Genomic DNA, 72,089 nt, shown 5'->3' with positions numbered 1-72,089 from the left:
ACATTAAATTGTGCCCAGTAACTGATCGGCAACCAGTGGAGCTGCTGTAACAGGGAGGTTATGTGATGCCTGTAACCAGCCCCAGTCAGCAATCTGGCTGCTGCATTTTGGACCTGTTGGGGTTTCCTGACACGTTCTATTGGCAGCTCCACATAGAGCACATTACAGTAATCTAGCCGGGAAGCAACTAGGATGTTTATCACAGTGGCCAGATCAGAATTCTCAAGAAACAGACATCGCTGGCACACTAGTTTTGATTGTGTGATGCAGTTCTAGACACCAGTGAGACCTGAGCATCCAGGCTCAGCAATGAATCCAGGAACACCCCCAAGCTGCACATCTGTTTTTTCAATGGGAGTGTAATCCTGTCCAGTACTGGCTGCATCCCTATTCCTTGATCTGCTTTTTGACTGACCAAGAGCACCTTGGCCTTGTCTGAATTAAGTTTCAATTTATTCACCCTCATCCAGTCCATTACTAATGTTGTACGAAGTGATTCTTTGTACAACATATGACACTATGGAATTCACAAATTTAGTGATAGCCCCTTAAATCAGATGTATTTTTGGAAAAATGGGATATCAGTGTCCTCCTTCCAGTATTAGAGGCATTACATGCCTGTATATCAATCAGTTGTTCTGCTTGTGAGCTTCCCATAGGCAACTGATTGCTCACTGTATGAATAGAATGTTGGACAAATAGGGTACAATAGGCTACCAGAAGATCCAGATGAGTGTTTTTATGTTCACAAGTACCTTAATTTTCCTACATATAGGAAGGAAGTGTAGCTACTTTAGAACAGGGGTCTTATTTCATTCATTATGAAATAAGGCATCAAAATGCCAGCCAAATAATAGACTTTTTCAATAGGCATAATTTTCAGGCAGCCAGTAATCATCCTGTATGATTCTGTAAGAGCTAAATCCACTTGTTTCACATGTTCTGATTCATACCACATGACACTAGCATATTCTGCTGTGGAGCATCAAAGCTGTTGTTCCTATTGTTTGCAGGTTTGCATTCCATTCTGACCCAGCTATTTTCCTAAGTATGTTATTATCTGGCAACAACTTTCTGCTTTGTGTATGGACAATGTTTCTTGTAGGTCAGGTTTCAATTCACAGTGACATCCAAGTACTTTGGAGTAGGATAATGTTCCAAAATCTTGTCTTCCCAGCTAACTCAGAGCTTCCTTTTTGCCTCTCTGTTCTTTAAGTGGAAGGCACAGATCTCTGTTTTTAAAGAGTTTTGATTGAGCTGGTTGTTTTTATAATTTAAGGAGATTAGCTGGTGCTTGATGGACTCAAAGATTTCTCCCTGGCAAGGCAAGATCATCAGCAGAGATAAAACTTCTGGTGTATGGGAACACTGATTGATCATTTGTGTAAATGTTAAAAAGTAAAGATGTCAGGATGTTAGCCTGTGGGAGACTGCTCCTCTGATTTCTCCCATGTTTGTACTTCCCTTGAAATTCATCAAAGAAGCATTGGTTTTGAAGAAGCATGGTGACCATTTCTATTAGCCCTTGATCTTCATTAAGGAGGTAGAGGCTTGTTGGGCAGGAATTGATTATGGACAGTATCGATAATCAATAAGAACAGCAATGAAATAAGGTAATATAGCACCAAAGCCATCCACTTCATGAACACCAACCCCCTACAATGGCTAAAATTGAGGAAACATTTTCTGCATATATCTGGAGCTCTAAATATTAAACCAGAAGATGCTAGGCTAAACTTACAGAAAACAAAAACAACACACTTGCTGAATAGATCAATGCCAAAGAGTGTATCCCACTAGGACAAGACTCTGGCTGGACCATCTGGAAATCACTTCATAGACTTTGAAATGAAGTAGGAAGATCAAAGAATAATCAAGCAAAAAGGGGCTACTTGAATACAGGACATATTTTCTGTGACTGGGTAGAAATTCAATCAGTGCAGTACAAAAGAAGATCTGGTAGATGGCCATGAAAAAGCTATTGAAATACCTTGCTTCTGGCAAAAATGGTCTAATTATTTTAGGTTTTTTATTTTAATTTTACCTGTATTTATATATGTCCATAATTTAAAAGTGTGCAATGCATCCTGCAATGTCTAGTTTGATGAGACACTCAGAAAATGCTTGCAGACAGCCTTGTGTGCTTGTTAATTCACTTTCATGCTGAGATGGTTTGAATTAGACATAGGGACAAATATAAAAACAAATCAAGATATTTGTTAAATATATCTGGTTCATCAGATATTCATTGTTTTGTATTCTTGGGGTCCAGAGACCCCAATGAATATGAAGCAATTAATATAACCCTTTTATATTTGTCCCTTTGTCCCCTGTCATCTTATGTTCCTGTGGATCAGCTGTTCCTCGGGGGGGGGGAATCAACAGAAAAGGATTTTCCCTTTGGTGGCTTGCTAAAGCCTGCCCGAAGGGAATCCTCCTCCCCCCCCCCCATGGGCTGGGGGATTCTTGGTTCTCCTTTCCTCCTCTTACTATCCCTGTGTGGCATAACAAGAGGAGGGAAGGGATCAAAGGGTTCCTCTAGCCCTTGGCTGTGGGATTGCTTTGGTTCTTGCAAGAAAATGACCCGATGAAAGAATTGAATCGTTGTTTGTCAGGTCACTGGGGGGCAATTCATGGTTCGTGGGTTGTCAGGTTTTGGCACTTCATCCCCATCTCTAGTTTGAATGTATTCCATGGCTACACCTGGCTGAAAATTATTCAGGCAGTATAAGTGAAATTCACAACAGCATTTCCTAACCTAGTATATTGTACTTCTAGGTAGTTTGCTCAGAAACCTACTGATTAATTATGCATGCATAACTGAAACTGTAAACGGCAGCAAATTGCCACTAATTAACAAGATGTGAGCTACATTCTTGGTCACATGCCCATATTGTGAGTGGCTGCATGACTAGGACAGCAACTAACATCTCCTTAGTGGGCAGCAATTTGCCACCACAACTTACACAATTTGATTTATGCATGAGAAATTCATCAGTAAGATTCTGGCTCTTGGATTACTCAAATTCCCACAATCCACACCCCTATGGGTCTTTTTAAAAGAGAAATGTGGGGTAATAAACAAACAAACAACATTGCTCAGTGGTCAGAGAATATGGAAAGAATGAGCCAAATCACCTGGAGGATACCACGTTATCTACCCTCAACCAGGTTATCTAGTGGGCACTATATAAAAAAATGTTCAGGGTGCTAATTTTATGCACCTTCTCCAAATTACTGTGGCTCTCATTCAGGTAACCTAGTTTAATCAAGTAAAAACATAACTGTAAAAGTTATCAGGCAAGAGAAGGAAAGAAAAACTACTCTGTGGAATGTGCCCTGCGTGTGCAAGTTTCTGATCGAAGCAAAAGATAAGAGCAAACAAGAAAGAGGTCATAGGCCTGGTGTTCTCTTTACACTTTGATGCAGGTGCTGTGTGAGTCACATGGACAACTGTTAATAATGCTTTTTAAAATGTTTCCTTTTGTTTGCGTTTTGCTTGGCTTTGCTGATTAAAAATGCAGCAAATACCCTTTTCTTCATTCATCAAACAAGATCTGTGTAAAGAAAATAAGTGGAACGCACCATCACCACCATCTGTCACTAATGACTTACTTAAGTGATTCTCCACCTTTGCATGGGCGAAAGTAACAGAAAATGCCAGTAGCCACGTTGGCTGGGGTATTCTGGAATTTGTAGTCCAAAAAAGTAATGTTTCTCAACTCTTGGTGAAAATAGTTCTGAGTAATTTTTTCCCTAAGCGTGTTTTCAAATGAGATATTTGTTCTGAATTACCACTCTTTGTTCACAACTTTTAATGGGTATGTACCTGTGATCATTGCTCTACTAAAATCATACCTTGGAGGAAAATACTGGTGAAGTTGGCTTCTTCTTCTTCTTCTTCTTCTTCTTCTTCTTCTTCTTCTTCTTCTTCTTCTTCTTCTTCTTCTTCTTCTTCTTCTTCTTCTTCTTCTTTTAAATAAAGCTGCCATGGTGCTCCCTGGAAGTCACATTTCCTTGGAAGTCACCCCCTATAGAGATTACAGCCCCCACCATTCTCCCTGACCAGAAGTCACACGACTGTCACATGACTGGCCAGCAAAAACAGCCCCTCTTGGGCTGGGGGATGCTGGAGCTTTAATTTCTCATGCTTCCTGGGAGTTGCAGTTCTTTGGTAGGTGCCTTCTGTGGTGCATACATCAGGCCCTAAAGACTGCACCTACCAAAAAGCTACAACTCCCAGGAAGCAGTGCAGGAGCTGTCAAGTAGCTTTCTTTTTCAAAAAAATTAACAACAGGCTGTAAAGGCTAAACCAATGCAGCATCGGTGATAGGTCTTTTTCTAGATAGCAAAAAGTGGGGGTTTGCTGGGAATTTAAGTTAGAGAATTTAAGTCAATCAGTTTGAAGCAAATGCTATCATTTTTTGTAGTTTAAAAGAGAGAAAAAACACATCCCTAGTTTTGATTAATTTTAGATTAGTTTTGATGCATGCACTGATTCTTAGGATAACAAGCTGTCAGATTTCAGTTTGCAAGTATATATGTGTGCATGCAAGCCCCACCCCCTCAAGAATTAATGTAAAATTCAGATGATTTTTTCCCCTATACTACATGGTTAAAGCAATTCTGATATTACTTTAACAGCAATGGCTCTATCCTATAGCATCCTGGGATGTCTACTTTGATAAAACACTCAGAAGTCACTAGTAGAGAACTTTGTGCACTTGAGTGCTAGTCAATCTTGATTTTGCTCTCTTGCTTTGATTATTTACTACAATATTTCTGGCAAAGTTTTATTCATTTAATGGGATATCATAAACAAATAAAAATTCATGTCCAATTGCCGCCTCCTCTCTCCTCTCAAGTAGAATGCACTTTTCTTTGTTAGCTGGAAATGCTTGCTGTGGGAAAGCAGCATATACAAATTAATTTGGCATATGTTGCAGGAATGGGTTTTGCCCCCAAATCTAAGATCTTTGAGGCAGAATCCTGGTAGCTCCCACAAAAACAGTTTCCTAAGAGTGGTTTTTTTAAAAAAAGCTTACATTTCTCTGTTGATTATGGATAGTCATAGTAATTAATCGATAAATACGAGTATGTTGTCTTTTTCAAATTGGTAGGCTGACACACCTCCCTTTTAGCTGACAGACAAGATGTTTAAATGATCACCCTTATTCAACGTCAGAAGCAAACAGTGTATTCAAAGCAGAGGTATGCTACACCTGAATCTTAGAAAGAAAGAAAGAAAGAAAGAAAGAAAGAAAGAAAGAAAGAAAGAAAGAAAGAAAGAAAGAAAGAAAGAAAGAAAGAAAGAAAGAAAGAAAGAAAGAAAAGTTTAAAATAAATAATTTCAAAGTCTGTTTTTAAGTTTTCTAAAGTGTGGGTAATTTTAAATAACCCTGGGTTTTTCTCAACATTTTTCTGGAAATATCCCAGATTGTAGTAGGTGTGTTTAATATGCTACATTAGGAATTAAAGATAAGAATTTTAAATTTAGGTGGGTGGTGATAATACATTGTTGCAGCTAATGCATATTATCTCTGCTGCATTTAATTTGTACAATGCAATATTAATTTTTCTGCAAGTAAAGTCACATCCAACCTCTGGCTATTGGATAATTCTATTATGAATGTATCTTATTCCAAGTTTCTTTCTTCCCAATACAGTCATACAAACTGAAGTTCAGAATTAACATGAACCATTGAGCTGAAGGTTTTTCGTTTGATGAATTCACTGGGGTTCAAGTAACATCAGGATGTGTAAACAAAATGTACCACATTTTCTCACATATGTAGATAATAAAGAATTATAATGGGAGTGGGCTGGAGACAGTTTGGTTAAAGGTGAGATTAACCATCTGCTTCTGGACTGAATAATTACAGTGATGCAGAATAAATGTTTCATTTTAGAAAGAATCCAGTCATTGCTGATGTCATTATTATAGAAACAGCTGTGACCAATGTATGCAAATAACACATATTTTGATGCATGATTGGTCATAGTTAAGACTGTGGAAGAGGAGGAGGAGGAAAAGCAATGACATCTGCAAGAAACTACTCACTAATGCTCATGAATCTAATGTTTCATTTTGGTCCGAACAAAAACAATGACTGAATGTTAAAGTCCTTCCATTCACATTTGGCTGAGTTCATTCATAATATTTTACATCACCATCACCTCATTCATATTTTATACCATCATTCAGCTGAAAAAAAAAAAAAAACCGAGAACAAAATCAGGGGAATTCAGCATAAACTCCAGAACAGCGTAGGCTCTGAAACAGTTAACTGAAAGCAGTCCAGCAGAGGTAAAAGTATTGGAGAAGCTATGAAGAATGAAGTGTGCTGCTTATATATCATCCCATACTACTCCAAGCTCTCTCAGGGCGGTTCATCATTTCATTATGCAGGCTACACATTGCCCCTGTCATGTGATCTGTGTACTCAATTTATTGACCTCACAAGGATGGAAGGCGGAGTCAATCTCAAACTAGCTAACTGAGCCTGGGATTTAACTCAGGTCATGAGCAGTTTCTTCTTCATGGATTGCTGCCTTGTCGTGGCGAAGGGGCTTGAGTAACTCAGAGAAACTATGGGCTATGCCGTGCAGGGACACCCAAGACGGACAGAACATAGTGGAGAGTTCCGACTAAACGCAATCCACCTGGAGTAGGAAATGGCAAGCCACTCCAGTATCTTTGCCAAGAATGCCCCATGATCAGAAACAAAAGGCTAAAAGATATGACGCTGGAAGATGGGCCCCTCAGGTCGGAAGGCGTCCAACATGCTACTGAGGAAGAGCGGAGGACAAGTACAAGTAGCTCCAGAGCTAATGAAGTGGTTGGGCCAAAGCCGAAAGGACGCTCAGCTGTGGACGTGCCTGGAAGTGAAAGGAAAATCCAATGCTGCAAAGAAAAATACTGCATAGGAACCTGGAATGTAAGATCTATGAACATTGGGAAGCTGGAGGTGGTCATACAGGAGATGGCAAGAATAAACATCGACATCCTGGGCATCAGTGAACTAAAATGGACAGGAATGGGCGAATTCAGCTCAGATGATTATCATATCTACTATTGTGGACAAGAATCCCGTAGAAGGAATGGAGTAGCCCTCGTAGTCAACAAAAGAGTGGGAAAAGCTGTAATGGGATACAGTCTCAAAAATGATAGAATGATGTCAATACGAATCCAAGGCAGACCATTCAACATCACAATAATCCAAGTTTATGCACCAACCAGCATTGCTGAGGAGACTGAAATTGAACAATTCTATGAAGATTTACAACACCTTCTAGAACTGACACCAAAGAAAGATGTTCTTCTCATTCTAGGGGACTGGAATGCTAAAGTAGGGAGCCAAGAGATAAAAGGAACAACAGGGAAGTTTGGCCTTGGAGTTCAGAACGAAGCAGGACAAAGGCTAATAGAGTTTTGTCAAGAGAATAAGCTGGTCATTGTGACAAACCCAGACCTACTGGGATCTGCCACAGTTAACTAAGCTGCCACCAACCATTCCCTGTAAGAAGTCACACAGACCAGGGATGGATTTTTAACCAATAAAAGAATAAGGTTTATTTAAAACAACACACAGGGAAAATAAAACGATCAGGTGAATAAGATATAGTAACGTGGCTTAGTTTCACTCATACATACACACAGTTTGGTTCACACAGAACCCTTAACTTGAAGCACAGACCCTGAACCTATCAGTTCTGGCTAACCAACAGACACCTGAACCTATCAGGTTGGTACTCTGACACACAGTAGTACCCTGTCTGACACACAGACTCCCACACCAGCTTCTTCTTCCCAGCTGCTGCTTCTTCACATCCCAGCGTCTACTCTTCACCACACAGGCTTCACATATATATACAGTACAGCCCCTCCTCCTGATGTCCCGCCTTCCACTCCCCATAGGATGGAACTTTCCCTCCAAACCCATGACAGACAGGTAACATCAGTGCTGTATGTAACACCTCCCCTCTTTATAAGTTGTTTTGTAGGGGGAAAGCTAAGGTGCTTTTTCCCAAAAAACAACCTGGATAAAACACACAAAAACAGTTATACATACAATATCATACTTACTTATACTTACATTCTAAGTTAACCATATCAATTAGGCATTTAACCATTTACCATATACATTACATCCATTTACCTTTATTCATACAAACCAAATTCAAAAAATAGGTACATTTAACTTTTTGTCATCAATATATACACATAGTCCATGTTCTTTCGCCGTCTTCAATCTTCAGGTCTTCTTGACAAGGCGTCAGCAACACAGTTCACTGACCCTCTGACCACCTTCACTTCAAAGTCATAGTCCTGTAGGTTTGAAGCCCACCTCATAAGTTTGCTATTGTGGGTTTTCATTGTCTTTAACCATTGCAGTGGTGAATGGTCAGTGCACAGAACAAAATGTCTTCCCCAGATGTAAGGCTTGGCCTTCTGGATCGCGTAGACTATGGCCAAACACTCCTTCTCCACGGTTGCCAAATGTCTCTCACCTTTTTGAAGTTTCCTACTCAGGTAGGACACTGGATGCTGGTCACCATTCTCATCCTCCTGGCAAAGAACTGCTCCTACCCCGCTGTTAGACGCATCGGTGTAGATGATGAACTCCCGGTCGAAGTCTGGAGCACGCAGCACTGGATAGTTGATTAACGCCTCCTTCAACCTCTGGAACGCCGCCTCACAGTCGCTGGTCCACGGGATGCGGTCATCAGCCTTCTTCCTCGTCAGATCGGTCAGCGGAGCCGCAATCTCGCTAAACCTCGGGATGAACTTTCTGTAGTAGCCCACCAACCCAAGAAATGATTTGACTTTTTTCTTGGTGTTGGGTCTCGGCCAATCACGAACAGCTTCTATTTTGGCCTCCAGGGGTTTTATCACTCCTCCCCCTACCATGTGACCCAAGTATTTTATTTCTGGGCTACCCAGCTGCAGTTTGCTCTCTTTGCAGAGCCTAGGCCAAAGCACTTCCTCCCCTGGGCCAAAGTGCCTCTCCCCGGCTTTCTGGTCATCCCAAGCTTTCTTTCTGACCTTTTGAGCTTGCAGGGTCTCTGCTGCTAGCTCTAGGTTTCTCTTTAGGTCATTCCTCAAAGAGTCTATATATGTCACAACATCTTGTGGGTCATCCTGGGTGATCTGCTCCCAATTTTGTTTGATCAAATCAAGGGGCCCTTTCACCCTTCTCCCAAATAAAAGTTCAAATGGACTGAACCCGGTACTGGCTTGTGGCACTGATCGATAAGCGAACAAAAGGGATTGCAGCTTCTGGTCCCAATTGTTTGGATTCTCTGCCAAGTAAGCCCTAATCATGCGCATTAAAGTCCCATTGAACTTCTCAGTTAACCCATTACTTTCAGGATGATAGGCAGTGGTTTCCTTGAGCTTAATTCCACAGATTTGCCATAAGCTTTTCATGAGCTTTGATGTAAATGATGCGCCCAAATCTGTGATTATCTCTGAGGCAAATCCCATCCTGGACATATACCCCACCAAGGCATCTGCCACTGTGTTAGTTTCAATGTTAGTCAAGGGTATGGCTTCAGGGTACCTCGTGGCATGGTCCACAATGGTGAGAATGAACCTGTTCCCCCTCTTTGTGGCCTTGGGCAAAGGTCCCACAATATCCACCCCTATGCATTTGAACGGAGTGTCAATCACAGGCAAAGGGCACAACTTTGCTTTGGTCCTGTCGCGGTTATTCCCCTGCCTTTGACACACATCACATTGTTTACAGAACTCCCTGATCTGCTTCCCTATGTCAGGCCAGTAGAAATTCTGTGTGATTCTCTGCTGTGTTTTGTTCACCCCTAAGTGCGCAGCAAACATGTCAGAGTGCCCCCTTTGTAAGATCATGGGGCGATACTTTTCAGGTACCACCAGCTGACTTCTGATCTCATCTCCCCCTTTTGAGATATTCCTCAGGGTCTCTCTATACAAAATCCCCTTTTTCTCTAGAAATCTCACTGGGGTTTCAGGTGTTAGCTGGGCGTCAGTCACCTGTTCAAAACACTTTTGGAGAGTGGCGTCTGCCTTTTGCTCCTGTCCAAATCTGCTGTCTGTGGTTAAGGTTTCCACCACAGCTTCTGAACTCCCCTCTGCTTCCGTCTCTGGCTCATCATTACCCCCCTGAACTGTCCCCGTGGTGGCTTGTGAACGTGTAATCACTAGCACCCGTTTCACATGTTCAGCCAGGTCATTTCCCACGAGCACGGCTGCTGGCAGAGTCGATGAAATTGCTAGCCGCCAAACTCCCCTCCAGCCTTGAAAGTTCACAGGTACCTCCGCTACTGGCAGTGAGATTACCTGCCCCTCAATCCCTGCCACCTTCATGCTCTCATTTGGGATTACATACTCCCTAGGAATAATATCTGGATGGCACAGGGTCACCTGGGAACAAGTGTCCCGCAGCCCCCTATACTGATGGCCAAGTATTCCTACGTCCACCCCTGCTGTCTCAAACAACTGAGAATCTGTTCTCACCAGCAGGCAGCGCCTGACCTCTACAAGAGGACCATTTTCCTCAGCCTGATCAGCAGATGTAGCTGTTTCAGATTGAGTAGCCATGGCAACAGGCTCCCTCAGTGACAATGAGCCTTGCTCTTTCTGGACACAGAACACAGCTTTTGGCTTGGTCCCACTCGAATCCTGAGGCACAATTCCTTTTAGCTGCTTTAATTTCTCACACTCTGAGATTAGATGGCCCTTTCCCTGACAGAAATAGCATTTTCTGGTGTATTTTGAATCTCTCTCATCTTGTTTTGGTTTTCCCTCCAAAATCTGAGGTCTTGGTTTCATGTCTGAGGGCTTCCCTTCACCATGGGCCCCTCCCCCTTGCTGGCTTTTCCCTGGTCCCTGAGAGTACTTGCTGTAGGTTTCTTTGGGTTTTCCTACAGATTTCTCCTCACCTAAGGGCTTTCTTATCTGGTAAATAAAATCTGCGATCTCGGCTGCTTCGGCCACAGATCTAGGTTTCCTTTCCCTCACCTGGAATTTCAGTTCCCCATGCAGGACTGAATAGAACTGTTCCAGCGCTATCAAATCTTTAAGCTGCTGAAAGGTCTCTGTCCCCTCCTGAGATAGCCATTTCTCTAGCAGCCTCACCAATTGAGCCCCCACTTGGGTAAAAGTCTGCTCTGGTTTCTTTGTGAGGGACCTGAATCTTTGCCTCAGCTGTTCCGCATTTATCCCATGTCTTGCAAACACCAGTTTTTTAAACTCTGCAAAATCTCTCATCAGTTCCTGTGGCATCTCTGAATAAACCTCAGCCAGGCTACCACTGATTAAAGATCGCATGATGGTCATCTTCTCAGTTTCCCTCACTGAGAAGTCCACAAACGCTCTTTCCACTAAGGAAAAGAACACCTCAGGACAATCTCCCTTGTGGTACACAGGGAATTTCTTCAGGTCAGCCTTAGACAATTGGCCTCCCTCAGAATCCCTATTGTTATTATTGTTCTGATTCATCAGTTCCAATTTTCTTAATTCAAACGCCATTTTCTCTCTCTGCAATTCCAATTCAATTCTCTGTCTCTCTAATCTTTCTTCTTTTTCCATTCTCTCTCTCTCTCTCTCTAATTCAAATTGCCGTTGTTTCTCTCTTTCCCTCTCCTCCATTTCCCTCACCCTCAGTTCATGCTGTTGGGCCAGGAGTATTTTTCTGAGTTCTGGGTTCTGCTCTCCTGTGCTGTCACCCTGCACTGAGCCAAATTCATCCTCAGAACCTTGGTCTACCTGGGGGTCTTTCACTTCACCCATTTCTGCCATCTGGCTTCGAGTCAAGGGCATAATCCCCCCTCAGAACAGGCTGCTTTAAAAAGTCAAGCCTCAAAATAAAACGACCACTTTTTTTTTTCTTTTGCCTCAGAACCAGCTTTCCCTATAGATTGCTGCTGTCCTTCAGCACTACTTGCAACTGTAGCCAGCCGGAGTCTACCCCCCCTCTGCTGGGCCTCTCAGCAGACAAGCTAGATCCCTGTTACTTTACAGTTTTGCCTCAGCTTTTTTCCCGCCAAAAACAGGCTGCCTCAGAGCACCCTAATCTAGTCTCCCCAGTTGGCACGTTCTTCTACTAGCGCACCTCCCCGTGAGGTACACCTAGAAGATTACCTACGCGCCTCAGATTGTCCCTGACTAGACCCCCCTTGCTCTGGGCACACTTGCCAAGGCTTTGCTGGACCGCTGGACAACTGGACCAGTCGTATCCCACACGCTGGACACCAATCAATGTGACAAACCCAGACCTACTGGGATCTGCCACAGTTAACTAAGCTGCCACCAACCATTCCCTGTAAGAAGTCACACAGACCAGGGATGGATTTTTAACCAATAAAAGAATAAGGTTTATTTAAAACAACACACAGGGAAAATAAAACGATCAGGTGAATAAGATATAGTAACGTGGCTTAGTTTCACTCATACATACACACAGTTTGGTTCACACAGAACCCTTAACTTGAAGCACAGACCCTGAACCTATCAGTTCTGGCTAACCAACAGACACCTGAACCTATCAGGTTGGTACTCTGACACACAGTAGTACCCTGTCTGACACACAGACTCCCACACCAGCTTCTTCTTCCCAGCTGCTGCTTCTTCACATCCCAGCGTCTACTCTTCACCACACAGGCTTCACATATATATACAGTACAGCCCCTCCTCCTGATGTCCCGCCTTCCACTCCCCATAGGATGGAACTTTCCCTCCAAACCCATGACAGACAGGTAACATCAGTGCTGTATGTAACAGTCATCACAAACACTCTTTTCCAACAACACAAGAGGCGACTCTATACATGGAAATCACCAGATGGGCAATATCGAAATCAGATTGATTATATTCTCTGCAGCCAAAGATGGAGAAGCTCTATACAGTCAGCAAAAACAAGACCTGGAGCTGACTGCGGTTCTGATCATCAGCTTCTCATAGCAAAATTCAAGCTTAAACTGAAGAGATTAGGAAAAACCACTGGGCCACTCAGGTATAATCTAAACCAAATCCCTTATGAATACACAGTGGAAGTAAAGAACAGATTTAAGGAACTCGATTTGGTGGACAGAGTGCCTGAAGAACTTTGGATAGAGGCTCGTAACATTGTCCAGGAGGCAGCAACGAAAACCATCCCAAAGAAAAGGAAATGCAAGAAAGCAAAGTGGCTGTCCAACGAGGCCTTAGAAATAGCAGAGAGGAGAAGGGAAGCAAAATGCAAGGGAGATAGGGAAAGTTACAGAAACTTGAATTCAGACTTCCAAAGAATAGCAAGGAGAGACAAGAGGGCCTTCTTAAATGAACAATGCAAAGAAATAGAGGAAGATAACAGAAAAGGAAAGACCAGAGATCTGTTCAGGAAAATTGGACATATTAGAGGAATATTTTGTGCAAAGATGAACATGATAAAAGACAAAAATGGGAGGGACCTAACAGAAGCAGAAGACGTCAAGAAGAGGTGGCAAGAATACACAGAGGAATTATATCAGAAAGATGTGGATATCCCGGACAACCCAGACAATGTAGTTGCTGACCTTGAGCCAGACATCCTGGAGAGCGAAGTCAAGTGGGCCTTAGAAAGCCTGGCTAACAACAAGGCCAGTGGAGGTGATGGCATTCCAGTTGAACTATTTAAAATCTTGAAAGATGATGCTGTTAAGGTGCTACATTCAATATGCCAGCAAGTTTGGAAAACTCAACAGTGGCCAGAGGATTGGAAAAGATCAGTCTACATCCCAATCCCAAAGAAAGGCAGTGCCAAAGAATGCTCCAACTACCGTACAATTGCACTCATTTCGCACGCTAGCAAGGTTATGCTCAAAATCCTACAAGGTAGGCTTCAGCAGTATGTGGACCGAGAACTCCCAGAAGTACAAGCTGGATTCCGAAGAGGCAGAGGAACTCGAGACCAAATTGCTAACTTGCGCTGGATTATGGAGAAAGCCAGAGAGTTCCAGAAAAATATCTACTTCTGCTTCATTGACTATGTGAAAGCCTTTGACTGTGTGGACCACAGCAAACTATGGCAAGTTCTTAAAGAAATGGGAGTGCCTGACCACTTTATCTGTCTCCTGAGAAACCTATATGTGGGACAGGAAGCAACAGTTAGAACTGGTCATGGAACAACTGAGTGGTTCAAAATTGGGAAAGGAGTACGACAAGGCTGTATATTGTCCCCCGGCTTATTTAACTTATATGCAGATTACATCATGCGGAAGGCTGGACTGGAGGAATCCCAAGCCGGAATTAAGATTGCCGGAAGAAATATCAACAACCTCCGATATGCAGATGATACCACTCTGATGGCAGAAAGTGAGGAGGAATTAAAGAACCTTGTAATGAGAGTGAAAGAGGAGAGTGCAAAAAACGGTCTGAAACTCAACATCAAAAAAACTAAGATCATGGCCACTGGTCCCATCACCTCCTGGGAAATAGAAGGGGAAGATATGGAGGCAGTGTCAAATTTTATCTTCCTGGGCTCCATGATCACTGCAGATGGAGACAGCAGCCCTGAAATTAAAAGACGCCTTCTTCTTGGGAGGAAAGCGATGACAAATCTGGACAGCATCTTGAAAAGCAGAGACATCACCTTGCCAACAAAAGTCCGAATAGTCAAAGCTATGGTTTTTCCTGTCGTGATGTATGGAAGTGAGAGCTGGACCATAAAGAAAGCAGACCGCCGAAGAATTGATGCCTTTGAATTGTGGTGCTGGAGGAGGCTCTTGAGAATCCCCTGGACTGCAAGGAGAACAAACCTATCAGTTCTAAAGGAAATCAACCCTGAGTGCTCACTGGAAGGACAGATCCTGAAGCTGAGGCTCCAGTACTTTGGCCATCTAATGAGAAGAAAAGACTCCCTGGAAAAGACCCTGATGTTGGGAAAGTGCGATGGCAAGAGGAGAAGGGGACGACCGAGGATGAGATGGCTGGACAGTGTCTGCGAAGCAACCAACATGAACCTGACACAACTCCGGGAGGCAGTAGAAGACAGGAGGGCCTGGCGTGCTCTGGTCCATGGGGTCACGAAGAGTCGGACACGACTAAACGACTAAACACACACACGTGAGCAGTTTAATCACCGTGCCACAAGACTTCACTTCCCACCTAGAACAGTGGTTCCCAACCTTGAGTTTCCAGATATTCTTGGACCAAAACTCCAGTAGTTGTGCAGGCCAGGATTTATGGGAGGTGTAGTCCAAGAACACATGTGAACTCAAGGTTGGGAACACTGACGTAGAAGATGAAAACATAGTCACCAAATGAGCTTCCTGAGAATAGAGTTCCCAAAGTGAAGTGCCTTCAGGGGAAAATAAGTACTACCAGTCCTTCAATAAGGGGGGCCTATAGGAGATACTTCAGGAGATATTTTGGTGCTTAGGCAGTTTGATGCAGGAGAAAATCATCCTTGGAGCATCCAGCCCCCTAGCCAGGTAGGTCTTTAAAGGTAAGCACCAATATTTTGAATTCAGTTTGGATATGGAGTAAAAAGAACCTGAGGAAGCCTCATGGAATAAGTTCTTGTCAATCTGCTGCAGCTAGCAGCAATATAATTTTCAATTAAGAATTCTTACTATCTGACCAGAGAAGGCTACACATTTGTTGTAACCCAGTGCCCTCTGTTTGTAAATTCAGCAGGAGCTTGTCAGCAGAAAGTGGAGAAAGGCAACTTCCTTTGCCAATGTCAGCTCCTTTCTTCCTCATTTCCCACCATTTTGTGAAGAATCCACCAACCCTTTGGAGGAAATTTTGACAGGGAAATTGCAAGGAGTGGAAAATTGCCTGCCTTCCATCCCACTGACAAATCAAACATCCTTCACCACAGGGACTGTTATCATCGCCATGCACTCTCAGCAACTGTTAGCGTGGCCATGCTTGTGAACAGTGGTTCAAATGATAACTCTTTTAGCATATTAACAAACTGTTTGTAGTTTATGGATCACATTGCTCAGAGTTTAGTCCCAAAAGATGATTTATTTATTTATTTAAAATAAATAGGCAACTGACATCATTAAACAAGGCAGCTTACATCATAAAAAACACAACGTTAAATGTTAAAAAAGTAAATTTTTCAATTATTAAAGAAGAACTAATAACATTATATCAAAATGTTAGGCACAAGTATTACAAAAACAGATTTGGAAGCAACAAAAATATAAGCCATCCCATTTATCGTTTCTTCAACAGTCAGTAAAGAAAAGCCTGCCTGAAGAGAAATGTCTTCCTTTGCTTGCAGAAGGACAGCAAAGGTGGGGGCAGCCAGACCTCCTGTGGGAGGGGGTTCCAGAGTCTCTGTGCATGCACGCCTTGCATATGGATTGCAGAAGGTCCCTGATTCAATTCCTGGCATCTCTAGATAGAGCTGGTATGAAATCTGAATAGCTGCTGCTGATCACTCTTGGCTAAAACAAGCAGTATAGCTCAACTTCCTATATTCTACATTGTTTTTACTTAAACATAATACATGTACATATCAGAAGACTGTGATATAATTTCTATCCTAAAAAGAATTTCATTGAAAAAAATCCACTTTGAACATCTCTAATAGGATGATAACAATCTCTTATATAAAAACATCAAACAATAAGTTATGTAACTTGTGTTCAACTACAACAAAATGTAAAGCATTGACTAAATTGAGGTATCTGAGTTGATAAATAAACTCTTATTAAAAATACTGCTATATACTGTAACTGTCTTTCCTGTAACATTTTTTCCATCTAGTGGCTACATTAAAACTGTTTTTTTAAGGTAACAGTTTCCCTGTTATGAAGAACTCTCGGTTTCAGTTTCTCATCTTCCTTATAAGATATTCTTCAATGTAGTTAATGAAAATATCAAATTCTCCCATTGCTTTGTAGATTCCTTTTTCTTGCAGCTGTGAATGAAGGAGAAAGAGGATTATTTGCCACCATAATAATTATTGCAAGAAAAATAAACAGAAGCTGTTTATCATTTTTATTTGAAGACTTTATGTGAAAGAGCACTGTTTACAAGGCTTTTGGTGGCTCAGGGCATGAAGGGAGCTAAGGAAGGTGAACACAAATGTGAAGCAAAGGAGATGCCAACCCTTATTATGAAACCTTGCCTTCCCCATTCCCCCCTGTAATGTACACTGGAGGCCCGTGATCTTAGCATACTCCTGCACTGATGAGATGAGACATCTCCCAGCTTGGATCATGGGTCAGCTATGGTCAGTGATAGAATGGTAAATTTATAGTGAGAAATTTGGAAGGGCAGGTGCGCATCATGACAACACCCATAATACACACATACACACACCAACAAAAGGAGAGTCAAAAATTCAGACAACTGGATCAGTTGAGGAGCAGGATCTTTTGTAAAGTTAATGCCTCTTAATTACCCATTGAAGATCTAACTACTTTGAATTATATCAGAAGTAGCCTGCAACAATTCATTGTTATTGGAGAAATCAGTCTCTCTCCCAGCTGCTGTGAGGGTTGTCATGAAACTCGGAAGGATTAGAGAAGCCTGAGTAGGGTGGTAAGTGTTGTTACAGTCCCTGATGCCCAGAAAAGCACCTTCTGCAATTTCCCCCTGCATGATATCAGTTTGTGAATAATAGTGAGTAGAAGAGATAGGAAAATTTATGTTTTAGACTGCAGCATCCATAACCCCAGACCAGTCCCTACAATTCTCATAGTTCTTCACCATTGCCATGGTGTCAAGGGTAGTTTATGTGAGGGAGAAGACTTACAATACTTGTATAATACAGAGAATGGGATCCCTTCTAAAGAGAATATTAAATATTCATTTTTAAAAATGAGCATTTTCCATTTTAATTAAAGAACGGAGATGTGACAAAAGGCAGAATCCTGCTTGCAGCAGTAGCTGTACCCTGAGCTATCACTGAACACCTAGTTGTGCAATTGATCACATGAAGCCCAAGAAGTGGAAAAAACCACTTGCTCAATTGTTCATGGTATTCATCAATAGGATTCTGGCCAAAGAATTTAAGCATCACTTATGACTGTACAATAAACACACTTGTTTATGTTTATTGTAACCAGTAGCAAGCTGCAGAAGTGTGTGTCCTATGTTTCTTGGCTGATGGGGCTAAAAGCCTCTGTTTGGATGTTAATATTGCACTGAAAGCTCTGCATTAATTTAGTCTAACTCCTCTTCATGGCCTTCATCCAATGGTATCCCTGAAAAGCAGATTTCCCTCAAAATGCAGTATTCTGCAAGACTTTTCCCAGTCTTGTGGGTCACCCAGATCTTCTGGAGGATCCAATCTAGATGTGGGTTTTTATGCTATTACCAAAGCAATTGAAATAGGAAGAAGGTATGAGCTGTCTGTGCCTTGTACACTGTAGTCCAGAAGCATGTAAGAAGGAAGCATGACTCACCCACAAGCTCACATGTGGCTTTTCCGTATAGTAAGCAAAGCCTCTTAAAGACAGTGACAAAAATTCTAGTAAGTTGTATAGGGTCATGACTGAGGGGAATGTTTAGCAATGCAGGAACCTACCTGTTTGTAGGTTTCTTTTATGTTCTTTATTGTATCATTCTTCTTTTCACATATGAAGAATTTATGCTGCAAAGAAGTAGCACAAGGGACATTAATTCACTGGCTTCCTTTTGGTTAGTACCTTCAGAACCCAACTGACTCTTAAGTTACAGTGCCTCATTTGGCTATGGATATCCATCAGTGCTATTAACATTTGTGCATGGAGATGACTTTAAGCCTTATGTGTCTGCTTTAATAATGCTCATCCAGGCAGCATTGAAAAAGCTACATACTGTACTTCTTTCTACACTGACAGGGATATGCATCAAATTCTGGAGTAGTTACTGTACTAATCAAACTGCAATCAAACCATGTGTGAAGGTATTTAATGCTTTGGGGAATGCTTTGTGCTTTTATTTCCCATTTCATTCCTTAAGAATTTGAAGTAACCCACTGTAACCCATCAACGGTGGTCTCCTGCTACTTCATCCACTTCAATTCTAAGTCTTCCCTCATTTTAGATGCTTGTTATTCTTGACACCAACAAAGTATAACAGCATATTCTATATAAGGATACCAACTAGTTTAAAATGACAAGGTTTGTTTAAGGATTTTCAGCAGGTGTGGCAATTACCATTCCTTCATGAACAAGCAACATCTTCTAAAATACTTTAATTTACTTTTATTTTCATTGAATTTATACCCCGCCCCTCTAGACAAAGTCTACACCTGATCACCATGACTTGAAACTTTGGAATGGTTGCATCACAAATATTACCTTTATACTAAACTATTAAAAGCCTCTCTCAAAGAATCCTGGGAAGTGTAATGTAGTGAAAATCTGAAAATCTTAGCTTTCATCAAAGGATTAGAACCCTAACTCAATTTGATACAAAGAATTTCTGCCTCTCATAGGTTATGCTTGAAGATGCTACAGTAATGTGCACTCTCTTGCCACCTTCCTTACATTCTCAATCATTACGTATCTGTTTTATATCACGTTTCTCAGTTTTACAGTGTCTATTGTGTTGTGATGAATTCCAGCACTTGTGAAGAGTGGAAATGTAGCAGGTGATTTCTGCTTTCTCTTTTCATTGTAAATGAACTTTTCTACTGTTTTCACCCCTGACAAAGATCCAGTTTAAACAAAGGATTAAGTTACTGAATATCCCTTGGTCCTGAATAACAATTTTTTAAAAAGGGGTTTCCTGCTAGTCTCCTAAGCACTAAGTCTGAGGAAGTGGACTGGTCCATGAAAGCTCACATTAAAATATAGCAGTTAGTCTTTAAGGTGCCACAACATTTTTGTCTCCTTTATTTTTTTATTTCTCTTTTGTTTTTGCATGATAAACAGCAAGATTTTCTTCATGCTTGCTCTCTGAGTCATACTGTGACCAGATGACACACTATAGAGATTACCACAGCAAAGCATAGTTGAAGTTTTTGCCTTCACAACGGATCGAATCGGCAGCTATCAGGTAAGAATTTAACTTAAAACTTGTTAAGGGAGATTTCAGCGCTGAACACAGAACACTTAATCCATAGGCTTTGTGCAGAACAAGATTTCTGTGTGAAACTTCATTCTTACTTCTTTATGTTTCTCAATTATAAATCTGTTTATACAGTCCCCACTGTAGTTAAGACAAGGATAAGCTGTGCCACTGGGTTATTTAATGAAGATAGCTATATCAAAGCCTATTTCACTGATATTCTTTCCTCTATGTGGACATTATTGCTGCATGCAGAATTAAGAACTGAGAAAATTTCATTTTTCTCAGAAGTATATAATAATGTAGAAGACTGCCCAGTTTATAATTCTGTATACTAATCCTACTATTTTTTGTAGGTTTTTGGCACCATTAGGTATCATATCTGCTATCTGATTGGGCTTTGGATGAAGTGGATATTTTCTACGTGATTGATCTTTGGATGAATTTTTTCTTCACCATATGCTATGGAACAAAAGAAGAACGTGGCAATGCCTTTTTACATTTTCCCTTGGAACTTACAGTCTACCTAGACAATGGAGTCAGTTTAGAAAAGGAAAGGAAAAAAAATACTTACACATCGCTTGATGGTCTGTTTCAGATCCAGCAGTGAATTGCCAAGAAAGCCAACATTCTGCTCAACTGTGCTGCTGGTGATCACTTTGGGTATGACATCTTCAAGATAGAACTGGATCATTTCTGCTACTGATTGGCACCCCAAGTACCCCTAAAGGGAAAGGAGGAAACTCTACAGTAACAGTGGTAAGATGCCAAGAAGAAGACATCTCAAGGAAAATCTGAGAACTGGTTCCATGGACGGTGAGGACCATACAAAAATTCTGTGGCTCTAAACAGCTCTTTTTTACTTTAAAGTTTCCTTCGCTGGGATGTGGTGGCACGGGCTGGGACGTGGTGATGCTGTGGGCTAAACCACAGAAGCCTGTGCTGCAGGGTCAGAAGACCAAGCAGTCGTAAGATCAAATCCACGCGATGGAGAGAGCTCCCGTCGCTTGTCCCAGCTCCCGCCAACCTAGCAGTTCGAAAGCATGCAAATGCAAGTAGATAAATAGGGACCACTTCGGTGGGAAGGTAACAGCGTTCTGTATCTCAGTCGCACTGGCCATGTGACCACGGAAGATTATCTTAGGACAAACACTGGCTCTATGGCTTAGAAACGGGGATGAGCACCGCCCCCTAGAGTCGAACACGACTGGACAAAAATTGTCAAGGGGAACCTTTACCTTTACCTTACCTTCCTTCCACTAAGTGGAAGGATTATCATCACTTCCCTTCATCATCCCATACTTCTTACAGAATTAGAGACTCATACCACCAAATTTGCTTGTTACTCTATAGATTGGGGGGAGGAAAGTAGACTTCAGGCTGTCATTCCCCGGCTGCTTCTTTTTATGAGAAAAAAGAGCAGCTCCTAAAGCCAGCAGGACTGGCAATTTACTTTGTAATTAGGGCTCCTCTTAAACTGGTAATGGTCATCTAATAATATCCATGTGCTGTCAAGTCAGTTCTGACTTATGGTTACCGTTGTCACAGTTTTCTAAGTAGCGGATAATCAGAAGTGATTTACCAGTGCTTTCTTTTGGGGGTGCCTGGGACTGTGCAGTTTGCCCAAGGCTACAGAGGCTGGCTCTCCTCCCAGTAGGCACACTGGGGAAATCAAACTCCTAACTTCTGGCTCCTCTGACAGATACCTAACAGACTATTCAGCCAAACTAATGGACTTCTAGTTACATCACATTTCTTTCTTTCTTTGGCCACTCTTCGGCATGATGGTGGTTTGTGTGGCCTCCAGATAAATTTACAGGCATAAAAGTGGCCCTTGTGCCCATAGGAACTGTCCACCCAAGCCTTTAATGGTCCATGCTGGTATGTATATTAATTAATTAATTAATTAAAGGCTCCTGTCCTGTCTTATCATAAATAACTGGCAATATATATAATTTTTTAAATTAATAAATCAACACCATAACATTATACAGAATCAAAATCTCCTTAAAATCATAGTACTAACTAAGAAAGTACTATTTAGGTCTCAATTACTGGAAGCTCCCAGACACAAGACAGCACAAGTAGCTTTTTGTCTGATATTAAACAACATGGAAGCTTGGGTGGGAAAATGCATTAGGGCCCCAAGGCATTTCTATTAGCTATTTTTAGCTTCTGTTGTTTGGCCATTAAATCATACCATGAATGGACTAAACCATATGGAATCTCAGTGCTTTTAGAAGCAAATAACTTTGCTGCATGTGTTGTTCATTCTTCTTTATTTTGCTTTTCAGAACCAGTCTTCTGATAATTTAAATACAATAATTCTGATGAAGGCAGCTAGCAATTACCATTTCCTGCACAATTTCCCTTAATGTGAAGGAAATGCAGCTGAGAAGCTGATACTTCTTATCAGTAGAGCTCTGTATTTAGGTATTAGTATAAACTTTGAAATGTAAAACAACAATAATAACAACCCTGAAAATACCCTTAAGAATAATGTCTTCTAATTCTGTTAATTTAGCAATATAAACAAGAATGATCTTCCTGTGAGAAAAGCTTTCTTTGAATATATTTCTGCAAAACATATGTCCACACACCTTTCCATGACTCCAGAGATAAACATGGCCTTAAGCCGAATTAAATTGTTGAAGACAATCAAAATCTCACCTTGAAATCTTCCAATAAATCTTCTTTTAACAACATGATGTCCAACCTATCGTCTCTGGTTTGCTGGAAGAACATCCAATGAGATATCAGTTTTATTAACCCAGGAAAACATGAACACAGATTTTCACTTAGGAAAACCCGAATGCTTTGACTTATCAGTAAAGACAATGGAACACCTGACATTAATTTCAGTCACAGTTCATTTCTCTCCTTAATTTTGAAGAACTTCTTATCTGAAAGAGCAAATCTGCCAGTATCTAAAGCTGTGACTAGTCTTACAAAATGTTTAGTTGTTTAGGATGTACACATTTAAGAGTGAATGGTTTACATTTGATAGATGTTAAAACTCACATATTTTAGAAACAAAGGAATTCAAACTGATCAGAATAAACCAGATGTACATATCAGTCCCTTAAACATAATCCCTAATTTTCACTCATGCTGCCTAAAAAGCGAGAATGCAGTTCTTCAGTTTCAAATGTTCACAAACAAATTTGACAAAGTTTGGATGTTCATTATAACATAACACAAAATAATTGGAAGAGAGAAAAGAATCCAGGTTGCATCATTGCATTGGTCAGTACTGACAAACAAGGACACAATTTACTGAAAAATTATATAATTTCCATACATATAACATAGCATTTATGTCCCTAATTATGTCTTATAGTTATCACCACATCACAAAGTCATCTACCTTAAACTGCTTGTAAAAAAGCATATATTTTCTATCCTCTCCTCTTTCTAAATTACAAATGCAAATAATGCTGGCTGAAGGAAAAAAAGTTATACTTACAAAATAATCTTTAACCTTATTAAATATGACTCTTAGCTCTCGCAGTCTACGAGGCAGGTTGTCTGCAAAATATTTGCAACTGCTGTTGGCAAGTTGAGGATGCACTGTTGGCAGAATGAGTGCCAGGGACAGCAACGTGAGCACTGCAAGAGAGTTCATGTCTTCAAGATGTTTCTTTGTGGTCTAGCTTGATTTTGCAAGATGCAAGGAAGCAGATCTGCCCATTACCTTGATGGGCTCCAATTTATAACCCCAAGCAGCACAAATGTTCTTCCTCCTTTCCACAGGATATCGATGATGAATTTTCTAACCAAAATGTCAATCTTTCCCCATAAGATGTTTATGTGAAGTCACTCTATTCCCTTGTAAAATTGCTTATGGAAGTAGAATTAAGCACTCCCCCCTTTTTTACATAATTTGTTTCTTGATTTTTGTTGTTGTTATGGTAAAACAAAACAGGATGCATTTTCATTATCTTGACATTTGGTCCCTTTAGGTCAATACTCCTAATTTGAAGAGAGAAAAATGGCTTCATCTTTAAATTTCTGAGAATCTCTTTCAGGCTGCTGTTTTCCCTTCTGAGTTTTTAAATCTGATGTCTCTAAAAAGCACATAGCAACAAAATTGAATTCTTTAAATACACATTATGTGCAAATAAAGTTTTATCTGGACAGAAATAGTCTGACAAGGACATACAGTATATCAATTATAAAGCAATTAAATATGCCTTTTACTGATTTTTCCAGGTATGTGAGAAATTTAAGAAATGTACTGGGTTTCAGGGATCCTAGTTTGTCACTCTATCCTTGTAAATTAAATATTAGCCAAATCTTGCAATGTAAGGAGATAATGCCTTAGAGAAAACCATTTTCCTTTCAGGACTTGGACCTAAGTTGACTTAAACTGCTGCAAATTGACATGTCTCTTTCTGCTAGTGTTTCTGGTGTTTTGTACTAGAGAAGGATGTTTTGTGTGCCTGACAGCTTCACACAAAGCTGTCGGCATGGCACCAGAAGCTACAACTGCCTGTTCTCGTCCCTTCAGGCAGCTGATCACTCCATCAGGAAGATGGTACAGGGATTCTCCCCGCGTAGCCGATGAGTGGTTGACTGCCAGAGGAGATGGGGATGGGTAGTCAGAACTCCTCCCTGGATTGGCATGCTGCTGGAGCAGAAGGACCCTGGTGATCCACAAAGAATGGGGAGTAGCCCAGATTGCCCAGGGGGTGGGGAAAAGGCCTGCACAGCAACTGTGGCGCTGCACTGACAGCTTTGTGTGAAGCTGCCAGGCGCATGAAGTGCCCTTCTCAATTTTGTACACATTTAACATATTATATATACAGAGACTGGTGAACCACTTCTGAGTATTTTCATACCTAGCAAATGCTAGTTTGTTGTTATGTGCTATCAAGCTGCTTCCAACTTATGGCAACCCTATGAATTAGTGACAAAAGGTCCTCTCATCAACAGCCATGCACAACTATTGCAAAGTCAAGACTGTGGCTTCCTCATATTTGGTTGATCTCTTTATCTGTTACCTTCAATTTTTTTCCAGTGTAATTGTTTTTTATGTGGGATGTGTCTTCTCACAATGTGCCTAAGGTGTTATGGAGTTAGCTTTAATCGTTTTTGCTTTGATGGTGGTTTTTACGCTGCTTTCCACAATTCCAGGTTCTTCCCCATATAATTCTTTTTCAAATGAATCTGTTATCTCTGCATCTCTTTTGTACAGCTCTTCAATATAATGTTTCCAGTTTCTCATTTTGTTTTGGTCAGATAAGATGTTCCCCTGTTGAACTTTCAGTATGGCCAATCTATGTTAAAATTTCCTTTTGATTTCTTGGATTTTATAGAAGATATGTTTTTTCTTTTCCTCTTTTGTTGTTCCTTTTAATTTCTTTGCACTCATTGTTATAATCGTTCTCTTTATCTCTGTGTGACGGTAATTGAAAACTGCATTCAGGATTCTGATCCTATTACTCTCATCTCATACTATGGCTTCTCATCTGGCCTTAATGGTTTTCAGAGATTCATCATTCCCCCCTCTAAGCTGTTCTTTTCCTTTCACTGCATCAATTGTCATTTTGTGTTGTTCCCTAATAGTATTGCTGATTTCAGTACACAGTTTCCCTGATTAAATTAATTTTAGTAATGCAAATTTATTCCCCATATGGACTTTAAATAGAGGATCGACTTGACAGGACGTACTTAAATACATACTTTTGAACTTTACTGAGAAGTATATCTTTTTGTATTGCTGAGCCCTGTAATGTTCTATTCCATGGTGTTACTCTTGTAACCCACAAAAATACTATGAACTTAATCTTTGTTTATCTTTTTAAAAATGTGTTATTTGAAAACAGTACAAATGTAGCTTTTTGAGTCTCTCTTCTTATAGCCTAGGTCCTATAGCCCCCAAGGTAAATGAAGGACCATCTTCCTCTGTATGAACTTGCCAAGCTCTTGAGATCATCCCTAGAGGCTCAGTTTGTTGGTTCACCTGTGAAAATCAGTCTGGCTGGTTTGACAAAAGGAAAGATTGTCACAGTGGAGGCCCCACTATTACAAATGTCCCTTGTGAGTGATATGCATATATAGGCCCCTTACTATGAATGGGTTCTGAAAACCCATTTCTTGTAGGTTTTAGGTGTTTTCTCATAAAGGATTTATTGTGTTACTGACTGGGATATTTTAAAAAGTTTGTTAAATATAAATGATGGTCTTATGCTGGGCTATGCATGGTTTTGGGCTGTGGTTTTAAATGACTGCTGAAATGAGATTCTGTGTCTTGTGGTTGCTTTTCTGTAAGCTGCCTTATGGGGAAGAAGACTCTTTCTTTCTTTTTCTTTCTTTCTTTCTTTCTTTCTTTCTTTCTTTCTTTCTTTCTTTCTTTCTTTCTTTCTTTCTTTCTTTCTTTCTTGGAAATAAGTTAATAAATGATGCAATCACTTTTCAACAGAAATATAGCACTCTATTGAAGTCAAGATTGATTGATTGATTGATTGATTGATTGATTGATTGATTGATATGCCACCCTAGTTAGTGGAGACCAGTCTTACAACGTAACATAGACTCTGTCCTCCCTCTTCCCCCATTAAAACAACCAACAAACCAATCAAATGCAAATACATAACTTGACCAAAAGAAACTAAATAATGGTGTCAAACCCCAACAATAAAGGTGGCACATGGGTCACAAACCATATTAAATAAGGGGAGGATGTCTTTAAAGCTTCTTTGAAAAGTCTGTTCTTTAGGACTTTGGATGGAGGAGGCCTGCTGGATGTCCATAGAGAGGCCATTCCAGAGTGCAGGGGCTTGACTCCTAAATGAGTCCTCTCTTGGTGTGGCCACCAGCGAGGCTTGGGAGGATTGGGTAAAACGGGCAGCAGTTCTAAGGGATGATCACTATGGATGGTCCGAAGAAACTCATACGGGCCTCACTAAACCTATTAAATTTGGAACAACTCCTGAAGATGACAACAAATTCTAGGCACAAGTACAACGTGATCTTTAATTGAATGGGACACTGTAGTTGTACTTTCAAGGTAGTTTTTGCATGAATGTGTTGTGTTGAATTCTGTCAATCAATCTGAGTCATGATAGTTCAACGGGACCTCTGTAGGAAGGCAGATAAAAAAAAGCACTTGCACTCCATCTAGTCAGCACTGAATACAAGTGGGACAGAATGAACTTCCATTCCTTTCTTGGAAGCTTCTGAAGATAACTGGCTGGCTTCTGATGGATTAGTTTGATTTTTGTCGTTGCTTTTGTTTAGATGTTAAGTCGTGTCTGACTCTTCATCAGACACTACTTAACGTTGTTTCTGATGAAGAGCATGCCAGGCCCTCCTGTCTTCCACTGCCTCCCGGAGTTGGATCAAATTCATGTTGGTAGCTTCGATGACACTGTCCCACCATCTCATCCTCTGTCGTCCCCTTCTCTTCTTGCTTTCACACTTTCAGTTTGATTTAATAAGGCTTTTCTTATGTTCTTTCTCTGGTTACTTTCAGTAGGACAGGAAGCAGAAAAATCTTCCCTCTTTGCATTTCATAGGGTCTTAAGGTTTCGTCTGATTTTTTTTGTTGATTCCAATTATATTAGCTATAGTTCCACTTTGCTGCCTTTGCTTAGCTTAGCTAACCGTGTGGATTCCTCTTAGTTTCCCATCAGCCACAATGCAAACCATTATTATGATGTCTGCATAAATTATTTTACTCTTGTGTCAGTAGCTTGTCCCTTAGGATGCCTCAGTAAAACTGCTTCTCTATCGTTTCCCCAAACTGTCCGTTTGAAAGCCTCTCATGAAAATGGTGTGGTTGTTCACTTGCACTGATATAACATTTGCAAAAAAGAATCAAACGGGGAGAAAAAAGCATGAGTCAGGGAAATGGATCCACACTGCATATACATGTCTTAAACTAGGGAAATGGACTGGAAAAGCAACATAGATTTTTTATCACTTCCCATACCATAACTGAATTTAAGCAGTTCTCCAGAATGTACACAGTTTCCCCCCACAGAATGCTGAGTATCAGTTGGAGAGAGAGAGAAAAAAAGTAAAGCTGGCAGGAGACAAAAGAAAACAAAATTGCACGACATATCCTGAACCTTCCATATTGGCAGTATCTATTACAGGCCTCCCTCATCTGTCAAATTTTCATTGTAAAAGATCTCCTAGAAATGCTATAATTTGGTCTGGCTTTTAAGAGCTGGAGTGAGACAGATACTGGGTAAAAGGCAGTGCAGTGATTAAATTGCAGTACTGCAGTGAAACTCTGCTCACAACTTGGGTTCAATTCCAAGTACTTGGCTCAAGGTTGATTCAACCTTACATCCTTTCAAGGTTGGTAAACTGAGTACTCAGCTTGCTGCAAGGGCAATGTGTAGCCTGCATAATGGCATTGCAAAACCACCCAGCAAGTGTTTTAAGCACTATTGGGTGGTATACAGTGGGGTCTCGACTTACGAATGGCTCGACATACGAACGTTTCAACTTTCGAACCGCTCTCATAGGAATATATGGACTCGACTTACGAACTTAGATTCGAGTTACGAACTCTTTCCCCACCCCCCCTTTTTAAAAGCTAAGTCATCTTAGGTTAAAAGGAAAAAAGAAAAAAAATATCCCCCTCTAGTGGCAGAAGGCGGAATAGCAGCTTCCCAATAGTTTCTATGGACAAAAAGAGCAGATACGGATTAAATGGTTTTCAATGCATTCCTATGGGAAATGCAGATTCGACTTAAGAACTTTTCAACCTGAGAACTGCCTTCCAATACGGATTAAGTTCGTAAGTCGAGACCCCACTGTATATGTAGCATGCTTTGCTAACTTTGATTTATCTGTTAATGAAATGATCATGAGAGTAGAGACACATGGAGGTAGTGTGTGGATTCACTGGTCTTTGGATCCTATGTATACATACACATTCCACCTCTTAAGTGCCTGTGTTGGAATGCTGATTAAACTAAGAAAAAATAAGGCTTCTTGTCTCCTTCTCCTCCTCCAAATCTTCTTTGATGAATTGGTGGCCTTCCTAAATAATGTTGGATGAAGGTGAAAGGAACTGTTGGACAAAGAAAAAGCAATAAGGTTCCTTTAATGAACTTCACATTAACTTCTTTTAAGATCAACACCCAATGTTGAGTGTTTCCATGCTTCCTCTGTGGCCCCCTCCACCATTCTATGTTGTCCAAAGAGATACCAGGCAACTGTCTGAAGGGGCAACTTAAGAGAAGGAAAATGGTTAAAAATTAATTTCCATAAGCAAATTGTCTTACACTAATTCACTCTTAAAAAACAGAGAAAAAGCATCTTAAAAAGCAGAGACATCACCTTGCCAACAAAAGTCCGAATAGTCAAAGCTATGGTTTTTCCTGTCGTGATGTATGGAAGTGAGAGCTGGACCATAAAGAAAGCAGACCGCCGAAGAATTGATGCCTTTGAATTGTGGTGCTGGAGGAGGCTCTTGAGAGCCCCCTGGACTGCAAGGAGAACAAACCTATCAATTCTAAAGGAAATCAACCCTGAGTGCTCACTGGAAGGAGAGATCTTGAAGCTGAGGTTCCAATACTTTGGCCATCTCATAAGAAGAGAAGAATCCTTGGAAAAGACCTTGATGTTAGGAAAGTGTGAGGACAAGAGGAGAAGGGGGCGACAGAGAATGAGATGGCTGGACAGTGTCTGCGAAGCAACCAACATGAATTTGACACAACTCTGGGAGGCAGTGGAAGATAGGAGGGCCTGGCGTGCTCTGGTCCATGGGGTCACAAAGAGTCGGACACGACTAAACAACTAAATGAAACAAATTCACTCTAGGACCCAAGCTATTGTATTTTCCCCCTTTAGATGTATACTCTGTCTAGTTTAACAGCCATCTGATCTCTGACACAGTTGCTTGATCCCATTATTGGAATGTGATCAACCAGTGCTGAGTGTTGGAATGTTCCCTGAGTTCTTTCTCAGCTGGTGATTGTGTCATTGAGTGTTTCTCAGAAACACTGAAACTTCTTACAACTTCATGTGGGTTGCTCGGCTCCAGATCTGCATATCTTGGCTTATGGAACGAAGAGGTGAGAATTGTCACATATACAATAATTTCCTCCAACCCTGTTTCTTTACATTTCCATTTTTCTATTAAAAATAATGTACTGTATTTTTCCATGTATAAGACTATACTTTTGTCTAAAATCTTTAGACTAAAAATTGAGGGTTGTCTTATACACAGAAGAAAGCTGAGAAGAGAACAAAAACAAGTGGAGGGAAAGCGGGATCAAAGCGATCCTGCAGCACTTTGGTCCCTTTCCCCCTACACTTGCTAAAACCTGCTTAGATTTCTTAATTTTGGATTAGAAAAGTGGGGGGCATCTTATACACGGAAAAATACGGTATATATTTGGTTTGTCTTTTGTGGTTAGATTGGGGGAGTGCAGAAATATCAGCAGCAATTTTTGGCTCTGGTATATATGGTTATGTGAATATTTCCAAGTTTCCACCTCCTGTTTGCCACTAAATGTGGAACATCACCTAACTCTACTCTCACTTCTTAGAATGCCCATCTTACTTGTGGTACTACTTTTGCTTGACCTGATAGTTTGTTTTTTCTTGACGGGCGAGTTGCTTGTTTTTTCTTGATGAAATCCTCCCTATTTTCCCAGAACTGCTATTTGCGCTATAGAGGAAAATCACCTGTATAATTTTTGCTGTGGTTGCACGTAGGCATGTTGGCAAAATAGAGGGAAAAATGACCAAATATGATATCACTTTAAAGAACTGCTATATAGCTCAGTGGCTTAGGTATCTGACTATGGAGCCAAAGGTTGAGAGTTTGATTCCCCACTGTGCCTCCTTGATGAGGGCTGGATTTAATAATCTGAAACCATCTGTTAAGATTATTATATTTTTTCATGAAAGATTAATAAATTTGTTTTTGTGTGAAATTTTGCCACCTTTCTTTCTTTCTTTCTTTCTTTCTTTCTTTCTTTCTTTCTTTCTTTCTTTCTTTCTTTCTTTCTTTCTTTCTCTCTCTCTCTCTCTCTCTCTCTCTCTCTCTCTCTCTCTCTCTCTCCCTCCCTCCCTCCCTTCCTTCCTTCCTTCCTTTTTCCTGTCATTGAAGAAAAGATATAAAATCTAATATATTATCTCCATAAAGTTGGAAATGCAGCTTGGGTAAGCTAATATTCAGTGAAAACCCTAAAGAAGTGCTTCCAATTTCTGCATAAATTCATTCCACAGTCTTGTGGCGACTGAGCATGTTTAATTACTCAGTAATAGACAGCAGATATGGAACATTGAAGAAAGAAGAAATACAACCAGATTCTCAGAAATCTGTGGTGACATTGATTTTTATCAAATTTTATTTCAAAATTTATTTAATTAAAATAATTTTACACCTTAAAAAGGACTCAAGGTGGCTTTCCTCATCAAAAGACAATATTCAAATTGAAAAACAGTAAGCATACAAATACTAAAAAGGATCAAAGAAATACCTCACTAAAAAACAGTATACAAAAGCAACACCAAAAACACATAAGGCACAACAATGCATTTAAAAACTCAATTCAGGCAGCCAGATACTAAGATAAAGCTTGCCAGAAGAAAATGGTCTTTGCCTGCTTGCGGAAGGACAACAAAGATGGGGCCAGCTGGAGAGAAAGGCCTCTTCTAATGATCTTAACACCCGACCAGGCTCATGAAGCAAGATGCAGTCCTTGAGACAGCTGAACCCAAGTTGTTTAGGGCTTTATAGGTTAGGACATTGAGGAAAAGGATTCGGCATTTCTTTCCTTTCCAACTGATTTTGGAGCCGCCCCTCACCCATTGGTCTTTACTCCTCCTGACTCTCCAGTCATTATGAGAATTAAAATGTTGATGATGATAATGACGATGATAGTACTAATTATTGATGATAGTAGTAATTATTGTCTGCTTTGAAAATGACAAGGCATTGTAGCAATAATGTAGTATTGGAGAAGTACTGTATTAAACAAATATAATGAGTTTTAGAGAAGATGATACTGTATGCCATATTAAATTCTAAAGTGCCTTTTTGATGTACTGTATCTGCATCCCCTTTATCATCATCATCGTCATCTTAGAATTGCAGAGCTGGAAGGGACCCTATGGATCATTGAGTCCAGCACCTGTCACGTAGGCTCTAGGTAGGTAGGTGTTTGATTTATATACTGCCCATTTAGCCTGCAGCTGCTCTGGGCAGTTCACAATGCAAAAAAAAATCATATAGTACAATTCAATTATAAAATAATCCCAACCTCTAGCATCATAGCCAGATACCTAAACCACTGAGCTATCCAGCAGTTTGTGCTCTTTAGGAAAGAAATGTGCTGCTTTCTTTTGTTTCTCTCTTCACTTAAGAGATCATGACACTGCAGTCTCAGTCTCATTTCATTTGTTGATTTTCCTCTTTGCTTTGTGAAATGAAAGTCTGTGTAAAGAGCAGAACTATAAAGAAATACAGTTGCTTAGAATAAAATACCCTTTCAGGAAAGAAAAAAGCAATGTATGCTATGTCACTATTTCCTACTAACAAATTTTCTGATCACAGGAAATACCCAGTGATCTGAATGCCTTCTACAACTGTGGTGAAATATGCACAGTGGAAAGTTCATGGTTAAGATATATCAGGAATGCTAGTAAAGCACCTGCTCAAAAGGAAAAGTTGTGCTTGATGTCATGCTCCATCTGTAGTTAGAACTACACAATAACAATAATACAGATCAGGGGGAACTGGATGCAATACACCCATTTTCAAGAACCTCTCAACCCCCTCCCCCCCCCAAAGATCTGCAAAGAAAGCCACATAGATCTGCCAAGGAATCCTAGCATCTTGCATTGGATTCTCAGGAACATGCACAGTTCCTGTCTGACAGTCTATGAGTGGAAAGGCATGCTTTCCTGCCAATCAAATCAGGAAAAGAAACAAAGCCCCCAGCATGGCTGTTGCTCCCCTTCACATGGCAATACTCTTTTGAGTAGAAGGAAGATGATGGTGGGTGGGGTGTTAAAGATGGCAGCAGGCACTCCATATTCCAGAAGAAACTGGATAGGAGGTAGAGCTGATGTTGCTCCTGGAAGCTCTTTGTATGATATCTGGTTCCAAGGGAGTCCTTAGGGCCCAGGCACTGTGGGAAGTATGGTCTGTCATAGCACAAGTGAGAAGCTGTGGCAGCCATACTTTATTCAAAAAGCTGGCCAACAAGTGGCCATGCAATAGAAGTGGTGGAGAGAAGTCAGGTTTCTGGGGTTCTATCAGCTGTTGGCTAAGATAGACGTTGGCTCTAGGGATGGTGATCGGTGGACAGTGGTAGTGTTTGTGCTGCAGCCAGCCTTCTGTCATCTGCAGTAATTTATTATCTTAAATGTAATTCTGACTTATTAACATTGTTCATGACTTGCTATTCATCATTTAAAGAGTTTCACATGAGTACGTAATGTAACACTAGCATTCTATTTTCTTCATAGCTTTTTAAATCATTGGCTGAAATCCAGTAGTAAGTTGCAAATAGAGTACATGCATTGAAGCAATAGAACTTACATACATGTTGGTCACCAAGTTCCCGCTGATTAAATGGGCTTACTGCAGTTGTGACTGACTACTGGATTTCAGTCATTGTCCTAAAAATACAAACAAAAATACTTCTGGATCCCCAATGACTGAAGTCTTGGTATACGACCCTCCCCCCACTCCACAATTTTATTTATTTATTTATTTATTTATTTAATTTATATGCCGCCCACTCTACCCAAAGGTCTCTGGGTAGTGTTTTAGAAATATCAGTGTTTTAGAAATAATGAGTAAAGTTTTCTCTGTAAAGGAAACAACAGGCTTGACTTTGAAGGAGCTGAACAGGCCTGTTGAAAATAGGACATATAGTTACCATAAGTTGGAGACAACCTCACTACACATAGCAACAACATGGAGACTCAGAACCTGAGGAAGAGGAAAGTTTAAATTAAGTTAAATTTAAGATTCAATTCTGTGGCTGAAACATCCTCAGCCTTTTTAAGTGTGGAGCTGCACAACAGGACTCTGACCAATATGTATATTTTAATAATCCAACTGATTATTATATATTATTATATATATATAAAAAATAATAATGTGCGTACAATAAACATGTGTATTTTGAAGGCTGCACTCCAAGAGATAGCTCCATGTTCCACTGAGGTCAGTGTAATTTACTTCAAGGTAAAATCTGAACAGTGAGTCCTGCTGATTTTAATTGAAAGGACGTAGTTACATGACACTTTGTAATTAGTTTTTAATTCAGTAGGCTCATGCCACTGTGTCAATGACACACAGAATGCCAGAAACTGCCTACACAATCAGTAGATGTATGATTTTAGAACATGTGGGTGACACATAGTACATTTGGATCTCCAGGAACAACCCAGAAGACTGTGTCAGCATTCATATTTAAAGATGGGGTTTTCCCCATTTGATTTATGATAACTAAAATTTCGGTGGAATTCAACATTTCTTATTGGACTTATCTCTCTTCTGTTTCCTGGTGAAGAATTCTATAAAGGCCACAAAACCATCTAAAAGTATTAGTCACCTAGACTGTTCTTCAAAAGGGAATGGATAAATCAATGTATATTCAAATATGAATGGGTTGTTCTGATTTCCCATAGAGTGTTTAGTTTTTAAAAATGGAATAAGTGGCTCCATGACAGAGTTCCCCTCTGCAAATTTCCCTGGAGTAGAAGCTTACCAGATGGTCCCAGACAAACCTCTTAGTCTCACCACTCATTTCCTATTTGACAAACAGAAGTGACCTGTATTACTGGGCCTAGAATTTGGTTGAGCTAGCTGGGGATTTTAGAAATTGTAGGCCCTCCCCCCCCCAAAAAAAAAAAGAAAAGGGAAAAAAGGGAAGAAAAAAGAAAAAAGAAAAAAGAAAAAAGAAAAAAGAAAAAAATAGTGACTTTTCTGATTATGGGTAACCCTTAAGAGTCCATAATCAGAAAAGTCAATATTTTTTTCTTTTTTCTTTTTTCTTTTTTTCTTAATTTTTAATTTTGAAAATACAGCAAGTCCTTATTTGGAAATAAGCCCTATTCTAAAGTATATATATAGTCAAATCAAGTTCTAAAGTATATATAAGTATATATAAGTATATACATATATATATACACACACACATATATATATATATATATATATATATACACATACATACACACACACTCCAGAAGAAGTATATATAAAGTGTGTGTGTGTGTGTGTGTATATATATTTATATATAAGTATATATATATACTTATATATATATATAAGTATATATAAGTTCTATTTATTTAGTTTATTTAAAACATTTCTAGCCCACCCTATATCACAGGATCTCCGTGTGAATTACAGAGCTATACAAAATGATCTTCAAACAGAAAATGATTAGAGCAATTCCAAATCAAGCAATTTAAAACACAAAATCCAAACATTAAAACCATTGCATCAAACCCTGCACAGGCCATGATCCTCAATACCCCAAAGACTCAAATAAATATGTTTTGACTTTGTGCCAAAACTATGCCAATGTCTGTGACAAATTAACCTCCACGGGAAAGCATTCCACAGTTCAAATCCTCATTGATCCTCCCAGGAGAAGGGCCAACTGAGGTCATTACGAGTATGTGTGGCTGATGGAGTTGCTTCTGCTGCTACCTGTGAAGCCTTGGGCAAGCTGCAAATCCCCAGAGTACCTCCCAAAGAAGGTAAACCACTTCTGAGTACTTTATACCTAAAGAGGGTTGTGATAAGCCACAACTGAGTTGATGGCATATAAATATTCCTAATTAGAAAATAGGAAGTGTGTAGCACAAGGAAACTGCTATCCTTCAAATTACTTGTAAATTTGAATAAGACTTGGTCCTGGCACCATGGACCATACATTTAAGTTGCCTTACACCATCTCAGGCATATGTCCATCCAGCAAAGCATTGTCTCTGGTGACTGGTACTGAGTTATCAGGGTTTCATACCAGAATCCTTTTCCACCCCCACCAGGAGATGCCAAGACTGAACCTGGAACATTTTGCATGTGAAACACATGTTGTAACATTGAGCTATGCCCTTCTCTTACAATTCTGGCTTATGGAATAGTGTTTCAGCAGCCTCACAACAGCCTTCAAAGCATTCCCATGCCAAGTAAATCAGAATTTGCTCAATTTCTTCCTGACGCGAAGCAGCATTTTTCCTGGCGTGAAGTGTTTGCGGGGGTGGGGGGGAAGCTGGAAATTCTTTCCACCTCCTGTTTCTTCCCACATTCCATGAATATTTTCTTGTCGTGCTGATCTATACGCGCTTGCTTAGAGCCAGTGCAAGAACTGACCTCTTCACTCTACCCTATTACTTCCCCAACTCATTCAGCACTTGATCTCTCCTCCATTTTCTGGCTCTTCCAAAATTGCACCAGCAGCCTCACAAAAAGATTTAAAATATTGATGCAGATTTTGTAATGATTCTTGTGAGCATGATATTGTAGGCATAAAAAACAAGGGAGGAGAGAAATTAAGAAAAGTAAGGTGTAAAACTTTAAAAAGTTTTGTTTATAGATTTCACACATAAGACAGGGTTTGTGGGTGTGCAGAATTAAATAATAAATGGGCAAAATCCAGTTGTGTAACTTTTTACCGGACACTTTGTATCAGTGCAATATGGATCAGGCACTGGGAACATTTAACTTGGAGGGTGATCAGATGGGCATTTGTCCCGCTATTTGGTCCACTGCAGGGAAGGTGTCTTCGGCTCTTTCTTCTGGAGTGAACCAAACCATCCATCCCCAGAGCTTCCTTTCCTGCACCTTTCTGAACCCCTTTCAATAACTTCAACTTTTTTTTGATGCATGAAGGATTGCTCTGGTTTAGTCCATTTCCAGGATGTATAAAATGGGCTTTTCCACAAATGTTCTTTTGGCGATAGGGCATGTCGGTGCCAAAGCAGCACTCAAACAAAGAATCTGGGACATAGAACTTCAAGAGCATATGAGCCAGTTGGGCAAATACAGTGTCGTCACTAATAATGCCTTTACAATATCTTCATATCTAAAGGGCACAATGTCAACAAAGACAAGAAGAGCCTTTACATTAGCAAGACTTAATGTTTTACCCTCTAAACTCATGGAAGGAAGATTTAAACATATACCTATTTCAGACTGCCTATGTCCATGTAATGATGGCCAACTGGAAACTGTAGGTCATGTCTTACTGTACTGTCTTTTTATAGAGATCAACGCATTAACCTCTTGAGCCCAATCATTCGCAGATATCCAGGGAGACCTGATGAATTCTACATCAGGCTACTTCTTTCCGATCAAGACGCCCCTATTACATGCTCTGCAGCAAAATTTTGTGCAGCAGCAATGGCACAGCGCTCCCTTATAGTTTCCTGAGTTCACAGGTCGACTGGTTCTAACACGAGGGTGGTTTACTGTCAAGCATAGAGAAATGTTGTGGCCCCAATCGAAGGGAGGAAATATTTACATTTTAACCATAAAATATGTTTTATTAACTGGCTGTACATCTTTTTAATTGCATTTTGTGTATTTTAAGCACATAATATGTTTTATGAACTAATTTTATATTTTTAAACTGCATATTGTATATTTTAGCCACATGTTTTATGAATTGGATGTACATTTTTAAACTGTATTTTGTATACGTAAACCATAATTATGTTTTATGAGCTGGTCACCTGACCGTAATAAATAAATTCAATTCAGTTCAATTGAAGCCAGGGCTTTGACAGGATCTCCTGCCCAGACAACAGGAAACTCCCCAAGAGCTGTCAGAAAATCAGTCAGATCCATCAGTCTCCTGGGGTGGACCATCCTAACTGGTCCTCCAACCCTGCAGAGGTTCATTCCAGTAAGTCTAAACCTCACCAGGTAGTGATCTGTCCATGATGATGGAACTACAGTGAGTTCCTTCACACCCAGATCACCATCCTGCCCAGCACAGAATAATATGTCCAGAGTGTGCCCTGCAATATGTGTGGCCAAACACCACTTGGGAAACACTCATGATTGTCATGGACGTCATGAAGCCCTGAACTGCTCCTAATAAGTTGGTCCAGCACGGACACTGAAGTCCCCCGGTATTACAAGCGTAGAGGAGTCCAGCATCGCTTCTGTTACTCATTCTGCCAGCTCAGGAAGGAAGACTGTTGAGCAGTGGAGTGGTCAGAACACCAACAAAATCCCTATTCTGTCCTAGGCACCCACTTTGAGGTATACACACTCAAACCCAACAGCTGTGGGACAGGATACCTGGTGAGGAGGACAGAATCACAATAGACTATGGCGACCCCTCCTCTCTGCCCCGAAAGTCTGGCCTGCTGCTGCACAGAGAATCCAGGTGGACAGAGCTGAGAAAGATTAACTCCCCCAGCTTCCTCCAACCAGCTCTCTGTAATACAGGCCAGGTCGGCGTGTTCATTCAGGATCAAGTCCTGGATGAGTAATGTTTTCTCTTTCACTGACCTGGCTTTCAGTAGCAGGACATTTAACCAAAGGGGGATTCACCTTGATAACACTCAAAATTCACAAATGTAAAAGTTTTGTGTAATCTTGGGGACTACACTGCCTTTTCCTTGTTCTCACTCAAAATTCACATGCAGTGTATTTACTGGAAAGATAGATTTCAGTTTTGGTGGTGTGTACAAATGCAGCAGACAGATGAATGAACAAGCAGTTTCTTTGTGGTTAGTACAATGAGGGGTCTGCCTGTTGAGCATCTTTTGAATCATGATCATACTCTAAGGCTGACATGTGCAGCTTTGGGCTTTACTGGTAGGAAAGCACAAATCTTGAGGAGCCACAGAGATGAGTAACAGGGCCCTAGATATTTCTGTGGTTAACCCCGGGCCAACTAATTTCAGTAACTGGTTTCTGCTGCCACATTTGCTCTCTCGTTTACTAAAATACTACTACCAAGTTTTGCAAGGTCACACTAAAGAGAACCCAATAAGTTCACAGTTATATAATGTCCCACTATTCCAGGTTCAATACCGCTGCTGTATGAATATGGCCCCGTAATTTCAGTGTTCTTGTTGTTTAGTCGTTTAGTCATGTCCGACTCTTCGTGACCCCATGGACCAGAGCACGCCAGGTCCTCCTATCTTCCACTGCCTCCCAGAGTTCTGTCAATTTCATGTTGGTTGCTTCGCAGACACTGTCCAGCCACCTCATCCTCTGTCGCCCCCTTCTCCTCTTGCCATCACACTTTCCTAACATCAATGTCTTTTCCAATGAGTCTTCTCCTCTCATCAGATGGCCAAGTACTGGAGCCTCAGCTTCGGGATCTGTCATTCCAGTGAGCACTCAGGGTTGATTTCCTTTAGAATGGATAGGTTTGTTCTCCTTGCAGTCCAGGGGGCTCTCAAGAGCCTCCTCCAGCACCACAATTCAAAGGCATCAATTCTTTGGCGGTCTGCTTTCTTTATGGTCCAGCTCTCACATCCATACATCACGACAGGAAAAACCATAGCTTTAACTATTCGGACTTTTGTTGGCAAGGTGATGTCTCTGCTTTTTAACATGCTGTCAAGGTTTGTCATCGCTTTCCTCCCCAGAAGCAGGCGTCTTTTAATTTCGTGGCTGCTGTCTCCATCTGCAGTGATCATGGAGCCCAAGAAAATAAAATCTGTCACTGCCTCCATATCTTCCCCTTCAATTTGCCAGGAGGTGATGGGACCAGTGGCCATTATCATAGTTTTTTTTATGTTGAGTTTCAGGCCGTTTTTTGCATTCTCCTCTTTCACTCTCATTACAAGGTTCTTTAATTCCTCCTCACATTCTGCCATCAGAGTGGTATCATCTGCATATCTGCGATTGTTGATATTTCTTCCGGCAATCTTAATTCCGGCTTGGGATTCCTCCAGTCCAGCCTTCCGCATGATGTATTCTGCATATAAGTTATTAAATAAGCCGGGGGACAATATACAGCCTTGTCGTACTCCTTTCAAAATGTTGAACCAATCAGTTGTTCCATATCCAGTTCTAACTGTTGCTTCCTGTCCCACATATAGGTTTCTCAGGAGATAGACAAGGTGGTCAGGCACGCCCATTTCTTTAAGGACTTGCCATAGTTTGCTGTGGTCCACACAGTCAAAGGCTTTTGCATAGTCAATGAAACAGAAGTAGATATTTTTCTGGAACTCTCTTGCTTTCTCCATAATCCAGCGCATGTTAGCAATTTGGTCTCTAGTTCCTCTGCCCCTTCGGAATCCAGCTTGTACTTCTGGGAGTTCTCGGTCCACATACTGCTGAAGCCTACCTTGCAGGATTTTGAGCATAACCTTGCTAGTGTGTGAAATGAGTGCAATTGTACGGTAGTTGGAGCATTCTTTGGCACTGCCTTTCTTTGGGATTGCGATGTAGACTGATCTTTTCCAATCCTCTGGCCACTCTTGAGTTTTCCAAACTTGCTGGCATATTGAATGTAGTACCTTAACAGCATCATCTTTTAAGATTTTAAATAGTTCAACTGGAATGTCATCACATCCACTGGCCTTGTTGTTAGCCAGGCTTTGTAAGGCCCATTTGACTTCACTCTGCAGGATGTCTGGCTCTAGGTCAGCAACTACATTGTCTAGGTTGTTCGGGATATCCAACTCTTTCTGATATAATTCCTCTGTGTATTCTTGCCACCTCTTCTTGATGTCTTCTGCTTCTGTTAGGTCCCTCCCATTTTTGTCCTTTATCATGTTCATCTTTGCACAAAATGTTCCTCTAATATCTCCAATTTTCCTGAACAGATCTCTGGTTTTTCCTTTTCTGTTATTTTCATCTATTTCTTTGCATTGTTCATTTAAGAAGGCCCTCTTGTCTCTCCTTGCTATTCTTTGGAAGTATGCATTCAATTTTCTGTAACTTTCCCTATCTCCCTTGCATTTTGTTTCCCTTCCCTTCTCTGCTATTTCTAAGGCCTTGTTGGACAGCCACTTTGCTTTCTTGCATTTCCTTTTCTTTGGGATGGTTTTTGTTGCTGCCTCCTATACAATGTTACGAGCCTCTATCCAAAGTTCTTCAGGCACTCTGTCCGCCAAATCGAGTTCCTTAAATCTGTTCTTTACTTCCACTGTGTATTCATAAGGGATTTGGTTTAGATTATACCTGAGGAGCCCAGTGGTTTTTCCTACTCTCTTCAGTTTAAGCTTGAATTTTGCTATGAGAAGCTGATGATCAGAGCCACAATCAGCTCCAGGTCTTGTTTTTGCTGATTGTATAGAGCTTCTCCATCTTTGGCTGCAGAGAATATAATCAATCTGATTTCGATATTGCCCATCTGGTGATTTCCACGTATAGAGTCGCCTCTTGTGTTGTTGGAAAAGAGTGTTTGTGTTGACCAGCTTGTTCTCTTGACAAAACTCTATTAGCCTTTGCCCTGCTTCATTCTGAACTCCAAGGCCAAACTTCCCTGTTGTACCTTTTATCTCTTGGCCTTTTATCTCTTTAGCATTCCAATCCCCTAGAATGAGAAGAACATCTTTCTTTGGTGTCAGTTCTAGAAGGTATTGTAAATCTTCATAAAACTGTTCAATTTCAGTCTCCTCAGCAATGCTGGTTGGTGCATAAACTTGGATTATTATGATGTTGAAAGGTCTGCCTTGGATTCGTATTGACATCATTCTGTCATTTTTGAGATTGTATCCCATTACAGCTTTTCCCACTCTTTTGTTGACTATGAAGGCTACTCCATTCCTTCTACGGGATTCTTGCCCACAATAGTAGATATGATAATCATCTGAGCTAAATTCACCCATTCATGTCCATTTTAGTTCGCTGATGCCCAGGATGTCGATGTTTATTCTTGCCATCTCCTGTTTGACCACTTCCAGCTTCCCAACGTTCATAGATCTTACATTCCAGGTTCCTATGCAGTATTTTTCTTTGCAGCATTGGACTTTCCTTTCACTTCCAGGCACGTCCACAGCTGAGTGTCCTTTCAGCTTTGGCACAACCACTTCATTAGCTCTGGAGCTACTTGTACTTGTCCTCTGCTCTTCCTCAGTAGCATGTTGGACGCCTTCTGACCTGAGGGGCCCATCTTCCAGCGTCATATCTTTTAGCCTTTTGTTTCTGATCATGGGACGTTCTTGGCAAAGATACTGGAGTGGCATTGCCATTTCCTACTCCAGATGGATTGCGTTTAGTTGGAACTCTCCACTATATCCTGTCCGTCTTGGGTGTCCCTGCACGGCATAGCCCATAGCTTCTCTGAGTTACTCAAGCCCTTTTGCCACGACAAGGCAGCAATCCATGAAGGGGGTAATTTCAGTAGTTGGATGTAAATGAACTGGAGATTTATTTGACATGCATACCACAGAGTATGTTAGATACAAATATTTTAATGACCAGCGTCTCTGTGCAGTATCTTTACATAATCCAGTCCTTGAGTTTTGATTAGAGTTTTTTTGTTTTCTTTTTTGTACTTTATTAATTAGTCTTTTAAGCAAGGTATCATAGAATCATAGAATAATGAAATTGGAAGGGCAAAAAGCCATTGAGTCCACCTTCCTATCCAATGCAGGAATACAGCTCAAAGGATATCTGCCAGGTGGTTGTCTAAATTTCTCTTGAATGCCTCCAGTGTTGGAGCACTCACCACCTCTTGAGGTAATGGGTTCCATTGCCATACTGCTCGAACAGTTAGGAAGTTTTTCCTGATATTGTACTGAAATCTGGCTTCCTGTAACTTGAGCCCATTGTTGAGTGTCCTGCGCTCTGGGATGATAGACAACAAATCCTGCCCCTCCTTTGTATGATAGCCTTTCAAGTATTTGAAAAGTGCTATCATCTCTCTTTTTCTTTTCTGAAGGCTAAACATGGCCAGTTGTTTCAGTCTTTCCTCATACAGCTTGGTTTCCAGCCCTCTGGTCATCCCTGTTGGCCTCCTCTGAACTTGTTCCAACTTGTTGGTATCCTTTTTCAAGTGTGGTGTCCAAACTGAACATAGTACACCTTTGAACAAGAAAAAAAATGTTCAAGAATATTCCACACAGAACTACATGCTTCTAAAATGCTGGAGATTATTTGAGAGGGAGCAGTATATGCCCTCAAAACACTAAGCCACTACTCAGTTGAATTTTTTAAATACAGTACTGTAATCCACAATTTATTAATCTAGAGTTCTAAAAATTAATCATTAACATTGTTAATCTAAGTAGTGACATACTTTATTTAATGCTTTTCTCTCCCATATCCTAGTGATCAGTGAATAAAGCCAGAAACAGTTTCAGCTAGTGATTGTATTCATTTCATTTCAAGGATAGTCATTGGCTGCTTGTTAGAGGACACCTTACTGGACCAAGCAAAGTACTTTTTAAAAGAAGGCACCATGACCAGCTCCTAGCTCAGTAGTTTAGAAATCCGGCTGCAGAGTCAGAAGTTGGGAGTTCAATTCCCTACTGTGCCTCCTAGGGGAAGAGCCAGCCTATGTAACCTTGGGCAAGCTGCAGAGTCCCAGGGCGCCCCCAGAAGAAGGGAATGATTAATCACTTCCCGGTACTCTTTATCTAGAAAACCCTGGAAAGGGCCACCATAGGTCAGAATTGACTTGAAAGCATGCAATTATTATTATTTGCCTCTAACCTCATGAAATGAAGCTGCTTTGGGGAAACTCATCAGTGACAGTATTAGTGATGAGTAGATGACCGTGTGTGATTGAAATTCCATGTTTAGTAAACATTTTTGCACAACATTTTTGCTAAAGAGGGCTTCAAATGGGGGGAAACCCCTTACATCCAACTACAGTGCCTCTGTTTCAGTCACGAAAAGCAAGCATAGCAACAAGATTTACAAAAAACTGTTGCAAAATTTTAAAAGTCACCCCAAATGGGCAAGAGTTGCAGCCTTTGGAAAACTCCCACAACATTGCCTCAATCAATGTTCTTTATCACATTTCATAAGAACAAACAAAACATTTCTACATATAACATTCAGTTAGCAGAAGTTCACTGAACTCTTTAAGCTGGGTTAGAATTACTGTAGGACTTGTTCTGCTCATGATTTTTAATATATATTTTTAAAAAGATCATTAGATGTAAGCAACTTCTTTCTCTGTTTTGCAGCATTAGGTTTATCATATCACGGATCCAATAATCCCGGTTAAATTAGCACCATTCAAACAAGGCAAGGACAAGAGTTGCTATATTTTCACCATCTCTTAGCATGCTGGCTGGATAGCTCCATTAGGTATCTGGAGCCAGAGGTTGGGAATTCAGTCCCCCACTGTGCATTCCAGAAGAGCCAGCCTGTGTGACCTTGGGCAAACTGCACAGTCCCAGGGCACCTCCAGAGAAAGAGTAAAGAGAAGTAAACCAATTCTGAGTAGGCTCTACCTAGAAAACCCCAAAAGGTCACCATAAATCAGAATTGACTTAATGGTGTGCAAATATAATTATTATTGGGTTGGGTTGCTACTGTTAATTAGAGGAAAGGCAAGAATTTCCACTTGATAGGACTACATTTGGCATCATTTTAGCTACAGCAATATAAATTTTGATTTCAGTATAGCTAAGACCAACACGTGGGGTTAGACTTTGCACAATTTAGCTTTTATCATCAGAGATGACTTGGATAGCAGGCAAAAGGCTTATTGGCTAGATTGTCATTCTAGAGCAATCAAATCAGCATTGACCTTTGTGCTGGATCTAATATTACCAATAACTGGCTGAATAGTTCAATGGTTTAGGTATCTGGCTACAGAGCTGGAGGTTGGGGGTTTGATTCCTCACTGTGCCTCCTATTAGAACAGCTAGGCTGCGAAGTTATGGACAAGCTGCAGTGTGACAGCACATTGTTGTTGCTGTATTTATTTTTATTTTGTTGTTGTTACCAGTACCAGCTATTCTATTTTTTGATTACAGTTTTCCCTGACATGAAATTTTCCACTCTAGAAGGTGCATGTTGACTACACCTTCTAAGTACAGTGGGCCCTCGACTTACAGACTTTTCAAGTTACAGACTTCTCTGGCCACAAAATTTAGATTCGACTTGCAGCTGGAGAATCGACTTACAGACCAGAAAAAAACCAAAATGAAAAAAAAAATAGAATAAAAACTGCCAGTTATGGGATTAATTGGTTTTCAATGCATTGTAGGTCAATGGAGATTCGACCTACAGACTTTTCGACTTGCAGCCACCGTTCCAATATGGATTAGTTCCGTCAGGAGAGGGTCCACTGTAAAAGAATCACAATGGCCAATAATTAGTGAACATTGTTTTTGTTTCCTCTGTACAGCATGCAGGTCAGCTTCTCCTTACAATGGAAGAAGAAATGTAGACAAAAGCAAAACTGTCAAGTTTTGGCCAACAAGGCAGAAAGTTTTGATTTGTTTGTAAAATGAAAGAACTTTGAGTTCTTCATGAATGGGGGAAAAAGTAATACAGGGTGAGGCAATAAGACCTCCCGGATTTTAAAGGTCAACAAAAAAGACATGGTAGATGTGATTCAAATTTTTATTACATAATCTAAAAGTGCATGGAATACAGTTTGTTTTCATGCAGTTTTGAAAATAATGATGTCCAGATGACGGCTTTCATTCACTATGAACTTTTGTAGCTGATTTCTGAACTTTTGTATCACTCGGCGAGTCACTTGCAGTACCGCTGCAATTTCTTGGCTTATAGCCGCCTTCAGTCCATCAAGAGTTCTTGGTTCATATATGTAGACCTCAGTTTTCAGATAGCTTCAGAGAACATGTAGTCCTGAAATTTTCAATCCATAGCAATATGGTTTTTTTTTTAGTCCAGAACAGCAGCACTTTGACTGAACATGAAGTGGATACAAAAAGCACTCTGCATCACTGTCACGCACCCCCAGTGTCCCCTGTTTGTCTTCCCACTCACATGGGTTCACCTTCGAACATGACTTGTTCTTTTCATGCTTTTTCGCTGCCACCAGAGGGTATTACCCTCACAATATCCAATATGAATCTCAGACTATTGCTGCCAAATATAACAAGGTTTATTTAGGGTTTGGTAGGTAAATCACAGAAGTAAAATCACTGATGTTCTTTTATTATTCATTCAATAAATGTGGATTTGATTACATATACGTTTGCTTGTATTCATTCACTTTAATCAAGGTCTCAGTATTCTGACAGTATATGTATTTCTTATTACTTTTAACTCTTTTGTATTCTCTAACACACGAACTTTCCAATCTCTTGTCTAAGCACTTCACAATCTTCTCCCTAACTGACTCTCTGTCTCACCCAGTTCTGTTGACTCCGCCCCTCCTGTCCTGTGATACGCTCCTGCACTAGAGCTTTAAAATGACTGACAGGAGTGACGTGTGGGCTGTCCACCACAATCACGATCACAGATTCATTGTTTTTTTATAAACACTTCAGTGATGAAAGCATGGTGCATAGCCATCCAAGCTATGGTGGCAACTGAAAACAGTAAGACATATGCTACTGAAGACCCTGCTACAACTCACTCCACTTCACTAGCGCCAGTCCAATAGCTAAGCGAAATCCAGGAGGTTTTTCCCCCTCACCCTGTAGAGCAAGCAAGCAAGCAAGAAAATGAATAAAATGGGGTGAAAGTGAAACTTTCAAATTCATTCATTACTAACTCATGATATATGCCTTCAGCACTCTTTTTAAAAATATCTGTTCTATGTTTTGTTACATTTGTGAAGAAATGTGCCAGTTTGAAAAGGAAAACGAAGTGAATGAAATTCTCACCCATTCCTAATACTGTATTACATTGGTTTATTTAGAAAATAATACATATTGAGCTTGAGGAAACAGAGTAGTCGTACAGTTAGGCTGGCAGATCTTGCCTATAAAGCAGTATCATTTCTAAAAAAACACATAGTTTAGGACCACATGCTCCACCTTAAGAGTTATTCTTGATTGCCTGCTGCAAATTCCAGACTTGGCTCTGCAACGGCTATCACCATTGAAGGCCATATATAGGGAGTCCCATGGCACAGTGGTTAAACGGTAGTACTGCAATCAAGCCACTGCTCATGACCAGAGTTTCACCCCAGGACGTTTAGATACTGGATCAAGGCTGATTCAGCCTTCCTTCCTTCCTTCCCATTAAAATGAGTATCCAGTTAACTTGGGGGCAAGTTGTTGCTTGCATAATTATGTAGTAAACCACTCAGAGAGTGCTCTAGCACTACGGTGCAGTATATAAGTCAAAACAGCAGCAGCAGCAGCAACAGACAAACTGTTGCCCTAAGATATATCAAGTTTAAGAGGTCACACAATATTATTGAAAATGAGTACTGTTAGGACAGAAATAAGGACAGTGAACTTGGAAATAAGAAAAGTAATCTCTGCATCTATGGTAGTGCATGGGCAAAGATACAATATAATGAATAATCGTATAGCTGTTAAATGTATTTTTGGTACATCAGAATAATAACATGTATTACCATGTTTTCCCTACTTCCCTTATTTTAGCTTGTGAAGTTTAAAGGGTGCATATTATAAGAAGGTCAAAAGCACAACTTATAGTTCATTCTTTGAGCTTCTGGTCACATGGTCCTGTTCAAGCAATTTTCTGCTAACTACATGATATACAGGAAATTTTGAACAAGCCTAGACTTGCTCCATGTCCAATCAGGACCTTTTTGGTCCAACAGCAGGACCCTTCTGTTTGGAGTTAGGCTGGAGGGATTGAGACTAGTTTATGTGGGCATGAATGGATTGCTTTAAAGAAGACAGCACCCAACAAAGCAACCCTCTCCAGTGAGATCCAGTTGTCATTTTATATCACTGTCTGATCATGCTGCAACTTCCACAGCCAGAACATATAGAGACTGTCTTACCCCAGAAGCCACTAAAGATGGCCATGAACCACCGAATCAGCAGTTCATGCTGGTTTCTTTCTCAGCTGAAGAGGTATTTGGTGCTTCAAGGTCTCACTTTCTCCGACAGCGTCCAGTCAGAGGCAGCACCCGCAGGAGGTGGAGCAAGGAAGCCGGACCACTGTTTCTGAGTGAGTGCCTACCAGAGGAGTCGAGGCTTTGAAGTACCGAAAACCTGTTTGGCCGACAAACAAACCAGCATGAACTGCAGAACAAGCAGTTCATGCCTATCTACACCAACAAGCCAATGTCATTAAAGAAAGATAGTTTCCTCCTCACCAGGTAATCAGATTTACTACCTGTTAGACATGGGGACGAAAAAAAAAAATGAATTGCGATATTCATCAGAAATTGCTGATTCATTAAATATTCATCCCTTCATATTCATGAGTTATAGAGACCCTGACATGAAGGGATGAATATGTCCCCATTTTTATTAGTCCCCCATATGAAGAAAAAAAGTACCATCCTATGGCTTTTCCATTCTGCCTACTGGCCCGCCAATCAGTGGATCGGTGGGCTGACAGGGAGCCACCCACCCCCACAGCCAGCCCCACAAAATGTCCCCTGCCCCTTCCTGTCCCTACCTTAGCCCCCCACCACTCTCGCCAACTCCCCTCACTGTAATTGCCGCCGCCGCCGAGTTCTCCATCTGGTCTCCGTAGCCACGGCGTGTAAAAAGGGAGACTGGCTGCCCTTTGCGAAGATGGCAGCTGCGGCTTCATTTAGTGTAGGGAAGCTGCAGCTGCCATCTTTGCAAAGGGCAGCCTGGATTCCCTGAGCCTGCATTAAGGTTTTTTAAAGGACCCCCTTCCCACAAATCAATGAATAAATTTGTGTATTTGCGAATAAATTTGTGCTTCGTTGGTTCATGGGGGCAGCTTCGTGCTTCGTGAGTTGTTAACTTTTGACAACTCACGAAACAGGATGACTCGCCAAAATGGTGAGTCATCCTCATCTCTATTACTTATCACCGAGCACAATCTTTTGCTAGCTTACAAATTTTGGTGATGGCCACCTCTTCATTTGAAACAGGACAAGGCTGCTGCCCCTGACAATTTAGTTTTGTGGCATTGCTTTTCTTATTTATATTTTCAAAGCTGCTGCAAATAGTTGAATGGCTTTATTTTCCTTAAGGCATTGGAAACTGACAGGAAAAGATCATATTTAACACTCAACTTAGCATTGTTGTGGTTGTGGTTAGAACGTGATGGCAAAAAATTGCACTCTATACATTATTACTTACTAATCTATCAGTGTTCAGCTTGTTTTGAGTCATAGCTGCATGATTTTCTGAGAAGCAAATATATTTTTCTACCACAGTAAGGTAGACAGGATGAGGAAATTATAGAGGTATTACTTTGCTCATCAGATTTGTCAGTTTTAAAATCTTATACCAGCACTTGCCTGAGTCTTGCCAAAAAGTAACTTGTCTCAAAAGGAAAAGAAACAGAAAGTGTCCAGCAAATGTTAGCATTTGCTATTATCTCAAACTATATTTCTCTTTTATGCTTTACCAATGAAAGATATAGTATAGGAAGCACAAAAATAGCACCAAAGTACAAATTGTTTTTAAACAATTTGGGTTCTACAAATAAACCCAAAAAGAATACATTACAGCTACGCTCATACTATGCTATTTCTGATCCCTACAAAGGTATTACAAGGTCCACAAGATAGATGGGAATGTGCTCCCTATTTGGAAAGGGGTGGTGGTGGAGAGGGAGAATCCAAATTTACATCCCCTGCTTCCAGTTGGCCAAAGATCAGCAGGCCTTATCTCTCTTACACTGGAGCTCAGGGTATGCCAGATTGGGAAAAGCTTTTGCCCAAAAGATTAAAGACCATCCTCAACACTCAATGCAAAAAGAAACTTACAGCAGCTTTGGACCTACTGTAAATACATTCCATTTGTTTAAAAAAAGGGCTGCTTGTATACCACTTCATAGCACTTCAAGTACTTTCTGGGCAGTTTACAAGTTAATTATGCAGGCTACACATTGCCCCCCCCCCCCCAGCAAGCTGGGTACTCATTTTACCGACCTTGGAAGGATAGACGGCTGAGTCGACTTTGAGCCGGCTACCTGGGATTGAACTCCAGGTTGTGAGCACGGTTTTGGCTGCAGTGCAGCAGTTTAACCACTGCGCCATAAGGCTCAGTGTATTTGTAAATTCTCTTCCCATCTTGGAAATGAAAATATGGAGGAAAAGTGGCATTTCATCTTAGAGATTGGAAATTTTGTTTCTTTCTTTAATTGCTTAATTCTGGGTGTTGTGCATCAAAAAAGTACCATATTTGCCGGCATACAAGACAACTTTTTGGCCCTGAAAAACATGCCTCCAAGTGGGGGGGTCATCTTGTACGCCAGGTGCATGTCTAGCAAACCCTCCCTTTCTCCCAGCGAAGTCACTTACCTGGTAGTAAGACCCAGTAGAGCCCCGCTCCTAGCCTGGGAACAGCCTGACTCTAGCGCCAAACAGCTGACTGTCAGAACAGCAGAGAGGTGGCAGCCATTTTGAGATGCGACCACATGGCTGCTGCCTCTCCAAAATGGCTGCCGCCTCTCCAAAATGGCTGCCACCTCCGAAAAGGAACCAAAAGGGGCAAAAGGAACTCTTCCATGATGCAGCCAAAGCAGAATCATGCATGCAGAAGAGGGGGTAGTCTTATACAGCAAGTATATAATAAACTCTACATTCTGAGTGGGAATGTTGGGGGGCCGTCTTATACTCCCAGTCGCCTTATACACCGGCAAATACGGTAGCTATTCTGAACTCTGCTTCTCCCTCCCTTCTATGCTCCTAGCAAATGTTCAGCAAAGTGTTGGGCATATCACAGGGGCCAGGTTTGGAACAATCTGCTTCTGAAGGTGGACTGCCCCACTTTGATAGACACATTATTCCTGATATCTCAGAGCACAGACAGCATGTCCTCTGAAGATGACGGCCACAGAGACTGGGGAAACGTTAGGAAGAACAACCTTCAGAACACAGCCAAAGAGCTTGAAAAAACTCACAGCAAGCATCTTCTTGGATTACTATGCAGCCACATTCCAGCTATTTAAATGGTTGAATTACTGACTTACCAGACAAAGCACTACATGGAAATAGAGGGACTCTGCAAAGCAGATCAGGAGAATTTGTGACCTCAGGGTTCTGAAGGTGTTTTTCAAATTGCAGTGTGGGGATATTTCTAGAGGCATCACTACTGCTGGAAAGGGAACGTTAACTCTTCCCACCCTGTGACTCTGACCTCCCCACCTGATTGCTTTTCCTGTGCAGTAATGAAGATCTTTAAAAACTTCCTTTGATGCAAATTGAAGCTTTGGTAGATGCCTGATAGCAGTGGTGAATGCGTGGCAATGAATGAGTGAGTAAGAGAGTCAGAATGGAAGAGAGAGAAAGTCCAGGTGTACATTATACAAGGGAAGTCATGTAAGTCTTGGTGGCAAATTGTGAATAATTAACATGGTACAAGTTGCATCCCTGAGCATGGACCCAGGAATACAACAAGCACCTCATCAATGCGCAACCATTGGTCACTAAAATCTTACGGAGTTTTCCTTATGCAAGCATGAAACAACAATACGGTTCTGGCTAGTAATGGGCAGTGCCACATTGGGATGATGGTGCCTGGTGCTGGTGTGTGGGCGCTGACATGCCTGTCGAGAATCATTTTGTTCTCCAGGCTGAGAAATGTTTCTCACCCCAATGCAGGAGCATCCCAATCACAGTTTCAATTTAGCTTTTGAGAGAAAAATGGACAACCTTCTGTCAAATCTGCTTTGATTTGGATTCCTGCATTGAGCAGGGTTGGAATTGACAGCCTTATGGGCAGGCCCCTTCCAACTCAATTATTCTATGACCAATTCTATGGTTATTGCTATCTCATACTCCTCTGTACTAGAGTTTGCTGCCCTCTGGTGCTACAAAATTGAGCTAATTACACTTTGAAATGTGGTAACATGCTTCACTTTTCTCTCTCTCTCTCTCTCCTCTCTATTTCTCTCTCACACATACTTTTTAGTAGACTCTCTTCTCTAGTTACAAGATTGCTTAAGAAAACATTCTGAAAACATCTGTCCCACCCTAGCATTCTATTCATAAATGTATATTATATTTTATATCATTTTGTTTTTTAATGTAAAACTGTATATTTTAAATTGTTTTTATCTTTTAAGTTGTGAGCCGCCCAGAGTAGACTATGTCTAGATGGGCGGCATATAAATGCAATAAATAAATAAATAAATAAATCATATCTATGGCAAATATCCTCAAAATAATTGATAAAATCAATAAAAATAGCCAATTTTTAAAAAATAGAACAGCCCCAGCCATAATTTTAAACACTATGAAAAACCAAAAAGCATGAATATGGCTCAGCATTGTAGAGAATAATAATGATGCCATGCATATATATGGTACGGCAAGGCTAAAGAACAAACAATGTTTTCTGATCATATAGTAAGGAAAGCATTATACCAGGTGTGGCAAAGATTTTGAGAGCAAATGTATAAAAAAAATTCTGATCTGGGTAGCATCGCTGGAAGCCTTTACCCAACCCTTCTTAATGACAGAAGAATGGAGATCTATGTACAAAGAATTATTAACCAAGGAACAACAATTAAAAAATACACAAGAGTTGAAGGAACTGCGTTTACAAATAGACTGGTGGACACTGTTAAAATTAGAATCAAGGTTTAAAAAAGATAAAGCAGTGGGCTTTTATGAGGGGAAGGTACAGGTGGATGAATTATGGATTTACACTAGAGAGAAAACATACAGAAAACATATACCTTTTTTGCTTGAATATAATGTAGAAGATGAAAGGGTAAAAACTGGTGATTAAAAAGGTAAAGGTTCCCCTTGACATTTTTAGTCCAGTCGTGTCTGACTCTAGGGGGCAGTGCTCATCCTGTTTTTCAAGCCGTAGAGCCAGCGCTTGTCTGAAGACAGTTTCCGTTGTCACGTGGCCAACATGACTAGGGAACGCTGTTTTACCTTCCCACCGAGGTGGTACCTATTTATCTATTCGCATTTGCATGCTTTCGAACTGCTAGGTTGGTGAGAAGCTGGGACAAAGTGACGATTTTACGACTGCTGGTCTTCTGACTCTGCAGCACAGGCTTCTGCGGTTTAGCCCACAGCGCCACCACGTCCCTAAAAAAAAAAAAAGCTATATATGAGTTGACTTGAATGTGGAACAAGAATTATAGATGGCTCAATCCAGTAAACTTAAGAGAAAACGTTTTAAAGATGTTTCATACATGGTATTATACACCTGTAAAATTAGCAAAAATGGCATTGGGGCCGAGTAATTTATGCTGGAAGTGTTCTCAGCAACCAGGAACTTTTTTCCATATGTGGTGGACTTGCGATAAAGCAAAAAATTTTTGGAGACAGATAAAAGATATAGCACAAGAAATTATACACCAAAAATAATGTTTAAACTAGAAATGTTTTATTGAATATAATTCTAAAAATTGTTGAAAATTTTTTTAATATATGCTGTTGTACATATTCACAGCGGCAAGGCTGATCTGGGCCCAGAGATGGGAAATGCAAGAAACTTTGAAGAAAGAGGATTTACTTAAAAAGTTATTAGATATTTCTGAAATGGATAGCTTGTCAGAGATACTATGTGAGAACTTGAGAATATATATTAAGGAAAGTTGGTAAATATTTTACGACTGGGCCCATAAACAGATATGAGTAGAGAATGTATTAGAGATTCTCACATCACAGTCATGAAGTCAAGAGCTTTTTAGATATTGTACAAAAGCTAATACACCCCTGTGTATATGTTTTGTGTTTTCTTAATCCCGTTGTTTCCCTCTCCCTATTGTTGTATTGTATAGTTGTTTGGTAATAGTTAATTTAAAAAAAAAGAGCGAGAATAAAGGTGATGCCAGAAGAACTTGTCTAGAATGGCATATTTAAGAATATCTGTTGAGTGAATGATCATCTTTGCAAACCCAAGGTGTGAGATTCGTCTGTTAGGAAGGGCTTCATTAGTATCCTTGAGGCAAAAAAAAAAAGTTGTGATGGTAGGAAAAAATGGTTTGTTTGCAATTTGATGTTAACCAATATAAGAACTAAACTGAAAAACAAGTATACTTTGATCTTCACACTGCTCTAAATTTTGCAATGGCATTCTTCAAATAAAGTGTGTGCAAAATGCTTATATAAAGGCAAAAGTATACAAAGAGACACATATTAAGGGAAATTATTTGCAAAAATGCATATACTGGGGAGGCTGCATACAAAATGTGCATTAATTTTTGTCTGCATGTGAAGTTTAAAGCAGATCTAAACAGTACTGCAAATTGATGCAGAAATGTGTGAAAATGGTACTCAATTATAGAAGAGAAAGTGAATAAAATTAAAACATACAGAGCTATTCTTCCCTAAGAGAGAAAGACACTGGAACGCTGATGGAGGCAGGAAATTTTCCTTCCTTCAGAAGGAGTGCAATACATATAGGAATCTACACAGATCAAGTTGTGATATAATTTAAGAAAGAGAGAAAGCAGATTTTGCAGAAAATATTCATGGGGGGAAGCATAAATCAAGCATTTTGTTCATGATCTCACCTTTTAAATCTCTGGGCACTTGCCATTTAAACATAACATTGCTCACAGATATTCCTCCACAGGATTTATTCCAAATTGCTTCTGTTGATTAAAAATAAAGCATCAACATGAAATACATTGGCCAGGGAAATTCAGATAAATTTGAAACTAGTTTTAACCTTTATATTTCTCACACAACAGAAACCAAGTAAAAATAAATTGTACAACCATGCTTTTTTCTGAGTTTGCACATAGAGGTGTCCATTCCTTCCTTGTGTCTATGCAACTGCAGCAAGGTGCCATCTGGCTTGTATAACAGCAACCCACTGATCTCATGCAGTGCTGTGTCAGCAGGGCACTATGCACTGCAGTTGTCAACAGGATACTACTACTAATAAGCACTTCATTCTTATTAAACCTCTGGTTGATTCACCACTCCTCAAATCCTTAGTTCCATTATAACCTCCCACTTCTGTGTCATCTGTGATGAGAACAACAATCACAATCCCAGTCATTCTCATAATTGTTCTCCTTCTGCTGCTCTGCTTGAAACTTTTTTTTTTAGGAATAAGGATGAGGAAGCAGAAAGATTGCCTGAGCTCTCTCAACCTGTGCCAGCTCAAAATTCAGGATGTCTGTGCCATAGACAGGGCTGTGAACAAGAATATAAAAAGGTGTCCTCCACTTTCTGTGCCCCTGCTCTCTGTTGCCCTCCGTCAAAGGGAAGTGAACAGAGAAGGGGAGAAAATAGTATGGAACTAAAAATATATATTGTACAATACTGCACAAAGTCTGAAATTGTACAACTTGGTCCTGTTTGAATTATTACATCTTAGTCAGTGTTTTCCTACCAGATAATATCTGCCCCTCAGTTATCACTTTATTGTTTTCCATTGGTACTGTATGTGATTTGGTTTTGAAGTGGCTGCAGAGGACAACCCTTGTTTTGAAGCTGTCTTCCATTTGAGAACTGTCCAATCCAAGCCAGATTTAAAGATGCAGAACTCTAAGAAAGAAGACCCAAATTCTTCAACCAGACACAAAGAATACCTGGATAGTAGACTTAGCAGGCACACTAATTGCCAGATCACAATTTACCCTACTGAAGAGCCTCATGGCGCAGGGGTTAAAGTGCAGTACTGCAGTCAAGACTCTGCAGTTCTGGGCTCAGGTAACCAGCTCAAGGTTAACTCAGCCTTCTGTCCTTCTGAGGTCGGTAAATTGAGCATCCAGGTTACAGGGCGAAGGCAAAATGTAGCCTGAATAATTAAGTTGTAAACTGCCTAGAGAATGCTCTAAGCACTATGGGATGGTGTATAAGTAGCACACTTCGAAGAGAGATGCACTGTAATTCTATTTAAAGTATAAACATCATATTGATTTTTGATAGATGCAGTTTTATGTAACTCACTGTTGCCCCCCCCCCTTTAATGTATCAGTCGCCATTCTACAGGGCAGCCTATAAAAAGCAGAGCTGGCCCATCAGTTCTCAGTAATTTTGCTGGGGAGCTCACAATCCACAAATTTTCTTTTTTTCTCACCCTCTCTGGGAGAAAAGTTTACTTTTGCAGCATATTCTCCACCATTAATTTGTAGTCGTCTGAGCAGCATCTCCCACTGCAGTGATCCTGCAGACTAATACAAATCAAGAGCTTTGTGAAAGATAAGAAATGGTGGCCACTTACAGTTCAATCCTGCTGCCATTTGGCAACAGTAACAAAGTTATTGATAGCAGAATCCCATCACCAAGAAACTATTTTTTTAAATCTCCTCCCTCTGAAGAATATTAAACAAAACTATTTTTCTGACTTTGCTAGTCATGAGGAGAATGGAGAATGATGGTCAGTTGTTAAAGTTTTGGTGGCTTTGTTTCTCAGACAAGAGGAAGTCAAAGACCAGCATAAGCAGAGATCACAAAAGTTTTTTGGTCCTGTTTGAATTATTACATCTTAGTCAGTGTTTTCTACAACTCTCAGCATACCTAAATTCTTGACGTGTGGATGATCTCCTCTCAGATCATGTCTCTTCTCTGCATACTTATTGCCAAGATATCTTTGAAAGGGGACACCAATGGATGAGCTGATGTTCACCCTTTTGTCTTACCTGGAATCATCATGGAGAAACTACTGAATTCTCACTTTCAAATGCAGGAAAACTAACTGGAAATGGAATACCAAGAAGATGATAGATTGGTGGGGGGGGGAGAGAGAGAAAAACCCTGAGGATTTGGCTTTTACTTCTCACCTGCATAAAATGATCAGAAATTTAATATCCAGTGATACATCAAGAAGCAGTTACCTACACTTCAGAACATAAAGTTAAGGGATTGTTTCAGATGTTTATCTATGCTTTTGGCTTGTCTATCATGTAATTACTTCGCACCTCACTGTTTACATGAATACAGAATTTAATCATCCAGTCATCTGTGTCTTGTTTGGAGGAGATACCAGTTACCTGTAGAAATTGCTTCAATTCAGTTTTCAGCATTCCCTCCAGAGATCAAAGAAGTAGTTTTCAAGTATTCGCGAAGGCTTTCATGGCTGGGATCTAACGGTTGTTGTGGGTTTTTTGGGCTCTTTGGCCATGTTCTGAAGGTTGTTCTTCCTAACGTTTCACCAGTCTCTGTGGCCGGCATCTTCAGAGGACAGCATTCAAAGACCCAAACATGGGCAAAGAGCCCAAAAAACCTACAACAACCAAGTAGTTTTCATCTTTTGCTTAGATGGTATTCTTAGTTATCTTCAAGTACATGGATAGCTATGAGAACATTTCTCTTTGTGCCAAAACATTCAAAGCATTAAATTTTGCTGAATAGGATTACGCTGTACCAATACCTCTCTATCTCATAAATTAACCTAGATAGTTGTAAAATGATTTGATGATCATGACCATTGTAGTGTTTTATAATCAAACACAGTATGTGTCAGCCACATACTCTAAGGTAAATAAGTAATTTCTCTGGAATACAAACAATGTGGAACAGAGATATTTACACCTTTCTAGAGCAGATAACAGGGAGATTTAATAAGCCCCCAGCTCTGATTTGAGCCCATTCATACCCTGCTACAACTAACTGACTTTTGCTCCAGCATTTTGGACTTAAAATGCTGAAATATGAACAGAGCTACTTGACATCTGTTCCTGTTCCAAAAGAAGGAAGTTACAAAGTTCCATAGCAGAAGAAAATTGACTTGAAGCTTCAATGAAAGCCAAAACCTCTCTAGGAAATTTCACCAAGCCCTGGGGGAGGCCCCGATTGATCTCACCAGACACCATTTATTCTTCATCCACCAGACTAAGCAACCATTTCAGGTCCAGGCAAGGCAAGGGGAGAATGGAATATCACTATTCCACTATTGGATCACTCAGCTGATCTACCACTTCAAATTTAGAATTTTTCATAAAAATTAGTGCCACATCCCTAGTTTTGTTTGTTCCACTTGTGCTAAACTGCTCTTCTAGAGATGAGGGCTTATAATATATTTTTCCTCGTTTTCCATGAGGTATTTCTTGTAGCAATAACATATCAGCATCCAATTTATGAATAGTCCACATAATTCTATATCTTTTACCTGGGGAACACAAACCATTTGTGTTAAAATACATTCTATTTAAGCAGTCTAACATGTCACCCATTTAATTTGCTAGCTGTGCTTTTAATTTTCTTCAATTAGAATATATTAAGGGATGCTAAGTGCTTGTATTGCAACCATAAAAAATGGAATTGTCTACATAATCTTTTTCCTACTCCTCCCTCCCTTCCTTTCCAAAACTCTCATCCATCTTCTCACCCTCTTCCCCCATCCATCTGTCCTGCTTCCCTCTCCTTCTCTTCACAACAGATGGAGTTGATGCCACCTAGCCTCCAGCTACTTAAAATGAGATGTGTCATGTGGGTCACAATTTGTGGGACCAAGAGCTACTACTCCTGGCAAAATCTCCTCACTCTTCTCACCTGCATTTCAATATATAGACATATAAGTACAGACTTTTTAATAATTTTAATCTGTTTTATAACTATATAAATATTTTGTAACTATATAAACATGATTCAATTTTACAGTCCTTCCATGAGTTTTTCCACACTCTTACAATTAGCCCAGCAAATTTAGTTATGATGTAGCCAGTTGCTTATCATCTTATATGATCTTGAAAAAATACCAACTTCTGACTTTGACTTGGGGCCATATGCAGCAGTGGACTGCTGGCAGAAAAAGAGGAATCTGACACAATTGAGAAAGAAGAGGGGAGATGTCTCCTTCCTATTACAGCTGCCTTGCGCACCACAAAACCTTGTTTTTGCAGGCTGGGAAAACTAGGAAGATCCAGCAGGATCTGCCATTGAAGAAAGTGTGTACAGGTTTTTGGTAGGCACCGCAAGCTGCAGCAGGGAAGGGAAATAAAGAAAATTCCATCATGTTGGTCGTCCAACCACCATGACATTTGATTCAGTCCTTGGAAGGGCATCCCTTCCAATGTTATAACACCTACCCATGTTGCTTGGCTCTATTCCCTTCAAGAATCTTATAGGTAAAGGTTTCCCTTGACATTTAGTCCAGTCATGTCCGACTCTAGGGTGCGGTGCTCATCCCCATTTCCAAGCCATAGAGCCAGCATTTGTCTGAAGACAATTTCCGTGGTCACGTGGCCAGCACGACTAGACATGGAACGCTGTTACCTTCCCACCGAGGTGGTACCTATTTATCTACTCGCATTTTCATGCTTTCGAACTGCTAGGTTGGCAGGAGCTGGGCCAAGTGACAGGAGCTCACTCCGTCACGTGGATTCAATATTAAGACTGCTGGTCTTCTGACCTTGCAGCATAGCGCCACCATGTCCCAAGAATCTCATACTACTATCCAAATAAAGCCACTTGCAACGTTCTTGTCTAATGAAGATAAAACAACATGCAGATCTTTTTGGCTGGAGAGGCAAATATAAATATGTTAAATAAGTAAATATTTAGTAGTAAATAATGTGAACACAAACACACAACATCATAAATTGAAAGTCAAATATTCATTACTGTTGGCTGCTAATCATGGGTTGGTAGATTGGATTCTAAAATCCCAGATGCTGACTTGTGCTCATGTAAAGTGTGCTTGCCGATTAAAAGGGCGTGTGGCATTTTCTATTCCTAGGGGTCAATTTTCATTACCCCACCCCTTCTCCCTGAAATCCTAAAAATCAGAAGGCTGGGGAGGCTGCAAAACAATATGCGTATTGGTGCAGATAAATTGAGAGAAGGAGGAACTGTGAAAAACCATTGTTCCTCTCCTGCCATCTATTGGTGAGAGGCTCCACTGGGTTAAAATACTTTTTGGGCCATTTTTGCTTCAATACTTTAATGACTGTCATGAATGACAATTAAATAGAGTACATATTGTCCGCTGTCCAGTGCCTTGTATCAGAAATCAAATATTTGGCAGATATTCAGCTTCACTGTGAAGAAATGAAATTCTAGTGCCTTCATGGTGCAATTTCACTGCTGCTCTGCTGGACAGCCAGTGTTGGTGCTTCTTTTGTTTCTAGTCAGTCTTGTCCATCCAGTCCAGCAAGATGTCAAGCTCCCCAAGTGCTTTCAATGCTGCAGGATGAGATTCCATCTGGAAAGGAACGAGAAAAGTTTGGCTTTCAAAGCCACCACCATTTTGGATACTGAATGCTATGTAGTCTTCAGTAGGAATACTGTATGTATGAGGCCCTCCAGATATTGTTGCAATGCAATTTACGTTATCCTTCACTATTGGCTATGCTAACTAAAGGTAAAAGGAGTTGCAGTCATAGATCAAAGCTTGTAAGAGCTCATTTTCAAACTATAACTCTCAAACTCTACCATGTGGCCATTATGCCTGGCGGCTTCTGGGAACTGAAACAAACAAACAACCTTTACAAGGTCTGAGTCCACCATCATGCCCATTCCACCATCATGCCCATTCTGCAGTGTTTCCACTACTGCCTCTGCTTGCTGAGATCCATAGAACAGAAAATCCTGCAAATTTTTACTTTACTATCTGTAAAGTTTTCATTCACAGGATAATTCCCTCACCCAAGCCATGCTTCCACATTGACTCCTCCCCAATGTATACACATACATATATGCATGCAAAATATGTCAGAATACGGCTCTCCCAGCATCTTAGTTTGTATGTTAGTAATTTATGCAACTGCTTCAAAGCTCAAATCAGAACACTAAGGATCATTTATTTTTAAAAATCATTTAAATAAATATTTTTAAAAGTGTGAAAGTACATGTCTTCATAGGCATGCATTTTGACTCATAAGTGGCTATAATATTTACATGAAAAAGAGTAGCATCAGCAAGTACAAAATTCCCCAAAACCATTTTTAAAATCCCACACAGACAAGAAAGAGAAGTTGTTCTGTAATGCTAAAACCCTACATTCAATTTGAAAGCCTTATAACATTTGACCAGGGAGTGTCCAGAATTTCAAAACTACATGTATTCTCTGTTACAACGTTGTGGTTCAAGTCTTGTACATGCTTCAAAAATTAAGTATATATTCACATACAATTCAGGCAGACAGTACGTAATTTCATTTCTTCCTTTTCGTTTTCAGGTTTCCCCTCAGTTAAACTATTTGCAGAATGATTTAACATGTGCAGAGGAGCATATCTTACCATGTGACAGTTACACAGTTAAATGACCAAGAGCTGACTCTGTTGTATGCTCGAAGGCTGACTCTGTTGTTCTACTATTTTATTTTCATAATTTCTATTGTTAATATTCATAATTCCTTTACTTGGAAACCCTTTCAATTCTGTCTGTGCTCTGAGTGGCTAGTCGAGGTTGGAAGATCCTTGAATAACTTAAAACAGACATTACATTATCTTAAATTACTTAATCTTGACAAGTAATTACTTACTTGAGTAAAGACGTGAGTAGGGGAGTGTGTTAGCCTTACTCATCATTATTCTCCATGTGTGAAGAGCAAGAGTCAGAAAAGGAGAGCCTTCTCAGTTTTTTTTAGGGTTCTGGACCATGTGGAGAGCCTCCATGCATACTAGAAACACTGCTTTGCACATGAGGAAGAAAAGCTGAGGCCAGCAAATTGTTTCTCCTTATGTGCTTAGTTTAATAGAGCTAGTGTGTAATCTGAAATTTAAACTTCGATGGCTTCAGCCATAAGAGCCCCCTCTCATTGATGGGCTCTCTCTCATGTGAGAGGGCCCCTTGGTGAGTGCTGACTTGCAATATAACAGAGTTAAATTCTCCTCTCATGCTTTTTAAAACTGTAAACAGTGGCAAAGTCTCTATGAATGGAGCTGTCTGGCATCTACCATCTTATTTTCCCCACAGTACACCAGGGCAAAGCATTTCGAGAAAACAAAATTATTCTCGGCAGCACCCAAGTTGCAGTTACTGGAGTTAAATGTTGCTGGAGGTATGAGATAAGAGGAGCAAGTTGCCTGCCGGGACACAACAGTGCAGGAAGTAAAACAAGGATACCAGGTGCTATAGCTAAGCCTGCATGCAAGGAATATCCTGTGGCCAACTGGCTGATAAACTACCTTCATACACTGTATTCCAAAGTCTAGTCAGCTTTTCTCCACCACCCCTCTTGCTCCATAGCATTCACATGCCCTCAAATGTTGCAAACCACAGTTGAAGTTTTGTTTGCCTTTATAGATTGGATACCTTTGGCTGTTAAAGTGCATGTTGGTGCAATCAAAGTTTCTCAGCCGCCAGCCACAGATTGGAGAAGACTGTGCTTGTTTCTCTGAACAACCTGAGAAGACCACGAGACTCTTTCCAAAGTATTGTTTCCTTTGACTGACAGGAATGGGTTCCAGATCAACTTGATTCCACTTGTCAACAAAAATCCATCTCTTGCAGCCACCTCAAGAGATCTGTGTTTCCAGTAACTAAATTACAAAATGAAAACACATTTACCTGCTGAAATTGATTCAGGATTTGTTCATATCTGTAATTGGCTTCCTTCTCACAGGGACATGTTGTGACGGTATTCTGGAAAAAAAAAACATTAAGTAAATTAATAAATTAAATAAATGATGCTAAGCCATAATTTCACTGAGTTCTCATTGAGAAGCTTGGAAGTTGAGCCAGCTTCATAGTACTGCTGAGGTGAACAGACAAAGTAAACACAGAATGATTGCAGGGACTTTTATTCTATACCTATGTGAAAATGAAAAACATACAATGATGTCAGTTCAGTGAAATTTGACAAGCAAATAAACAGCAGAAGTTGGCTAGTTTACAATCAGTTGTTTATTACTATCCATTCATTTAATTATTTTCAAGTGTTGTACATAACTATTTGGTTGACATATGCCATGTGTGAAGGAAGGGGAGGTACGAATAGGAACAAACACAAAAGAGCTTCACAAAAATGAGGAGCGGTTGTCACTTTACTGAATAAAACCAATTTAAAATCATGTGCATGAATTCAGATTTCTCAAATGCATACTATTAAGCCAGGAATTCTAGACTCGTTGCCTTTATTTTTCTTCCAGTTCTGGAATAATTTCTTGTTGAAGGAGTTGACAGAAACCTTAATATATAGTGTGGTGACATCCAAAGGTCATTGGCCAGCTGATAGCTGAACAGCATCCAAACTAGAGATGGGCAGAAAGCACTTTGTGCCAGGTCATCTTAAGTCATTGACTTAAGTCATTGGCCACCTCAAGTGCTGCACATTGCCTATCCCCACTCTCACTTGCCAGATCTTCACATGACCGTCTAGTTGTAGCAGGAGCATAAAGTTTCCTTCTCCACCTCCTCTAGCAGCTGCCCACTCATAGGTAGTGCTGGAGTATCCCTGCCCCATCTCCTCATCTGAGTGGGCAGTTGCTGGAGGAGGCAGAAAAGGGATCCTGTGCTCCTTCCACGACTGGAAGATTGTGTGATGGAGAAGGAACAAGCCGTGCATGCTGGCTGGTAAATGAGTGAGCTGGCGTGTGTGGGTGGATAGGAACTTAAGTCTTAATGACTTAAGATGACCTGGCATGAAGTGTTTCGTGCCCATCTCTAATAGGAACCATTCTAGCCTTTTCAGACATATGCCTGACCCTGAGTATTTTGCTACTTGAGGCAAAGGAATGGACAGTATTTTTGCCTTGACTTCCACCACAGTTCCATATATAGACCCTGACTGGACTGGCAGTTGAATCTTGTGTCAGCATTGTTGATAGACAGTATCTTCACTGCCCCAAGGACCAACAAGTTAGTTTAAAAGGTATGGGGCAAGCTCAGTGGCACATACAGCTCCATCCTTCATTGCTTGAGTATTTACTTTCCACCAAAGCTAATAAATAATCTGATATAATAGCTTGGAAAAAACTAATTATTGTCCACAAGCTTGGAAAATGTGTTTGCTTATATTTGGAACTCACAGAAAGTGTTAACTCCTTCTTGATGCTGAGGAAATTGTTGGCAATCCGGCTGACTCTCCTTTGGTGAAAATTGTTTCCTTCCCTACATTGATTGAAGACTTTCACCAGGTAGAATTTGAGCAAGTTATGAAAGAAGCAACATGTGTCTTCAGACTGAAACAAACCACGATTTATTTCAGTAAGCAATATTATCCCTATAATACGGTTCAAACACAGACATGATAGTATTGTTCAGCTGTTTTATTGGCTCAGTTCTCCAATAAGGTATATTATGCCTACTTAAACACCACAGGATGTCAAATACTGTCAAATAAGACATCCACTGTGGGTCATGTGGCAAACAGTAAATTCCATGGCATGTCAGCTATCACTTGTAGTCAAATATCAAATGCTGAAATTAGTGCAGTCAAATACTGGCTGAAATACGACAGTGAGCCACATCTAGAGTAAGTAAATTCAGTAAATTCCTTTGATTGAATGGACCTACTTCAGTTGTGACTTACTACCGGTTTTCAGCCACTGTGTGTCACATCTGGCAAGTATTTGAGCATTCAGAGAATATGCAAAAATATTCAACCTCTCTTTACCACAAAGGAATATTTCTTAGGAGTGGGCAAAAGCAGTTTTTGTAGACCATTTGCTTACAAGTCTAATCTCAATTATGATTATGGACTACATGCTAATTTTCTTTCTACTCGTGTAATAAGGGAGAACAATTATATTCTAGAGCCCACATATGTGGTTGAATAATCAGAGAAACATACAAGGTACTAATATGTAGCCACAGTGGCACATGCCTTAACTAATTCCCATTCAGATTACTGTATGCAGTCTATAGGGCTGTCAAGTAGGGGAACTGTTGAGAAACTACAGCCACTGCGACCATTCTGCAGCCAGGTTGCTTCAGTGTGTGTGTGTGTTTTAACAGACTATATTACACTGGTGTTAAATCAGTAACGTTACCTTTGCTTTGCTTCTTGATACAATTCAAGTTGCTTGTTATTAGCTATAGAACTCTAAGTTCAGTGGTGCAGTGAAACCTGTGGCTCACAGGTTTGAAGTCCTAGGACTTTATGAGTAACTGGGTTATGGCATCACCTGCCACAACCTCAGGCTTTCCTGTACCTTCTAAACTTAACTACAGTCTTCACAGTAGTTCAAAGAAAAATTGATTCTTCTAGGATCAGTATACTATTGCAAAATATTCTTGTTTAATGTAAAATATTTGAAAATAGTTTGGTCTTGAATAGGAAATTAAGAGCCATTCATTTTAGAAAATACCTGCTCTTCATTTGTTGATATGAACTGATCCAGTGGCCTGCATTTTTGGACTCTTTCTGTGGGGAAGCCGACCAAAGGGTCTGTCATGAAAAAGCTCTGCATTTTCCAAATTTCCATTGCATCATTGCCTAAATTGCTTAGATGTCCATGGCAGCCTACAGACATTTATGATCTTCTTCTAAGACTTGGGTGCCAACTCCCATATGCTAGAGGCAAGTGAGAGAGAGACATTTTGTTGATGGCATTCCCATTCCCTCCTTTAGTTTGGAATTCTTTAATTTCACTTCAAACAAATGGTGATATATATTTTATCCTGCTAAGGCTTTGTGGGGTAAACATTTTGAGTCCCCTCTATGTCTCCCAGAAGGGAGTCTATGTTTGAGAGGGTTGCATGCCCTGCCATTTATGGACCCTTGGGAAAGCTGTATGGTTCCAGAGCACCTTGAAAAAGATGGACTTGTAAATCACTTCTGAATACTTTATATCTAGAAAACCCTGGGAGGGCTGCCATAAGTTGGTATCTACTTGATGACATATTATTAATTAAGGCTTTTAGTGTTTTTAGGGTTGAGAATTTTTGTGCTCTCTTGCAATTTTAAAAAGAATTCCATTTTTAACTGGTTTTTGTTATGTAAATTTGTCTTATTGTTCCATTGTGGTATATTATCTGAGGTGGTTTAAAAATACTTATAAAACTGACAAATTATAAAAAGGAGTGATAAAAAGACTTTGCATAAATACAACAGTCTATGACAGTCTCATTAAGAAGGAAGCAGAAAGAAAAAAATAAATTGGATTAAGAAGGATTTTCAGTGCAATCCTATGCATGTTTTCTGCCAATGGTAGTTTAATGAGTTTAGCCATACATATAGCAAACAAAGAGAAATACAATTTTATCAGATTGCAGCATCAGATTGTAGAAATCCAGAAAGAACCTCAGGAATGGTTGCATATTGAGTTGGAACATAGAGTTTTCTTCCCGATATAAAAGAAAATAAATTCTGACTGTTTAAGAGAGGCAAACAGACACATCAACAACAATGGCTTTTAATATCAGCACTAGAATTGCACTGCATGTTCCATCTAAAATGCAGGTTCTGGACAAGGAAAAACATGAACTTTCTTAAGCAAGAAATCACTATATGTAAGCTGTGCATTCTGAACAGCAAAGTTTTAGAGGGGAAATTGGAGATGTATGTCATATCAGCACAACATACACACACACACACAAACGAGGGGGTTTAATCACTGACTGACACAAGGGAGATACCTTGGTATCTTGAAGAAAGTATGATTGTAAGAATCGGATGCTTGTGTACTGGTCTTGAATCTGCTGAAGACAGAGAAAAAAACACCCAAATTTTGATACCAGATTTGTTTTTACTGTTCCATATTAATTCATAAACTTTAAATATATTGTAGAGATGTAACTTTAGTTTAGCTTAACGCTTACATTTAGCTGTCCTAAACTTACCCGAATTCCCTGCAACCACCACCACCATCAATACTTACTGTCATTTCTTTGATGTCTCCAAATCCCTTGCGTATTTCATACATATCCACAGAGACCGTGCAGGGCCCAAAGTTGAGCTTTTTAGAGCTACTGGAGGAGACCCAGGAGAGCAGGAAAGCTGTGTACAGAAGAAAGGGGGAGCAGCCACTCTCCATCTCAGAAAAAGATCCAGCCAGCTTGTTGCTTTATGCCGTCGAGTCAGAACTGACTTACAGCAACCCCAATAGGACTTTCAAGAGAAGTGGGGTATTTCAGGAGTGGTTTTTATTGTTCCACCTCTTCCAGCGAGCTTCCATGGCCAAGCAGGGAATTGAACCCAGGTCTCCTGAGTCTTACTCTGTCACTACGCCACACTGAGTTCCACATCCAACCAGGAGAACTGTTAATAAGAAATAAAAGATCCATGAGACAGCCTTACTTTGCACAGGGACTTGCTGGTTTTGCAATAGGGCTGCAAAATACTTGTTGGACACTGAAGCACATCTGCCTGCCCAATGGTATATAAGCAGTAGCATTTTCTGTGAGAATTGTGCTTGAATATAAGACAAACTGCTTGCACTGTGTGTACATGTTCCCATGTCTTGATCCAGTGGGCGTAATTCACTCCCTTGAAAGCTGGCCAGGTCTAAATCCTTATTCAGCTACACTTTGTAATGGATGACCTGTCACTACCCCTGAGTATAAACTACCACAAAAAGTGTGACCTTTTTATTGCTTCTCCGGATGCCTTGTCAGAAAAGTGGCATAAAAAGAAATACAAGCATAATGTCTCAAGAACTGATATGCTGTCTACTGTGCTCATTTAGAAACATGCCGTGGCCCTTCTGTCTCTGCTATTGAAAGCGACACCACTCTTTGAGTGTTTAAATTAACCCCAGAACTGAACGTTTCTAGTTATTCAACCTAAGAGTCAGCTCCTTTTAGAACAGAAAGCAAGGTTCATTGAGAGAAGAGCTGTAACTCAGCAGCTGTGAATATGCTGTGCATGAAGAAAGGCATAGGTACATTCTCAGATCTTTCTAGGCAGAATTGGAAAAAAAAACTCTCCTCTCAAAACCTTGAGTGTAGCATATATAGAAGCCAGATGTGCCAATGATCTTACTCAAGAAGCTTCTTCTCTCCTATGTGCATGTTTCTGATTTTGTACCACTGCGGTTCTTCATGAATCCCACAGGGATGGAAACCGTGTTCACAAATTATTTGCACATGCAGCAGTCACAAACAGAAAGAATTGACTCAACCCCAGAATCTATGCCTGGAGTTGTGTTGTTGGAAACCCAAAACACAAGAGCTTCCATTATAGAAAATGCAACATGTCTGGGAGCAGGACTTGTCTGGCCTTATAGTGTCAGAGTGGGGCCAATGGAACTACCCAGCTTCTTGTTCTGTGCCTATGTCACACATACCAATCAACAAAATTAGTCTCACACTGCAACGTGTATTTAAAGGTAACCAGACCAACAATAACCCACAGTTATAAGAAAGGGGGCAGCAGATGAATAGAAGACAGACTGAAAAACAGGAGCACCAAAAAATCCAACCCTATAATATGGAAACTACAATGAATGACTTACGGTATGTTGTGAGGTGACTGTTTGCAGAGTAATTATCCAAGAAAGGTCCCACTAAAAAAAGAATGTAGCTATAATCCTTAGCAAATGTTTTGAGGTGTGCAGCATTCACGAATCATTGTCTGTATTCCAAAGCCATTTGGGGCAAGGTCTTTTCAACATAATTAATTAATAAAAAATAAAAAAATACTCTTTAATTAAGCACTCTAAAGACTTGACTATTTTAATCTAACTAGTATCCCTCCATGCATACTGCAGGATCTTACAGACATACTGCCTTTTTCCTCCAATGTATTAGCTCATATAATTTATGGGTTCTCACTTAAAAGTAATGTGAAAAGAGACTAAAGAAATCTCTTACCTTCAGAGGTGTTCCTTTCTGATCTGTAATGAAACTTACCTAGCCCTGAGACTGTCTCCCATTTATATATAGTGATAACGAACGATAATGAAATGTCAGTTCATCCTTGTTGGATTTCCTTCTTGATTAGGTTCAGGCTTAGTCAGCTAAAACACATTTACTAAAATATTATACACATTCTCAGTAAGATGACAGGTGTATAGCAAAGCTGCTGCTTGTAAATGTCATATATGTCCATGAGAAATATTTGCCAAATATATGCACAGGATTCTTGTGACAATATTCTTTGGTAGTTTCCCCAGAAAGTGCTTACTGTATATTGAAGGATGGGAGAAAAACAATAATTATATATTAACAAGTCAGATCCCAATGGATTTTAGTAAAGATTCAGCATTTGGCTAAAGTTATACTATTCATCTTGATTTGGGTAAGTTATGGTGCTCTTCATTTGCTAATTCTGCCTCAGGCAGCCACACATTCTGGGCCATAAAAAGCACAGTGGGGAATGAAATTCCCAAACTCTGGCTCCACAGCTAGATACCTAAACCACTGAGCTAACCGGCTAGCTATACAGGAGGACATTTCTGTTCTGAGATATAGGGACATCCTGAATTTTTATCATTGGTCCTAAAAGTGTTTGAAATAGGATTTCTATGGCTTCTTTTTGAAATATCCCCTCTCACAGCAGCTCGAGGTGCAAAGGTTTCAGTGCTAATGCTCCACTTGTTACCTCAGTACCGGAAAAGGTTTGCCAGTTATTGCTGTAATTAATTACAAAGGAGCAGGGCAAAACAGGCTGGCATCCCTCGGCAAATATCAAGATGCATTTGTTGGTAAAACAGATTTGTTCTGTTTGAAAGGGTCAAAACTGGTGGGGATATCTTATCTCTCTGCAATTTGGCTACCAGGCTTTGCAAAATGGTGCAGCCAGGTTAAACATTAGCAGATTGAAGCATGAATTGCTCAAAACTGGCATGTGAAAGAGACCTTGCCATACTGTTCTGGCTCCTCAGGGCAAGGAACAACCATGTCTCATGCAATAGTAGCATTGCTTTGTTATGCTAATTATTTGTACCGCCATAGATTCGGTGTAGGAGTTTATTGCTGCAAGGTTTAAGCAGTACTGGGAAATGTACATGGCTTATAATCTTGTAGTTTATTTATTGCTGCTTTGTGGAACTATTGTGAAAGCCTACCACACATATTCTTACTTTCTCACCTGAACCTGAACACCTCATGTCTTGTACCAGCTGTGAGCAGTTCCCGCACTGTATAGTCTGCATATACCCAGCTCAGCACTGAAGGATTTAGGATTAAGTCTACAAATCTACCCTGATAAAAACCTCCAATAGGGCAGCTAATGCTAATGTTGCAACAAAAACTACATGATGCCCTCTGATACCTACAAGGCTATCTGATGATCCAGACTCTTGTTTCCTAAAACTAAGCAATGCCAGATGGAGGCTTTTCTGGAATTCTGCATGCAAACGCACACGACATCTCTTCAGCCTTCTTGTTGCTTATATAAGTCTTCATATAGATTATGGTGTTTTCAATTTAATTTGGCCTCTGAAAGCAATGTTCTTGCATTCAACGCAAGAACATTTCATTCTCCAGCCCAACAGCATATACTTTCCTTATTATGAAAAAAATCTTATCTTTATTAAGTTAGAGAGAGAGAGAGAGAGAGAGAGAGAGAGAGAGAGAGAGAGAGAGATCAAAACATAGGCTGTGGTAGATCTTATAACCTAAGCTCTTCCCTTGCCCTGTGTATGTATGTTCAGGATTGGTTACAATTTGAGGCATACCTCATATACCTTGGGATTCAAAGCAAAGACTGTGATTTGTGTGGAACAGTCAAAGCATGTGGGGAAGAGGTAAAGCAGTTTTCTCTCAAAATGTAACTAGACATCTTCCCATACGGAATACCAATTGGTGTTTAAACATGTGTTCAAAATAGGCAGTATAAATGCTATTTGTCAATTGTGTGATGCACAATTGCATGGACACAGATTTTTTGAACCTCCCTTGAACTGTTTTTGTCTCTTGCCGCCATCTGAACATCTTCTTTAGTTTTCTTTATCAATGCCTCCTTCTCAAACTGGGAGAAGGTAACAAGTGGGGCACTACAAGGCCCAATCCTGGTGGGGTCCTCTTCAACATTTTTATTAATGACTTGGATGAGATAATGCAGAGAATATGCAGATGAAACAAAACTAGGTGGGACAGCTTTGGAAGACAGGAACAAAATTCAAAACAATTTTGATAGGCTCAGGCATTCTTCTGAAAATAACAAAATGAAATTGAAGAAGTATAAGTGCAAATTTCTATACCTAGGAAAAAGAAACCAAATGCACAGTTACAAGATGGGGAAATACGTGGCTCTGTAATACTATGAGTGGGAAGGATCTTGGAATTGTTGTGGATCAAAAGCTGAATATGAGCCAACAGTGTGATGTCAGCAAATGTGATTTTAGGATGCATTAACAGAAGTAGAGTCTCCCAATCCCATGAGGTATTAGTTCCCCTCTGTTTGGCACTGCTTAGGTGTTATCTTGAGTACTGTATCCATTTCTGGACACCACACTTTAGGAAGGATGCCGATAAACAGGAGCAAGTTCAGAGGAGAGTAACAAGGATGATAGGAAACTGGAAACCAAGCCCTGTGAGGAAAGACTGAAAGAAATCAGCATATTTAGCTTTGAGAAAAGAAGACCGAGTGGAGATATGATAGCACTCTTCAAATACTTGAAAGGTAGTCATACAGAGGAGGGGCAGGATCTGCTCTTGATCATCCCAGAGCGAAAGACACATAATAATGGGTTCAAGCTACAGAAAGCCAGATTTAGTCTGAATAGCAGGGAAAAACATCCTAACTGTTAGAGCAGTAAGACAATGGAACCAATTACCTTGGGAGGTGGTGAGCGCTCCAACGCTGGAGGCATTCAAGAGAAAAATGAACAACCATTTGTCAGATCTGCTTGGATTTGGATTCCTGCACTGAACAGGGGGTTGGCATCAATGGCCTCATAGGCCCCTTCCAACTCAAATGTTCTTTAATTTTATGATTCTTTTCAATTCTCACTTCCAATGGCCATACATATAAACATGATGGCTCTCGGTTGGGGAGGGGCACTCTGCCCTGGGGTTTTGCTCCACCTCATATTCACCCTGGAAATAAACAAATGCCTGATTCAATCCATATTTACACATTTGTCCAAAGACACCATACACCCCTAGTAAGAAGATGAGGGTGAGCTGGAAGAGAATAGAGCAAATGCTTAGCCAGAAAAGGAGGAAGAGAACAAAAGCATGTCCAATTAAAAACCACTCTGCCCCAGTTAGTGCCAACACCTCCAGATGTTGGAGCAGAAATGCCAAGCAAGCAGGTGAGGTGCTGCCTGAGAAGATCTCCAATCCCTGGGGATTGAGCAGATGCAGCTGAGGCAGGGAAGGGTGGAGGCCAAGAGGTATAAAGGGCCATCACAGGCAGAGCTATTTGCTGGAAGCATTTAGAATACCTAGTGTTGCTACTGTTTTTGGAGGTTTCTGTTTTGCATCCCTTGTTCTTTGAGCTAGCTCATCTTCAACTCTATTTCTCTAAGTGATTTTTCAGACTGAATCTTGGCTCTTTGAACATTGAA

The 72,089-nt window shown here is 40.3% G+C and overlaps 2 protein-coding genes across 2 annotated transcripts; both read right to left on the bottom strand.

The window, feature by feature from the left end:
* Nucleotides 1–15,820: 15,820 nt before the first annotated feature.
* On the bottom strand, nt 15,821–31,026 carry IL10 (interleukin 10). Its single transcript, XM_020810675.3, has 5 exons — nt 23,424–31,026; nt 22,628–22,690; nt 20,532–20,681; nt 18,489–18,554; nt 15,821–16,874 (listed from the first exon to the last, which is right to left on the bottom strand). Exons 1-5 carry the CDS (start codon nt 23,580–23,582, stop codon nt 16,782–16,784), a joined length of 531 nt encoding a protein of 176 aa, XP_020666334.3. The 5' UTR covers nt 23,583–31,026; the 3' UTR covers nt 15,821–16,781.
* Nucleotides 31,027–59,672: 28,646 nt separating this feature from the next.
* IL20 (interleukin 20) lies at nt 59,673–66,668 on the bottom strand. The gene is made up of 4 exons (XM_020810649.3): nt 66,513–66,668; nt 63,720–63,872; nt 62,260–62,334; nt 59,673–59,950 (listed from the first exon to the last, which is right to left on the bottom strand). Exons 1-4 carry the CDS (start codon nt 66,666–66,668, stop codon nt 59,873–59,875), a joined length of 462 nt encoding a protein of 153 aa, XP_020666308.3. The 3' UTR covers nt 59,673–59,872.
* Nucleotides 66,669–72,089: the final 5,421 nt, after the last annotated feature.

The sequence above is a fragment of the Pogona vitticeps genome, chromosome 4, assembly GCF_051106095.1.
Source record: "Pogona vitticeps strain Pit_001003342236 chromosome 4, PviZW2.1, whole genome shotgun sequence".
Taxonomy (NCBI): domain Eukaryota; kingdom Metazoa; phylum Chordata; class Lepidosauria; order Squamata; family Agamidae; genus Pogona; species Pogona vitticeps.
This window is presented reverse-complemented; position numbering and strand designations above follow the sequence as displayed.

What these genes read in the sequence shown, in the direction of transcription:
- IL10 (XM_020810675.3), bottom strand. Translation starts at nt 23,582, where the DNA reads ATGAACTCTCTTGCAGTGCTCACGTTGCTGTCCCTGGCACTCATTCTG. An exon ending in ATTTATTGGAAGATTTCAAG is followed by an intron (nt 20,682 to 22,627) that starts GTGAGATTTTGA and finishes CTTTCCCTTTAG; the next exon opens with GGGTACTTGGGGTGCCAATC. An exon ending in TAAAAGAAACCTACAAACAG is followed by an intron (nt 16,875 to 18,488) that starts GTAGGTTCCTGC and finishes CTTCATTCACAG; the next exon opens with CTGCAAGAAAAAGGAATCTA.
- IL20 (XM_020810649.3), bottom strand. Translation starts at nt 66,668, where the DNA reads ATGGAGAGTGGCTGCTCCCCCTTTCTTCTGTACACAGCTTTCCTGCTC. An exon ending in GAGACATCAAAGAAATGACA is followed by an intron (nt 63,873 to 66,512) that starts GTAAGTATTGAT and finishes GGTTTGTTTCAG; the next exon opens with TCTGAAGACACATGTTGCTT. An exon ending in TCCTGAATCAATTTCAGCAG is followed by an intron (nt 59,951 to 62,259) that starts GTAAATGTGTTT and finishes GTTCCTTTCCAG; the next exon opens with ATGGAATCTCATCCTGCAGC.